Raw genomic sequence first — 62,455 nt, forward strand, 5'->3', positions numbered from 1 at the left:
TTATTGCTCTTTCTCTCCTTCTCCCTGTCTTATTCCCCCACTCCGTCCCTCATTCAGTATGCAGTGTCCTCAAGCAAAGTGAGATCATTATAAATCACACTTTTTCTTGTTTTCATGTGCCTTTCTCCCTCCCTGCTGCTGCTGCATCTGCACTCCTCTCTCTGCCCCTAGGGCAGCTGTGTTGCTGTGCATATGGGTCTTTCTATAAACTAGGGTACCATTTCTTGTAATAGACAACTGTTTGGAGCTTAATCATTTTCCTTGTTTTTTTACACGAATACATTAAGATATAAGGGGGAACACAGATACCTTCAATTTAATTCATGAGTTAAATCAAAACCTATGTTTAAACAATTTCTCATGCTTGGAGTCTTCACAGATTTGGCAAAAATCGTGTGACATTAAACACTACCTTTCTTTCCTTACATGAGACTTCTATTTGTCATTATATCATATACTAAGCATTTAACAATTGAATTACACAATGAACTATGATCCTGTTGAAATTCCTGGATATTACTGTTGGACTCGTTTTTTGTATGGAGTTCTCGGGAAGTGCACTGTAACCTCGTAACATTTCGTATCTCCGTATGTTATGTTGTGAAAACAGTTATCATGGGCACATCTCCATATTGTATTGATTGCGAAATAGAATAATTCTAATAGAAAGAGTAACTTTAACAAGATCAAACAAAAATCAATACTGTCATTAACGGGGCTCTTCAATAATGATGCATAATAGTTGTTTGAGGTGTATTTGATGTCTAGCTGTTTAGTTTTGTGGGGAGATGATCGTCCAACGTCAGCTGATTCAGGAAAGGTGACAGTGATACTGTTCTGGATACTGCACGCGATTGAACAACAGCCAAAATGAAGGGAATTGACAACATTTTGGTGTGTATGTTGTTACTGCTTTCAGGATAATTAGCTTATGTCATGGACAACATTATGTAAAAATTCCTTGGGTAAGTTTACTGTCCATGTATGTTTTGATCGTTTGTTTTTCCGAGTTAAAAGGGAGCAATCGGGAACGTGAAAGCGGCTTCGATTTTTTTTTTAAATGGCTTCTATTTCATTTTTGCATATAAAACCAAATAAAACTAAATGTGAAATGTGGATTTTCACATGTGGGTGGGTTTAAATGTGGAATGCCTGCCATTGGTTAAGTGCATAGCCAACACTTTCTGTGATTTCAAAGTAGGAGTTCACCCTTTTAACTCCATTCTATGAATCTATTATATATTAATTAATCGATTAATAGCTGCCCATACAGTGCCACGATAAAGTAAGATTTCTCCATTTCTGCATAAGATTTAGTGTGTATTGACTTGTTAATGAACTGCTGTTACTGTAAATGGTTAGTTGACTGATATATCCTAGTTACCTAACTAACCATTGGTAATCTTATTCAATGATGCCATACAGCCAAAACAACAGTATCTATTGCTAGACTAGACACATGCCCCTAGATATAGTTAGTCAGTGGTGACACATCTAACTAGTTTCTAGACTCTGGGCAGTAGGGGCTAGGAGTTGTTTCTGGACAGGCCATGGGTATTATGGTAGTGCAGTCAGTCAGTCTGGCACTGTCTAAAAATGTTAAAGGGGCAGTGCATATAAAAACATGATTTTTCAGTTTTTTTACGATACACTACATTACCAAAAGTATGTGGACACCTGTTCGTCGAACGTCTCATTCCAAAATCATCGGCATTAATATGTATTTGGTACCCGCTTTGGTGCTATAACAGCCTCCACTATTCTGGGAAGGCTTTCTACTAGATGTTGGAACATTGCTGTGGGAACTTGCTTCGACTCAGCCACAAGAGCATTTCTGAGGTCGGGCACTGATGTTGGGCGATTAGGCCTGGCTCACAGTCAGCATTGCAATTCATCCCAAAGGTGTTCGATGGGGTTGAGTTCAGGGCTCTGTGCAGGCCAGTCAAGTTCTTCCACAACGATCTCAACAAACCATTTCTGTATGGACCTCGCTTTGTGCAAGGGGGATTGTCATGCTGAAACATGAAAGGGCCTTTCCCAAAATGTTGCCACAAATTTGGAAGCACAGAATCACCTAGAATGTCATTGAATGTTGTAGTGTTGAGATTTCCCTTCACCGGAACTAAGGGGCCTAGCCCAAACCATGAACCATTACAGTTGGCTATATGGTAGCGTTCTCCTGGCATCTGCCAAACCCAGATTCATCCGTTGGACTGCCAGATGGTGAAGGGTGATTTCATCACTCCACGGAACACGTTTCCACTGCTCCATAGTCCAACGGCGGCGAGCTTAACGCCATTCCAGCCGATGCTTGGCATTGCACATTGTTATCTTAGGCTTGTGTGCGGCTGCTCGGCCATGGAATCCCATTTCATGAAGCTCCCGACGAACAATTATTGTGCTGACGTTGCTTTCAGAGGCAGTTTGGAACTTGGTAGGGAGTGTTGCACAACGATTTTTACTCACTACGCACTTTAGCACTCGGCGGTCCCGTTCTGTGAGCTTGTGTGGCCTACCACTTTGCGGCTGAGCCATTGTTGCTCCTAGACATTTCCACTTCACAATAACAGCACTTACAGTTGACCAGGGCAGAAATTTGACGAACTGACTTGTTGGAAAGGTGGCATCCTATGACCGTGCCACGTTGAAAATCACTGAGCTCTTCAGTAAGGCCATTCTACTACCAATGTTTGTCTATGGAGATTGCATGGCGGTGTGCTCGATTTTATACACCTGTCAGCAACGGGTGTGGCTGAAATAGCCGAATGCACTAATCTGAAGGGGTGTCCACATACTTTTATATATATAGTGTATTTCCACACACACACTATGAGGTAGGGCCGGGACGACATCAGTATCACAATATTTTTTCCATGGCAAACATGAAAACATGAAGCAGATCAAACTCTTTGGTCCTTTAATAACCTGCTGTATGAAAAATATTGTGTGCTACAGGTTGGAAAATTAATAAATGTGACTCTGGATGACAACATATGATGTTTGTTTACAACGTTAGTGTTTGATTGCCACGATACTAACGAGTATCGCGATACTGGTATCGTCCCGTCCCTACTATGAGGTTGAAATAAAACTCTGAAATTCTGATAATGATGATAATGCAGTTTTTGTGTAAGAGCTATTTGGAAAAAAAGCCTTGAATTTCAACCTGTTCAGGTGCTGATGGAACTTTTGGCCCACATCATGACATCACAATGTGATCTGATTATAATAGATCAATGACTGTTCATCTGGGTTAGGGGGTGGGCTCTAAACCATACTATCAGCCAATCAGGGATGTGTATGTAAATACAGTACCTGTCAAAAGTTTGGACACGCCTACTCATTCAAGGGTTTTTCTTTATTTTGACTATTTTCTACATTATAGAATAATAGTGAAGACATCAAAACTATGAAATAACACATATGGAATGATGTAGTAACCAAAAAAGTGTTAAATACTTATTATATTTTGATTCTTCAAAGTAGCCACCCTTTGCCTTGATGACAGCTTTGCACACCCTTGGCATTCTCTCAACCAGCTTCACCTGGAATGCTTTTCCAACAGTCTTGAGGGAGTTCCCACATATGCTGAGCACTTGTTGGCTGCTTTTTCTTCACTCTGCGGTCTAAATCATCCCAAACCATCTCACTTGGGTTGAGGTCAGGTGATTGTGGAGGACAGGTCATCTGAGGCAGCACTACATCACTCTCCTTCTTGGTCAAATAGCCCTTACACAACCTGGAGGTGTGTTGGGTCATTGTCTTGTTGAAAAACAAATGATAGTCCCACTAAGGGCAAACCAGATGGGATGGCATATCTCTGCAGAATGCTGTGGTAGCCATACTGGTTAAGTGTGCATTGAATTCTAAATAAATAACAGACAGTGTCACCAGCAAAGCACCTCCACACCATCACACCTCCTCCTCCATGCCTCACGGGAGGAACCACACATGCAGAGATCATCTGTTCACCTACTCTGCATCTCACAAAGACACTGCAGTTGGAACCAAAAATTTCACATTTGAACTCATCAGACCAAAGGACAGATTTCCACCAGTCTAATGTCCATTCCTCGTGTTTCTTGGCCCAAACAAGTCTCTTCTTCTTATTGGTGTCCTTTAGTAGTGGTTTCAGTGCAGCAATTTGACAATGAATGCTTGATTCACGCAGTCTCCGTTGAACAGTTGATGTTGAGATGTGTCTGTTACTTGAACTCTCTGAAGCGTTTATTACTGCTACAATTTCTGAGGCTGGTAACTGTAATGCATTTATCTTCTGCAGCAGAGGTAACTCTGTGTCTTCCTTTCCTATGGCGGTCCTCATGAGAGCCAGTTTCATCATAGCGCTTGATGGTTTTTGCAACTGCACTTGAAGAAACTTTCAAAGATCTTGAAATTTTTCGCATTGACTGACCTTCATGTCTTAAAGTAATGATGGACTGTCGTTTCTTTTTTCTTATTTTAGCTGTTCATTCCATAATATGGACTTGGTCTTTTATCAAATAGGGCTACAGTATATTCTGAATATGCCCCCTACCTTCTCACAACACAACTGATTGGCTCAAATGCATTAAGAAGTAAAGAAATTCCACAAATTAACTTTTAACAAGGCACACCTGTTAATTGAAATGCATTCCAGGTGACTACCTCATGAAGCTGGTTGAGAGAATGCCAAGAGATTGAGCATTGCAAGGGCCAAAGGAGGCTCCAGGAAATAAATAAATATATATTTTGGAGTTATTTTCATTAAGTAAACACACACAGTGATTTATTAGACATACAGTGATGATTAAAAATTGCAATTACATAGACTGCATGGGGGCTTTAATAGCTGTCAAATACTTGCTTCCTCTGTCCTTGGGAGAATCTCAATCCTCTCTCTTCGTCTCCTTCTCAAAACCCATTGAATGAGAAGGTCAGAGGTTCTTCCCCTCTCAACTTCTTATCCAATAGGTTATGGGAAGGAAGCGAGGAGAGGACGTGAGGAATCAATGAAATGAAATTGAGATTCTCCCCTTGTTTCCCCCCATTCCTCACCTCCCTCTCAAAACCCACTGGGGGAAAGGAGTGAAGGTTCCTCCCCTCAAGCTACAATGCACTTTCAATTAGAGGCAAGAAGTGGAGGAAACAAGGACAGAGGAAGCAATAATTTTACGTCTAGTTTTCAGATACAGACTCACACACACACAATGCTTGAAGATTTTACTCATTTTAATGATTTCATTATTGGTTATTAATCAGATCAAATCAAATCAAATTTTATTGGTCACATACACATGGTTAGCAGATGTTATTGTGAGTGTAGCAAAATGCTTATGCTTCTAGATCCGGCAGTGGAGCAGTATCTAATAGGTAATATCTAACAATTCCACAACAAAACCTAATATCTAACAAATTCCACAACAAAACCTAATACACACAATCTAGTAAAGGAATGGGATGAGAATATTTAAGTATAAAATATGTGGATGAGCAGTGACAGGGCGGCTAAGATGCAATACAAAGTAAATAATAGATAGTGAAGGATACAGTATATACATATAAGATGAGTAATGGGAGATATGTAAACATTCTTAAAGTGGCATTATTAAAGTGACTAGTGTTCCATTTATTAAAGTGGCCAATGATATCAAGTCTGTAGGTAGGCAGACGCTTCTCTGTGCTAATGGTGGCTGTTAAACAATCTGATGGCCTTGAGAAAGAAGCTGTTTTCAATCTCTCTGTCCCAGCTTTGATGCACCTGTACTGACCTCGCCTTCTGGATGAAAGCAGGGTGAACAGGTAGTGGCTCGGGTGGTTATTGTCCTTGATTATCTTTTTTGCCTTCCTGTGACATCGAGTGTTGTAGGTGTCCTGGGGGGCAGGTAGTTTGCCCCCGGTGATGCGTTGTGCAGACCGAATCACCCTCTGGAGAGCCCTGCTGTTGTGGGCGGTGCGGTTACCGTACCAGGCGGTGATACAGCCCGACAGGATTCTCTCAATTGTGCACCTGTAAAAGTTAGTGAGGGTTTTCGGTGACAAGCCACATTTTTTCAGCCTCCTGAGGTTGAAGAGGCGCTGTTGCACCTTCTTCACCACACTGTCTGTGTGCGTGGACCATTTCAGTTTGTCGGTGATATGTACACCGAGGAACTTAAAACTTTCCATTATTATTATTGTCTATGATTTTGTTGACTTAACCCATTGTATTATATTATATTATTAACTATTAAAACATATAGAAATGCTGTTGTTTGTCTTTTTTATTCTTCAGGAATGTTTAGCATGGCTATAAATGATAGAGAAGTTGACTAAAGCACAAAAAGACCTGGCCACTAGGCATGAGAAAGAAACATGCAGTTTTCATGTTTCCTATGACATTTTGAATGACATGTAAATGTTTTGTTGTTGCTTGGTTGAGTTATGGTCTCATTGTGCCTACCTATACTTTTATTCCTGTAACTACGCATGTGAAGTTGCAAGAAAATAATATTTAAATGTATCTCAAACCATTTTTAAATGTCGACCCTGATGTCAGACATTGGCCCCTTAATTTATGGGAAGACCCATAAGACCCCCAGGTTATGGGACTTGTCGGGGAAATGGCAGTCCCTGAAGGATTCTATTAATAAGAGCAGCACCCTCTGAAAGGGTTTCATCTCACATTCTTTCTCTCTCACACATAAACACACTGTTTACTAGAGACAAACACACATGGAAAGATGTTGTTTACTGCAGATAAATGGAGGTGTAAATGAAGGGTTGCTCTGATTCTCAGTGGAAGAGGAATGGAGTCAGGGATGGAAAAGAGGTCTATCTCAGTGTCTGGCTGCTCAGAATGCCTGGCATATCCTCTGTAGCCTCTCATAGCCTGTTACACATCTTAAAAATATTCACATATGATACATTTATATTAACATTCCAGTGAAGAATGGCGTACACCAATCATTGATCCCTTTATGACATGAAATAGGCTACTTTGATCAATATTGTAGGGAAGTTAAGGGCTGAACTTGGAATGGAGGGAATGGAGGGCAGTGCCGTGGTGTCGGAATGGAGGAAGATAAGGGGGTGAGCGATGGTACTGAGATAAAGAACCACAATGCCATGATATATTTTTTTCACCATACTTGCACCATGTGCACATACTTTCTGCAAGCTGACACAAATCTAACCTTTGAGCAGTCATGTGGATAATACAGATGTTATAGTGGTTGTTCTGAGAGGGAAGCAAAAATAGACTGTTTTTGTGAAATGTTGGTTATTTTTGATCTCTTCAAATACATGATTCTCTTCCATGGGAAGGTTTTACTACTACTACCGTCTACCATAGGGCTTATTATTGTTGCGGGCGTCCATAACAATCTAACAGTATTACAAAGAAGGGTTGTCCGCTAGGGGTTTCAAATACAGTAGCCAATCAGGATGAATTATCGATAAAATGTAAATTGTTTCATGAATTGAATAAATAATATCACAGGGAGTATTGTTAAACATATTTTGAGTATGTGTGAAATAGACTATTTCTTACATATTGACTGACATCCCATCACGCCCTCCCGCCTCGGTGAAGTAGCTTCGGCGTCTTCCATAGAATCAATCTAATTCATCATGGGGTTCGGAATCGGATACGGCAGCTGGAGTTTGTTACTCCCGTCGGTCTTTCCAAAACCGTGAATTTCCCGGTTTAGATACATGCTCTCTTGGACTAGGACAGTGCAAAATAAAATGTCGTGTAAAGATTTTCTCTCCGTGGAGCAGAATAGAGGGTGAAAACTATATTACCCGCCAAATAGGCTATTTCCCAAATCGCTCATTCGCTATCCAAGTCGGAGAGAGAAATTTTTGGAAAGGAGAGGTGGAAGAGGCCCGACTTTGAGGTAAGATTTATGTTTTCAAGGGCGATTGTTTTTCTAACTTCAAACATATAATACACAAAATGGTAGGTGATTCAATGGCATTATTTAATCATTTGTATTGGTTTACACACTAATAACTAGTAATCACACAGCTACAACTAACTTTAAAATCCCTCCCTCGTTTTGACACTGTTGTTTCTCAACAAACTAACCTAGCTAGCCAGACAAGTAGCGAACAAGCTAACCTCTGTTATCATACATAATCCTATGGGACGCACTTAACTTTTTTCTTATGACCGACACTTAGCTAGTTGTGGCTTTAACTAATGTCTATTTCGTACTGTGTGACATTGTAGCAAAGTTACGCAAGAAATTGTTGTTTTTCTTATTTTCTAAAAGTCATTTGTTGTGAACGTTCTTTTCATAACGTAACCATTCTGCTCCCAAATCTTGCGTTCTACGAAGTGGTCGTATTGTGTCGCACAAGGTCGTTATATTTCTTTCAATTGTACCTATGTAGTTTGTTACATTCAGGGATTATGGCCATCACAGCTCTTTCTTATAACATTCATTGGCACAGATACGCTTTCCTCCCGGTTAGTTCTGGACACAGAAATGCACACAAGTTTTGAGTTTTGCGCGGTTGTAGTGTATGTAATCCCACCGCTAGAACGTGTCAACATCTCTCGCCAGGGTTTCAAATGGTCTTTAATCTAATAATGCACGTCTGTGAATTAAATTACATTCTCCCAAATTAATATTTTATGTTGCGTTCTCCAGTCAACAAACGGTAAATGTTTTGTTGTGAAAAATATTTTATCAGGATATATTGACTGGTATAAATGGGGAGAATGCGATCGAACGTATCTGTACCACTTTAGAAGACGAGGTGAAGGCATTCTGTGTTTATTTTACCTTTGGATGTGACTGGCATGATGACAGAGAACTTTGGAATGTAACAGTCTTGAACTTTGCTACATTCCGTACATTATAGTAGCAATACCTAGCATAATAGCACCCCGTTATATGCAGGAATCAGACTGTTGCCATGTAATCTTTTTATATGTGGAATAACAAAGGATTTACCCCCATACTACAGCTGCTGCAGGCGCTATGGCCATAGCTGCGGCATGGGAGTGACGTGACATTCAGCACGGAAATGGCTTCCTAAACACAACCCCTAACCAACACTACCATCATGCTTGTCCCACTGAAGTAGAAGCAAAGCTCAGAGGTGGAGGCAGAAAGCATGGATGAATCAGTGCTGTTGGACTTGCTGGAATGCCCAGTGTGTTTGGAGCGGCTGGATGCCACAGCCAAGGTCCTCCCTTGCCAGCACACATTCTGCAGGCGCTGCCTTCAGGGCATCCTGAGCTCCCGGGCAGAGCTGCGATGCCCAGAGTGCCGTACGCTGGTGGAGTGTGCTGTGGACGAGCTGCCCAGCAATATCCTCCTGGTTCGGCTGTTGGATGGCATCAAACAGAGACCCCGCAGGGCGGGCCCTGTAGCTGGAGTCTGCACCAACGGCACAGCTGGAGTCAGGATGCAGGGCAACGGGCCCAGAGACTCAGGCGCTCCAGGAGCACAGCCCCAGAGAGGCCAGGCAAAGAGCACCCCAGTGAGGGTAAGTAGTCCACTTTCAGGGGGTTGTTAAATATGGATGAGTGAGCATGTATGTGGTTTCTCATAGTTTGAGCCAGGGCTGAAACAAATCAGAGCAAATCTGCAGGGATTAAATAGCAGCATGTTGCATTACTGGCTCTAATCTTTGGCCCAGATGAACAGTTATCATAGTGATCCTACAGCTGGTCAGCTGACTAACAGCCCAGTGCTGAATACAACAGGGACTACTGAGCAGATGACAGTTGAGCCAACAAATGTTTCCGTCCTCCTGGCTGCAAAGTACAATAGTGTCATGAGGTTCATATTGAACTGTTGTTGAACCATTCGTTAGATTGGAACATATGTGTGTCAGGTCCATGTTGTTGTGAGGGTTTTGGAATGAAGGTGATGCAGGTGTTTGTTAGGACTGACAGTTACTGTGCAGCACAGAGAGATAGTCATCAGGGGTGATGCAGAGCCAGAGGTAAGTGCTAGAATCCTATTAGCTCTCCGACAACCAGCTTGGTGCTCTGAAGGCCAAGTTATGCAGCTGAGAGAAACCGTCTCCACTAGAGGTCAACCGATTATGATTTTTCAACACTGATACCGATTAAAAAATATATATAAAATCAAAAATATAAAAAATGTTTTTTATTTGTAGTAATGACAATTACAACAATACTGAATGAACACTTATTTTAACTTAATATAATACATCAAGAAAATCAATTAAGCCTCAAATAAATATGAAACATGTTCAATTTGGTTTAAATAATGCAAAAACAAAGTGTTGGAGAAGAAAGTAAAAGTGCAATATGTGCCATGTAAGAAAGCTAACGTTTAAGTTCCTTGCTCAGAACATGAGAACATATGAAAGCTGGTGGTTCCTTTTAACACGAGTCTTCAATATTCCCATGTAAGAAGTTTTAGGTTGTAGTTATTATAGGACTATTTCTCTCTCTACGATTTGTATTTCATATACCTTTGACTATTGGATGTTCTTATAGGCACTTTAGTATTGCCAGTGTAACAGTATAGCTTCCGTCCCTCTCCTCATTCCTACCTGGGCTCGAACCAGGAACACATCGACAACAGCCACCCTCGAAGCAGCGTTACCCATGCAGAGCAAGGGGAACAACTACTCCAAGTCTCAGAGCGAGTGATGTTTGAAACGCTATTAGTCCGTTTCCCGCTAACTAGCTAGCCATTTCACATCGGTTACACCAGCCTAATCTCAGGAGTTGATAGGCTTGAAGTCATAAACAGAAGAGCTGCTGGCAAAACGCATGAAAGTGCTGTTTGAATGAATGCTTACGAGTCTGCTGCTGCCTACCACCGCTCAGTCAGACTGCTCTATCAAATATCAAATCATAGACTTAATTATAACATAACACACAGAAATACGAGCCTTAGGTCATTAATATGGTCAAATCTGGAAACTATCATCTCGAAAACAAAACGTTTATTCTTTCAGTGAAATACGGAACCGTTCCATATTTTATCTAACGGGTGGCATCCATAAGTCTAAATATTCCTGTTACATTGCACAACCTTCAATGTTATGTCATAATTACGTAAAATTCTGGCAAATTAGTTCGCAACGAGCCAGGCGGCCCAAACTGTTGCATATACCCTGACTCTGCGTGCAATGAACGCAAGAGAAGTGACACAATTTCACCTGGTTAATATTGCCTACTAACCTGGATTTCTTTTAGCTAAATATGCAGGTTTAAAAATATATACTTCTGTGTATTGATTTTAAGAAAGGCATTGATGTTTATGGTTAGGTACAGTCGTGCAACGATTGTGCTTTTTTCGCAAATGCGCTTTTGTTAAATCATCCCCCGTTTGGCGAAGGTGGTTGTCTTTGTTAGGAAGAAATAGTCTTCACACAGTTCGCAACGAGCCAGGCGTCTCAAACTGCTGCATATACCCTGACTCTGTTGCAAGAGAAGTGACACAATTTTCCTAGTTAAAAGAAATTCATGTTAGCAGGCAATATTAACTAAATATGCAGGTTTAAAAATATGTACTTGTGTATTGATTTTAAGAAAGGCATTGCTGTTTATGGTTAGGTACACGTTGGAGCAACGACAGTCCTGTTTCGCGAATGCGCACCGCATCAATTATATGCAACGCAGAACACGCTAGATAAACTAGTAATATCATCAACCATGTGTAGTTAACTAGTGATTATGATTGATTGATTGATTGTTTTTTATAAGATAAGTTTAATGCTAGCTAGCAACTTACCTTGGCTTCTTACTGCATTCGCGTAACAGGCAGGCTCCTCGTGGAGTGCAATGTAAAGCAGGTGGTTAGAGCGTTGGACTAGTTAACCGTAAGGTTGCAAGATTGAATCACCGAGCTGACAAGGTAAAAATCTGTCGTTCTGCCCCTGAACAAGGCAGTTAACTCACCGTTCCTAGGCCGTCATTGACTGACTTGCCCAGTTAAATAAAGGCGTAAAAAAAATCGGTGTCCAAAAATACCGATTTCCGATTGTTATGTAAACTTGAAATCGGCCCTAATTAATCGGCCATTCCGATTTAATCGGTCGACCTCTAGTCTCCACTGACGAGAGTAAGCAGAATTATGTTCTTCCCTCTTATCCTTAGGAGCCACAGGGAGAAGACTGGTTGACGTGTTTGGTTATGTTAGGTGGATATTTGGGATCATATGTAACATGAAACCAGTCCATGATGTTCTTTTCAGATGGTGCCTTCAGAAGGTATTCACACTCCTTGACTTTTTCCACATTTTGTTGTGTTACAGCCTGAATTTGAAATGGATACATTTAGATTGACATTATGGGGTAGTGTGTAGGCAAGTGACAAAGTGGAATTGTGTTTTTTGCAATTTTTACAAATGAAAAGCTGAGATGTCATGAGTCAAGTATTCAACCCCTTTGTTATGGCAAGCATAAATAAGTTCAGGAGTAAACATTTGCTTAACAAGTCACAGAAGTTGCATGGACTCACTCTGTGTGAATGTTTTGTATATTTTATGACTACCTCATCTCTGTACCCCACACATACAATTATCTGTAAGGTCCTTCAGTCGAGCAGTGCATTTCAAACGCCGATTAAACCACATAGACCAGGTAGGTTTTCCAGTGCCTTCCATAGAAGGGCACCTATTGGTAGATGGGTAAAGAAAAAGGCAAACATTGAATATCCCTTTGAGCATGTTGACGTTATTAATTACACTTTGGATGGTGTATCAATAAACCCAGTCACTACAAAGATACAGGCATCCTTCCTAACTCAGTTGCCAGAGAGGAAGGAAACTGCCGAGGGATTTCACCTCGAGGCCAATGGTGACTTTAAAACAGTCACATAGTTTAACAGCTGTGATAGAAAAACTGAGGATGGATCAACACCATTGTAGTTACTCCAGAATACTGACCTAATTGACAGAGGAAAAAGAAGCCTGTACAGTTTTTGTTCTGATTACAGTGTTATGTTTGGGGTAATTCCAACACACTACATTACTGAGTACCACTCTTCATATTTTCAAGCATAGTGGTGGCTGCATCATGTTATGGGTATGCTTGTAATCATTAAGGACTGGGATTTTTTTTTCAGGATAAAAAATAAACGTAATGGAGCTAAGCACAGGCAAAATCCTAGAGGAAAACCTGGTTCACTCTGCATTCCACCAGACACTGGGAGAGGAATTCACCTTTCAGCATAAAAATAACCTAAAACACAAGGCCAAATCTACACTGGAGTTTCTTACCAAGAAGAGAGAGAATGTTCATGAGTGGCCTTGTGGCCTTGTTTTGTGGCCTTGTTTTGACTTAAATCTATACTGACCAAAAATATAAATGCAACATGCAACAATTTCAAAGATTTTACTGTTACAGTTCATATAAGGAAATTGGTCAATTGAAATACATTTAATTAGGCCCTAATCTATAGATTGTTGGTCACAGATACTTTTTATTTAAAAAAGGTAGGGGCATGTGTCAGAAAACCAGTCGGTATCTGGTGTGACCACCATTTTTCTCATGCAGCGTGACACGTCCCCTTCGCATAGTTGGCTGTTGATTGTGGCCTGTGGAATGTTGTCCCGCTCTTTAATGGCTATACAAAGTTGCTGGATATTGGTGGGAACTGGAACATTCTGTTGTACTTGTCGATCCAGAGCATCCCAAACATGCTCAACGGGTGACATGTCTGGTGCAGGCCATGGAATAATTGGAACATTTTCATCAATTGTGTACAGATCCTTGCAACATGGGGCTGTGCATTATCATGTTGAAACATGAGGTGATGGGTGCGGATGAATGGCACGACAATGGGCCTCAGGATCTCGTCACGGTATCTCTGTGCATTCAAATAGCCACTGATAAAAAGCAGTTGTGTTTGTTGTCCTTAGCTTATGCCTGCCCATACCATAACCCCACTGCCACCATGGGGCACTCTGTTCACACCGTTGACATCAGCAAACCACTCGCCCACACAACGCTATACACGTGGTCTGCGATTGTGAGGCCAGTTGGACGTACTGCCAAATTCTCTAAAACAACGTTGTAGGCGGCTTATGGTAGATAAATTAACATTAAATTCTCTGGCAACTGCTCTGGTGGACATTTCTGCAGTCAGCATGCCAATTGCACTCTCAACTTGAGACATCTGTGGCATTGTTGTATGACAAAACTGCACATTTTAGTATCCTTTTATTGTACCCAGCACAAGATGCACCTGTGTAATGATCATTTAATCCACTTCTTGATATGCCAAACCTGTCAAGTGGATGGATTATCTTGGCAAATGAGAAATGCTCATTACAGGGATGTAAACAAATTTGAGAGAAATAATCTTTTTTGTGGGTATTAACTTTTTTTGTAATAGGCTAATGTTGCACAATCCAGGTGTGGAAAGTTCTTAGGGACTTACCCAGAAAGACTCACAGCTGTAATCGCCGCCGAAGGTGCTTCTACAAAGTATTGTCTCGGGTGTGAATACAAGTATAAATTAGATACATTTGCAAAAGTTTTCACTTTGTCGTTATGGGGTGTTGTCTGTAGATGGGTGGGAAAGAAATCTATTTAAATTTTGAACTCCGGCTGTAACACAACAAAATGTGGAATAAGTCAAGGGGTATGAATACTTTCTGAAGGCGCTGTAGTTGTCATGGCATCTGCTCTTTCTCACCCGCCAACAAGAACTAGCATTATTTTCTTTTTAAATGGAATAATCTGGGAAAATGTTAAGTACAATGCTTACTGGCATGGCATTCTATCACTCATGTCATATGAAATGGCCTACCAGTGATGCAACATAAGATTACTGCATGTACTGTAACAGACAATCTGTAATGTTTAGCCTAGGTATTGTATGAGCTGGCTTCACTCAGTATTTAGGTATTGACAAGTTGTGTTTGGTGTATTGTACCTCATTCAATAATACTCAATGAAGAAGCTGGGTCAATGGACAGGTTATATGTAGTCAGTGGAATGTTGTGTTACTGTGTCTGTTTTAACCGTTCAGGTATAGAGATCCCATCTCCGCTGGGTGAAACTACCTAATGCTGGTTGAGCTGCCTCATTTACTGTAGTATCACTTCAAAAGTCAGCCCATTTCAAGCTGGGCCTGTTGGAACTTCCCTCTTCTGAAAAGCCTGTTTATTGGAGATAAGAGCTAGTCATACTTGTGACTGCTCCATTATATGGTCCTTTTGAGGTTTATATGATCCCCTCAGTAAGGGGATGGAACTCGCAATGCCCTGAGCTATCATGTTTAGCCTAAACAACCGCGTAACGCATGAACGCACGCACGCACGCACACCCACACACTACACAATACTGGGAAATTATCCAGACTCCTTCGCTTTTTCCACATTTTGGTAAGGTTATAGCCTTGTTCTAAAATTGATTTAAATTTGTTTTCCCCCCCTCATCAAGCTACACACAATATCACATAATAGCAAAGTAAAAACAGGTTCTTTCAAATGTTTGCTAATACTTTATTACATAAGTATTCAGACCCTTTACTCAGTATTGTGTTGAAGCACCCTTGGCAGTGATTACAGCCTCGAGTCTTCTTGGGTATGACGCTACAAGCTTGGCACACCTGTATTTGGGGAGTTTCTCCCATTTGTCTCTGCAGATCCTTTCAAGCCCTGTCAGGTTGGATGGGGAGTGTTGCTGCACAGCTATTTTCAGGTCTCTCCAGGGCTGTTTGAGTTGGGGTTTTGGTTGGGCCACTCGAGGACATTGAGACTTGTCCCGAAGCCCCTCCTGCATTGTCTTGGCTGTGTGTTTAGGGTTGTTGTCCTGTTGGAAGGTGAACCTTCTCCCCAGTCTGAGGTCCTGAGAGCTCTGGAGCATGTTCTCATCAAGGATCTCTCTGTACTTTTCTCTGTTCATCTTTGCCTCAATCCTGACTAGTCTCCCAGTCCCTACCGCTGGAAGACATCCCCACAGCATAATTCTGCCACCACCATGCTTCACAATAGGGATGGTGCCAGGCTTCCTCCAGACATGACCCTTGGCATTCAGGCCAAAGAGTTCAATCTTGGTTTCATCAGACCAGAGAATCTTGTTTCTCATGGTCTGAGATTCTTTAGGTGCCTTTTGGCAAACTCCAAGTGGGCTGTCATATACCTTTTACTGAGTGTCTTCCGTCTGGCCCCTCTACCATAAAGGCCTGATTGGTGGAGTGCTGCAGAGATGTTTGTCCTTCTGGAAGGTTCTCCCATCTCCACAGAGGAACTCTGTCAACGTGACCATCGGGTTCTTGGTCACCTCCCTGACCAAGGCCCTTCTCCCCCTACTGCTTAGTTTGACCGGGCGGGCAGCTCTATGAAGAGTCTTAGTGGTTCCAATCTTCTTCCATTTTGTTGGTACCCTTCCCCAGATCTGTGCCTCGACACAATCCTGTCTCGGAGCTCTACGGACAATTCCTTTGACTTCATGGCTTGGTTTTTGCTCAGACATGCACTGTCAAATGTGGGACCTTATATAGACAGGTGTGTGCCTTTCCAAATCATGTCCAATCAATTGAATTTACCACAGGTGAACTCCAATCAAGTTGTAGAAACATCTCAAGGATGATCAATGGAAACAGGATGCACCTGAACTCAATTTCGAGTCTCATAGCAAATCTTATGTAAATAAGGTATTTCTGTTTTGCTTTGTCATTATGGGGTATTGTGTGTAGATTGCTGAGGATTTATTTTTTATTTAATCAATTTTAGAATAAGGCTGTAACAAAAAAAATGTTTTAAAGTCAAGGGGTCTGAAAACTTTCCGAAGGCAATGTGCGTATTACCAAGTGTCTTCAAAGTACGTTCAGCATCATTTCTCTGCTGTAGCATGTTGTCTTTGTGAAGTCTGTTCTGCTCCCTCCCAAGGCATCTTACTGTAGAGAGAGAGAGAGAGCTGAATGGGAGAGGGGAGGGTAATGCAGGTGGAATATGTCAAAACATGAAAGGCAGAGATCAAAGCCTGGCTGGGTGCTAGAACAGTTTTATCCCTCCCTCCCTACCTGCCCAGTGAGTCAAGGAGTGCTGGTCGACTCCTCAGGGACCCTTCGCCTCGCTGCCCCCACTTGGTTCTCCTCATATTGAACTCAGTCCTCCACCACACCACACTGACTCCCTTGCTCCCTCTCTCCTATTGGACTCAGTCCTCCATCACCCCACACTGACTCCCTCTCTCCTATTGGACTCAGTCCTCCATCACCCCACACTGACTCCCTCTCTCCTATTGGACTCAGTCCTCCATCACCCCACACTGACTACCTCGCTCCCTCTCTCCTATTGGACTCAGTCCTCCATCACCCCACACTGACTCCCTCTCTCCTGTTGTCCTCAGTCTCTCCTTCAGTTGTTGTGCGTCTCTCGTTCTTTGAACTGGCCCCTTCAGCTTGGCGCTCCTGTCCAGCCCTGCCTGCCCCTCTAATTCTTATCTGGCCCAGAGAATGGACTTGAGGGGAGAGAGGGTGGAGCCTGACCGACAGATGCATAACAGGGTTTTGTTTCTGCTCTCCTCTGATCTGACTGACTGACATGGGTGTCAGGAGGGACTTGGGGAGAGGGGGCTGTGTTTTTTTGGGGGGGGGGTGGGGGATGCTGCCAGTGGCAGACAAAGGGTAAGGAAGGAATGCTATGGGAAAGGTGTTAATTGTAAAAGGGTCAATGGTCCCTCCCCTTCCTTGACCCTGGCCTGTCACAATGTAACAGAAGTCACCAGTGGTGTGACACCGTGGCCCTGGCATGTCTCTGAATAATGGGGAATAAAGGAGTTGAGCAGGCAGCCTCAGGGAAAGGCTGTGTGACTGTGGAGGGGACCTCATCACTGATGAGTCAGGTTAGCTCTATGGCTCTCCGATTACTGGGATGTTCTGTCCTCCTGGCTTTGTTGTTGAGTCATACTAGAACAACACAGTAGTTTTCCCATCCTCCCACAGGTTTGGATGAGATGATCATTATCATGTGATGTGGGTAAAAGCTGTTGTAAGTGGAAGTCAGGGGTCAGGCTCAGGGGTCGTGGCTGTGTGGGGTCGGAGCCAGCAGAGACGGATTAAAATAACCTGCTCATTAACACAGAGGGGGAGAGGTCCCTCCCCCTGGATGTCTTTCATTTGCATTTTAGTCTTAGAGAAATTGTTATTCTACTGAAAGCTTAGGCTGGTTTTAAAACATAATATTTTGTCAGCAATGGATTGCTATAGATGTGTGGACGATTAGCCAAGTGTCTTCAAACTGAAAACTGATTTAGTAGAATGAATCAGTGTATCTGAAATTGTTCCACAGCTGGTGTCATTATCACATTGCCACTTTTGATGGGACGTTAGCTTTGTGTGAAACCCAGCGCGTACATTTTGTAGAGGAGGTTGTCTGACATCCTGCTCGACAGCAAATGTTGATTTAACGACGCCGGAGGAGAGTTGTGTGAGCTGGACCTCCTGTTGTGTGGGCACGCTAGCGTGTGTGCGTTGAGGGGAGAGATGCAGCAGTATCCTCTCCTGTCTAGCTGATGCTCGGGGCTAGAATTAGGCCGTTGTTTCCTCTGTAGTAATGATGCGTTAGTAGAACTCATGGCTGCTTCCCTCTCTTTCTAGGGCTGGTAATTGCCGGAGACCTATTATCACGTTAGTTAGGTGCCGATACAATATGTATTACGATTCTCACAATTCTACGGTATTGCCATTCTCTATTGCGATTTGATGTTCCAAACATATTGCTCACTATATGTCTGCTGCAGAGAGACGAGGGAGCCATGAGTGAACGAGTTTTGATCAGTCAGGGAAATAAGTGCTTTTTATCTTTTTGTTTTGTACTTGTTTTGTTTTTTTAATAGTGAGGAATAATGTTGTTTACTGCTTTGTTCTGGTATAAGTGTCTCATTCAATTCCAGTGCTCCTCCTTGCGTCTGAGTCCTGCTGCTGCTGGCCCTCTTTGATGACGTCATATTGTTGTTGGCGGTGTTTTCTGCTGGCTGTCTGGCTCACTTCGGCCTGTGTGATGGAACCACCTCATTACACCCTCACTCTGCCCACACACTGGCAAACGCATACTTACACCTCCACTGGGAACAGATGAACAGGCCCTATACTTTTCCCTCTGTCTTTCTCTCTCCTTCCTCCTCATTTTTCTCACATTGCCTATCTCTCTTCTCCTCTGTATTTCCCATGGAAGTCCAGAGGGAGCAGGCAGTATTATTGTCTGCGGTTTTGATTATCCACCTAATGTCCTTCTTTGTGAAACCATCACCATCTCTTCTTTCACGTCTCTGGGGTGCCCATCCTTTCTGCTAAGTAGCGTCTTCTGCCCCCCCCCCCCCCCCCCCTCTCCTCGTGGCTGTAGCCTGTTTCTCTCCATGTTAAAGGGTTCATGAGATTAGACTGAGATTGATTGGCCAGTGAGACAGCACTGCTCACATTCTGGCACTAGCAAACACTTCACTGTGTATGTATGCTCGGAATCAGGGCATTATGTCTGGGTGTACGTTGCCAATGCTGGCTATGCTATGGGACTGTCCCTCTCTGAGGTTTACGTCATTCAAAGAATGTTTTCAGCTCAGAAATGTAAGGTGTATGTAGGTCTGTCTCCCCGGACAGAACGGTGTGTCTGTGTTAATGTATGTCTGATCTTTTTATCTGTCTCCCCAGACAGACATGAGAAGCTGTGCGTGTGTTCAGACAGAGCTTAGTGTGTGTATGGAATGCCACAGGTGGTCAACATCTCTGTTTTCCTAAACACTGGGCCTGTCTGGTCTCGTCCAAACGGCAAGCTCACACACTCAGCTTCTGCTTTTGTGCTTGTTGTTCGTGTGTGTGGTTTTCTGTGTCTGTCTAGTGAAGTTTGGTAGCTGTTTGAACTTTAGGTTATGCTCTGGTATGATATACGGTGGCTGTACATTAATATGGCTTTAGCAGTGTGTGTTGAGAATCAGGCATGCAGGCAGGCAGACGGGGAATGGGGGGCAGACAGGGAGGGTGGGCAGGTGGGAAGGGAGGCGGGCGGGCAAAATGGGAGGCAGGCAGACGGGGAGGCAGGCGCCAGAGCAGCTGTTGCGCCCAGGGCAGAGTCACCTGCAGCATATGCCTCCTGTCCTGACAGACTGACACTCTCATATTCGTGGGGGGGATGGGTCGGCCATCTTTACTTTCATCATGTAATGTAAGGCTTAAAGGGACATTTTTCTTGTAATCATTGGCGTTACTAAAACAACTGTGTAATTTTATAGACTGTAAACAGTCACAATTCAGTGTGTATGTGTTTGTTCTGTTGTCTGTGAAGGTGTGGTAGGAATGTTGGTCTCTGTGTAAGCACTAGACTCTGGGTGGCCTAAACTCAGCATTTGCCAACCCCAGGCCCCCCTCCACATGCCCCCCAGGCCCCCATCCACATGCGCCCCATACCCCCAACAGCTCTGTCAGCATGAGGTTGGGGGGGGTTGTTGTCTGACCTCTATTTTAATGCAGTGCTGACACACACCTGTGATGACCAACCAAACTCTGTCTTCCATCTACTGGGTCTCCAGAGTGACTGTGTGTGGGGTCCAGCCACAGAGACTTCCTGATTTTTATATACTAACAAACTCATGGCGCAAGTGTCTCAAACACACAACAGCAGGCGCCTGGCTATGCAGCCTTGGGTTGATCATAGGGTTGCAAAGTTCCGGGAACTTTCAAGAAATTCCCTGGTTGTCCAGAATATACGGTATTACCAGAAGTGCCCACGAGGGGATATATATATCTATCTCTCTCTCTCTCTCTCTCTCTAGTCTGGGTACCAATCTTGGCTAACATTCCGCTCCTTGCCACCCAATCTCATTGCCAAAGAGTCTGGCCTTTCGGCAGTCTCAACGTGCAGCTAACTAGGCACGTTGTTGTATTGTGAGGCTTAAAATCAAAGCAGAGGTTTTGTGATTGGGATTTGCAGCATGTGAGCTAGTAACTTTGGGCAGACTGGTTTTGTCTGGACAAACAAACGGTTGCTTAGCAACTGGATACCAACGTGTTCTGCTGTGATTGGAGGATGGCTGTGAGGGTTAAATCGAATCAGGATCAACTCCTCGGTTCTCCTCTCTCATTAATGATATAATACATTTTTGAAGATGGCAGAAAGGCCTGTCTTTGGCAATGACAAGAAGTGGCAAGGAGTGGAATGTTAGCGAAAGAGACTTGTACTCCAACTAGAATGTCTCTGCTGTAACCAAGAAGCTTGGTATTGACATCTAGCCACTTAATTAGCAAGTTAGCAAACCAAATGCAAAGCTGGAGCCCTGAGCTGGATATCATTTATTTGGCACTTCTTAGATTTCTTATAGTTAAAAGCAGTGGCACAGCAGCCCCCGGGTGCCCCCAACACCCCCTCTCTGAGTATACGTTATATACGTATATGGTATAAATCGTCCAAGCCTACTGTGAAATCTTAAACCAGGATTTGGGAAAACCAGGGAATTTATTGAAAGTTCCCGGGATTTTGCAACCCTAGTGGATCATAACCCCATATTCACCCTGAACTTTGGTCGGTTAGTCAGTGAAATTAATGTTTGACTGTGTGTCAGATGTTTGAAATCAATCACATAGTGGTGCGCCATCTCAATTCCTCTAGTCCCTCTGGCCCTGTAACTCCACAGCTTTAACAGAGCAGCTTGACCTCTGACCATGTGGTGTTATTGGTCTGTGATCGGTTGACCATTTGCTGGCCGTCATGTTAAGTGTCCAGTTCCCATCCCCAGGGCTGAGTCATGATTTGGTGGGAGTTTCTTTTTCAGTTGATTGACCTCTGACCCCTTGCCCATTACTCCCACTGTGGAAGGTGTGTGTGCCTCACCTCTGAGGTTTTGCATACAGATGTGTGGTCCATCTTCTGGAAAGGAGAGATAGGAACGAGGTAGAGCTGGGTGATATGGCCTACAAATCATAACTAATTTTCTTTCAACCCTATGGGCGATTCACGATATCTCGACCAGTCAGCAGTAATTGGATAAATTCAGGGCTTGTGAAGATATACCTAGGCTAAATATAAGCCTTCCACAACCATAATACCCAATAATGACTGTCAAAATAATCCAACCTGCTTTTCTTTTGCAATCACTGATCTCTCAAGTCTGTCTATTAAAATTCATTTTTTGTTAAAAATGTAGCCAGAACCATGCATAATGCACATTCACTAATAATGACTAACTTCTTGTAGCAGTCTTTATAGAAAATTAACTCCGGTCTCATAAACAATCTCTTAAGCACAAGCTAGTGAGGAAGTAGGCAGGTATTCTTTATTTTTCAAGTTTAGTCAACTTGGATCTACTTGCTAGCTAACAAGGTAGAACAGTTGAATTGTTATCAACACACCCTTCTGTCCATCTCCAACTGTTTGAACAGCATGCTAACCTGTCCACTTTGTTCAGATGATGAAATCAAGTGATCTACCTTATTTCTCAGAATGAGAACGAGTTTCCTATTCCTTATGTAATTGTTTTATGCTTACTGCACATTTTATAAAAGACTAGACAGCTAGTATAACAGTATTTGGTTAAAATGCTACTCGCGGTGCCGCAATGCCGCGCAGGTCGAACTGAGCATTAATTTCCCAGAATCTATGTTAATTGGTACACACGTTTTAGTAGTGTCCGCTCTGCTCACAATTTTGAAAAGGGGTATCGTTAGAAAGGTTATGTTGTCCTCTATTACAGTAAAATAATGTCTCCATGTGTCCCATTTCTGTTCGACCAAACCTCAAATGCAAGTAGTGAGTTGAAACCGCTTGTCAGAGGAATATGTGATCTCTCAACTTTGTTGACTTGAGTGTCAGAGGGAGGGGCTTGGTGTGTGTGTGTAAACCATAGAGGAAGAGGCCAAGCGAGAGGTTTCAATTGCGCTAAAAACAGTCCCAAATAAGCCTGATGTGTTTCTATGGGCTTATTTTGGACCTAAACTTGTCTCCCGCCTTTGGGACAACGACTCCCACTCCCATTGTTAGGGTGGAGACGTGCATCTTGTCATTACACATCTCTGGTGTAGATGGGAAGGTGCGCACTGCACAGAAGAGTGAAAGAGACGAGACCAAAAAGACACCCACTCGTTACAGGCATTTGGAATATCGAGCAAAACCATGCATTCAAATGAATTGGATTATATCGCCCAGCCCTAGAAGGAAGGCAGCCACACATGCAGGCTTCCTCTACCCCCTCCACTCACTTTTCTCTGACTCTCCTTTCAGATCCCTTTCCTTCTTGCAAGGGAAATCAGAGCCCTGTGTTTGTTTATCTGCAGTGTGCCGATAAAGTTTCCAGTTTGTGCTATGGGGCCCAGGGGCACAGTTAATCTGCATTTGTCCCCTGAGTGACATCCCTCTCCCCATCAGAGGGGCACGGGGGAGCCAGCCAGGCACTGAGACCAGGGGATGTGGTGGGGCTTGATGTGCTTATGGGTGATTATGGATGATTATGTATATGGGCTATAACAAGGACTATAGAAATGGGATTACAGTACAGCCACCTCTCTCCCCTTTCTCTCTCTCTGTCTGTCAGTGGGTGGGTGGCCATAGAAACACTTCTCTTCTGAGGGTCAGGAATCAAAGCCCTTGGTGAGAAGCACAGAGCTAAAGAGCCTGGGAAACTGTGTGTATGGGAGATTGTTAGAAGTGGGTATAATGGTCAGTGTATATTGTTTATTACTGAAGCGGTGATTGAGTGATAGAGAGGGCCCTATGAAGCTGCTGCTGGTGGGAGCTCTGGGTTTCAGGTTGATGTTGGCGAAGGGGAATGTGTAATTTAGAAGGCTACTCTCTTAACCTCTGACCTGTCTCCTTTCGGCGCCTTGTCACACACACACCCGCTGCAGTATGTTTTAACTTTACCAGACTGTTCCTCTGCTGGTCCCACTGGAGCGCTGACCCTTGGCCTGTCTGATACTTGTTACTGATGCCTTGTGTCTCCTAGAATAGATTGTATTTATTCACATCCAGTCCCAGTGTTCTGAGTATGAAGAGAGGGGATACCATTGGATACCGCTGTGAATGGAAACCAGTGGATCTCTCAGCTGCTCTTCATCAGCCAATTGTTGCATCATTTGATCACCTCCCACCAGTTCTCTCAGCACATACCACTACAGTTGTATGATTCTTCGATACTGAATCTATTTCACACAGAGCCACTGTGTGTGTGTGTGTGTGTGTGTGTGTGGACATCCCGTGTGAGGGAGGCAGTGAAGGAGATATCAAGTGTTCTCACTCTTCATGTGTGGCGCCTCCTGCTGACAGTGTGTGATTTAATTATTCAAGTTGGTTTGAATAGAAAAGAGGAGCGCTGTTGAGGACCGAGGGAAGGCTCTACTTGTTGGTTATTCTGTTTCACACACGCTCTCTCCTCTCTCTTGCTCTCTCCCGCCACCCTGACTAGAAACAATCTACCTGGGCACACCTAAGTAATGTCACGCACATCTTCCTCCCTGGCGGGTTGACCGACCTACTTCGGGAGCCCCGGAGACAAGGATGTCTGTTTTTAGTGCTGTTTGTTTATTTGGGTGACTCCCACACTGATCCAGTGGATTTGAATGTCGTCATTGTGGTGCACTCATGGCTGATATAAAATCACACCCACACAGGCGCAGTGAGACCCAGGTGTCTCTGCTCTGTAACCATGCAGATGCGGTCAGTGCACAGTGGCAAACAGTGTTGGAGTCTGATGTCACAGTCCAGGTGTATTGATATTGTGTGAGCTGGGCTCTGAGCTGCTGATAATAGCAGTGTGCGTCCCTCGTTAGCTCCTACTGTATCTCACAGCCTGTCCTCTGGAGCCAGAAACACACAGCCCCTCCCTCCCATAAGCTCTTTCCTCCCTCCCAGTCCCTTCCCTTCTCACCACCAGGCAGACCAGAACATAAGCCCCTGCCTGCCTGTTATTAGTCTGCCCTGACACCCTCAGTCTGATAAGCTGATGAAGTCCAGCTGCTCTGCAGAGGCTCTGGCCTCTGAGTTCTGTTTGTACAGACAAACAAAACCATATTTTTTTTTTTGCTTACGTAGCTGTGATTCGATGTGTTGCTTCAGGTGCAGAGACTCAGTCAAGGTCTTGGTAGACAGGACAGGGGTCAGGTCTAGTAAGGGGGTTGCATAAGCTGGTGGAGTTCACAACGGGCTGACTCTAATGATCTAGCTCAGGTCTGCCAAAATATGGGGGGGAAAACAAGCGTAGAGCAGCCAGTCCGTTGTCCCTGGCTCTCTCTAGCTCCGTGGCTCTAGAGCTCTGCCAGCATTCATCAGAGGAGAAGAAATGCTAGCCGTTCGATCTAAGCTGTGGGTGTTTTGGGAGAACACTGCACACAACACACTCCCATACTGGATTACACACACACACAAACGTGCGCTTTCTCACAGAATGGTAAATGATGGACATAGCTGTGATGGTCTTTGAAAGGGGGAACAGATGCAGCATTTGTATACTGGTCCTTTGCCGAACTGCTTTGTTTGTCCACTGTAGAGATGTCCAAATACCAGCCAATGCAAACAACCGTTTAGCTGCCCACTGTTTCCTTTCTGTCCCCAAAGGCTGATGCCCACAGGTCTGAGGCCCGCAAGGCCAAGCTCAGGCCTAAAGGCCAGTGGTCTGAAACTGCCAGGATAAACCCACAACCTAAAGTCTTAACACTGGCCATTGGTCAAGGCCCATCAGGGCCCAATCACAGCCCATGTAAATTGACTGTGTAGTTTCAACTCTGTTGGTGTGTTCCTCTTGTCTAAACGCTGCTAATTCAGGTCCTGCGGTGCTGCTATCTGCCTAGCAGATGATCCAGTCCTCTTTTAAACAATTAACCCTCCCAGTGCCACTACCACGGCCAAGGCCAAATCAGTCCAGTCTGACTAAGCAGGACAGGAACAGCTGGCTCTGCCTCAGTTTAACTGATTGACTTGACTGGAACAAAAGCCTACTGACAACCATGCTGCACCCGCTTCCTTCTAGGAGCTGAGCGGTAGTGGAGAGTTCTGAAGAGGCACTTAGTATTCAGCTCACACCGAGCGGCACTAGATACACCGATAACTATGACATTTCGTAAAGTAATCTCTTTGAGTTAGTCCCAATCTCACTTTATTTATTCTAAAGCCTCTGTCAGAGCTCATTCTCGATTAGGAGATTGAAGATTCCTATGTTCTCTCTTGCATTTTCCCCTGAATAGGCAGAAAACTCATGGATGGAAACATGAGATTTTAACGCTGACTTCCCTCTGAACTCTGTGGTTCCAGAGTGGGCCCAAAGGCTGACATCTGTGGGAGAAATGGTGAACGAGAGGGAGGCTGAGCAGAAAACAAGCCCTTCAGAGAGGGGAGATGTGAACTTGAGAGAGGAGTTAATGTGCGGATGTTGAGCCTCTCGGGGCCGCTCTTAAAGCCTGCTCCTCTACTCACCAAACACAAAATCCCAGCCTCCTCTCCTTCAGCCTGGAGCAGCACGACTCAGCCCGTTAACATGCCTCAGCCAGAGCAAGATGGACTGGGAGAAGAGGAAAATAGACAGATAAAAGTGGAAGAGTTTTTGATTCATTGCTTTTAGTGACTGCATGGTCTTTGCGTGGCCAAACTGGCCCAGTGGAAGATCCCTGGTGAATTACTGGGAGAACTTGTAGTGTACTGCTCTTGCGCGCCTCACTGCAGGCAGGGATATAAAGTGAACAGATTTCTGTTTGCTTGTCCTTCTGGCTCCCCCAGCTGTTTCTGCTACATTATATTAGTCCTGGCCAACAAGCCTGCTGGGGCCCCGTCTCAACGTGTCGCTGTGTGTTTCTGGCTCTTGTTGTAGTGGAGGTTCTGTCAGAAGCATCACCATCACACTGACACTCCTATCTCAGTGTCTCTTCTCGCCCCCCACCCCCCCACCCACCTTCCTCTACTCCCGCTCTTCTGTCTTTTGATCATGCTTCCTCCCTCCCCCTCTTTCTCCTGTGTAATGTGAGTGGGCTCTTTCCTATGAGAGAGAGTCTTTAAGCCCACTCAGTGTATGAACTGGCACAGGCATAGAGGGTTCTGTTCTCAGTTCTGCTGCTTTAGCCAGACAGACCATGTGATTCCCCCAGCCACCCAGAACCAGCCTCCACCGCTGGAATGGGGCCAACCAGCCAGGTAAAGGCTAGACACGCACATGCACTCACACGGTCCATGCACACGCATGCTCATGTAAGATGGCAACTTCACTACAATGCATCGCACCTACACACACACACACACACACACACACACACACACACACACACACACACACACACACACACACACACACACAGAGCCGCTCACAGCTTTATCAAAACCGCATGGTCTTCCATAAACCCAGACCCCCTTCTTGGCAAACTGGTTTCTTTTTGATGACTAATCTGTAGCTTACTACTAAATGCTCCTGCCTCAGCAACGTCTTAGTTGTACTTCCTTGTGTTGAATTTTTTAATGGATTTTTTCCCCCCCTCTCTTAAAGTGAATTCTGAATGTAGCCTAGTCCCTGGTTTAGACCTGCACATGGCTGCCTCATGGGCCCTCGCTTTGTCCAGACTCCAGGAGAAAAAGCCAAGGACTGCAATTCCCAGGAGCCCTCACACTGCAGCCCAGTGAACAGGCTGTAAAGGGAAAATTTGTTTGGGTCATCGAGTGGCTACTCCTGAGGTGTGTGTTTTATAACTGACACTCAGGGGAAGGGAAGCAATGGCTCTTTGTATGTGCATTAGTCTGGATGAGAAAGACCTTTAGTAACCTGACCTAGGGATGAGGTTTGGGCGGTATCCCGGGATTTACGGTATTGCTGGTGTAGCACACAAGGGGGTGGCAAAAAACGCAAGGTAAGCCCATTGGGCCTCTATTACCAGAATACCCCCAAATTACACAAGTAATAGCGAACTCGCATAGACGATGTTAGCTGAATGCTAACTAACAAAAATGAACATATACTAATTGCAAAGACCGACAACTCCAGCTAATAAAGTAGTACAGGCATAGCTAGTAGCTACTGAATGTCATTTTTCGGTGAGTGTGGACATTTACAAGCGAAAGTGTGAGATTTTTCAGTTGCACAAAGTTGTGATCCATGCTTTTCTGACGGAAGAGCAGCATGTGTACACGGAGGGGAGAGGAGGAAGAACAGAGGAGGGGGAAAACGCTAGTGGGAAGCACAGGGAAAAAATAACTCATCCAGAGCTCTTTAGCTTCTCAAACACGGCAGAAAGCCGGTATAAGATATCTGTTGGCAAACATTTAATAGTAAAGGCATACAAGTATGACTTCATCACCTCATGTGCACAACAGAGACTCGTGGACTCACCAGCTCCCGCTTTCTCCCGTTGTGCTATTTACAAACACTGGCTTAACTGTTCTGGGGAACTACGGTAAGCTTCATAATGTGAAGAACGCAATCTGCTTCATATCTTAACATGTTGCACAAGTTGACTGCATATATTAACTTAAAAAGTAACTACAAATATTCAAAATTTTTGAAAAACCTACTAGGGATAGCAGGAGGAACCGGAAGATCGTTAGTGCAGTACACCGAGCCAGTAGTAGAGTTGAGGACTAGTGAGATGTTCATGTGTGAGCCAGACCTCCATCTGTTCACTCCTCTATGGTGTGTTACTGTAGCTTTTACCCCTCTAGAGAAGGTGATAGTCCATTAACTTCAGCACTGCCCTACGCCCCTCCCCTGGCCCCACCAGGCCCCCCAGGAACTGCATACCCCTCTGACTTTGAATGACTCTCTTTCATAAGATTCACTACATTGTAAAGAGGCCCATAAATAGCCCTCAAAAAGGCTTGCTGAGACGAGTTGCCATAGAAACCAGTGGTTGGAAGTTAGTCTTTGTCTTGGTTCCGTGCAGGGGCAGTAGGAGCAGTAACGCTAGCTAGCTGCTCAATGAACAGACCTGTTTGAGGTCATCTGAGAGCGCTGGAGGTAGACTCCGATCTGTCTGGCTTCCTGAGGTAACCTTTACAGGACTCGGATAACCTTTTAGAGGACTCAGACAGGACGAGTAAGTCTATTTATGGCTAAATTATGGCTAAATAGACTTACTAGCCCTCTATCAGAGTCCTGTTTAACGGATCACCCACTCATCTTTTCTCCTGATCCGTGCTTTCTCCATGTGTCCGGACTGATCTGCTCATTCTTACCTCCGATTAGGGACATCAAACGTTCAACCTGCTGCACATACCCTATGGACCATCCAGTCTAGAGTGCCTGGTTAAATTGTGCTTGGGAGCTTTTTTTTTTTTTTTTTTTAAGTGGTTAAACTAGTGAGATATCTGATTATTGAACAATTCTTAGCTTAATTTCCTATCCTAAATGAAGGTATTTAATTGTTTTGCCATATCTAATTCATGTATATTCCGCTGCTTTCATGATGTGTACAGTATGTGCTACTACATTACACAAGCTGGTGTTTTGACCACATTGAATTGGGGGGAATTAAACATCGTTTTTACCTCCGATTGGGTGATGTTAGTATAAAAGTCTAGTCAACAAGATGACATGATCATTTGCTTAAACAGAGCAATATCTTTATTTTGGTACTGTTGATTTTGTCATCCACGCTGGAGGTTGTAGGACTTAGAATGCAATTGTCCTTTTCTTTCTCAAATGGCACCGATAATTCGGGGGGGAGGGATCTCTCTAAAAGTTGCTGGCCACCAATACGTGGACATGACAGTCAAACTATCACTTAAATAACAGTGACAACCAACCGTTGTCACTAGGGATCTAACGATCCACCGATACGCATCGGTCCCCAGTTCGAATGTTTAAGATATGAGTGTATCGGTCCACAGGAGCCCAAACCGCTCCAAATGTAGCATGCATCTGTCAGAAAATCAATTAAAAAGTCCCAAATCGCCAGTTCACAAATGTCTTACTCATTACTCTCTTTCTACCTTCTGAAAATATCAAATTTTGTGACAACTGTGTCTTCTCCTTCAGTGTGGAACTAAGCATGTCATTGATCTACAAGTAATTTTGCATGCCGAGCAACCCCAGTATTAGTAGCATAGTCAAACTGCGAGTTGTGTGCCGCCTCATGCGCTGACCAATGAGAGGAAGGCCTGTTCCTGATCGGGCACATCTGGTTGTCACCTTCAGCATTCGAATGTTTGAAGTGTCCTGCGCAATATTAGGCTTTACTAGTTGAGTGACAACCAATGTAATTTGCTAGGCAATAATCTTTTTCTTCAAATGCGCTGTTGAAAATTGTGTTTTACAGGTTTAAAAGTAGCCTTAGCTAGCGCTGGAGACACAACTCTCATCTGGCTATAACTTACATGCTGATCAGGACTTACGCACGCAACTCAATGTTAGGAAGGTGTTCCTAATGTTTGGTATACTCGGTGTATAGTCATTGGCTATGTCATACACTACATGACAAAGTATGTGGACACCTGCTCGTCGAAGGTCTCATTCAAAAATCATGGGCATTAATATGGAGTTGGTCCCCCCCCCCCCCCCCCCCCTTTGCTGCTACAACAGCCTCCACTCTTCTGGGAAGGCTTTCCACTAGATGTTGGAACATTGCTGTGGGGACTTACTTTCATTCAGCCACGAGCGTTAGTGAGGTCGGTCGCTGATGTTGGGCGATTAGGCCCGGCTCGCAGTCGGCATAACAATTCATCCCAAAGGTGTTCGATGGGGTTGAGGTCAGGGCTCTGTGCAGGCCACTCAAGTTCTTCCATAGCGATCTCGACAAACCATTTCTGTATGGACCTCGCTTTGTGCACGGGGGATTGTCATGCTGAAACAAAGGGCCTTCCCTAAACAGTTGCCACAAAGTTGGAAGCACAGAATCATCTCGAATGTCACACTGTTGACATTTCCCTAAAGGGCCTAGCCCAATCCATGAAAACCAGGTCATTATTCCTCCACCAAACTTTACAGTTGGCACTATGGTAGCGTTCTCCTGACATCCCCCAAAGCCAGATTCGTCTGTCGAAGTGCCAGATGGTGAAGCATTACATTTACGGCGTTGGAGACCCACTGAATATAAATTAAACACTTCTAAATGCAGATGGCTGTCTTCTACAAATTGTCCACTAACCAGTGACGCACAGATTATTTCCAGATTCCGTGTGGTTTTTGAGCTGTGTTAGTATTAACAGGATGTGCAACCTCATCTCCCCCTCTCACGCAATTGATTTCTGTGTGATAATCGATAGGAGTGATTGACAAACGTATTGCATTTCTCTTTTGGTGACCCACTTATCAAAATGCAATATTCCAAAATGTTGCTGACTGTGTTCTGCAGGTTGTCTTCTAACCAGTGACGTGAAGGACCCCCCCCCAATCTTTGAGTGATTTTAGTGTTTTCAGAAAGTATTCACACCCCTTGACTTTTTCCACGTTTTGCTGTTATAGCCTGAATTTAAAATTGACTACATTTAGATGCTGTGACACTGGCCTACACACAATAACCCATAATGTCAAAGTGGAATTTGTTGTTTTTGGATTTCTTTTTACAAATGAATTAAAAATGAAAATCGGGGATGTCTTGAGTCAATAAGTATTCAACCCCTTTGTTATGGCAAGCGTAAATATGTTCAGGAGTAAAACCTTTCTTAAGTTGCATGGACCCCGTCTGCAATAATAGTGTTTAACATAATTTTTTTTATGACTACTATCTATGTACCCCGCACATACAATTATCTTTAGTGTCCCTCAGTCGAGCAGTGAATTTCAAAGGGCAAGGGAGGTTTTTTTTAGGATAAAAAGAAACGGAATAGAGCTAAGCACAGGCAAAGTCCTGGAGGAAAACCTGATTCAGTCTGCTTTCTGACAGACACTGGGAGACAAATTCATCTTTCAGCAGGACAATAACCTAAAACACAAGGCAAAATCTATATTGACTTAAATATGCTTGAAAATCTATGGCAAGACTTGAAAATGGCTGTCTAGCAATGAGCCACAACGAGCTTGAAGATTTTTTTTCCCCTTTAAGAATAATGTGCAAATACTATACAGTCCAGGTGTTAGACTTACCCAGAAAGACTCACCTCTGTATCGCTGCCAGAGGTGCTTATACAAAGTATTTATTTAGGAGTGTGAATACTTATGTAAATGAGATCTGTATTTCCTTTTCAATAAAATGTGCAAAAATTTCTAAAACAAAGTTTTAACTTTTTCGTTATGGGGTATTGTGTGTGTAGACGGGTGAGACAAATTGAATTCAGGCTGTAACACAACAATGTGGAACAAGTGAAGGGGTATGAATACTTTCTGAAGGCACTGTCTCAAATATTATTTTACCATATCAAAATATATTTTGGCATATAGTGTACTATATCTGCAGGTTAGCGTTTTTTTTGTCATGGTGAAATTCATTTATTGAAATAGCAGACATCACAACTGGTTTGCCCTGCTGACTCTGACTAGCTCAAATTAACCACATTAACCCCCAATTTAAGTATTCATTAGGTCCTAAACTATGGATTTCAAATGACTGGGAATACAGATACAGTGTATTAGGAAAGTTTTCAGACCCCTTGACTTTTCAACATTTTGTTACGGGCGGCCACTGTGTTCTTGGGGACCTTCAGTGCTGCAGACATTTTTTGGTACCCTACCCTTCCCCAGATCTGTGCCTCGAACCTTATGACTTGGTTTTTGCTCTGATAAGCACTGTCAACTGTGGGACCTTATATTGACAGGTGTGTGCCTTTCCAAATTATGTCCAATCAATTGAATTTACCACAGGTGGACTCCAATGAAGTTGTAGAAACATCTCAAAGATGATTAATGGAAACAGGATGCACCTGAGCTCAAGTCGCATAGCAAAGGGTCTGAATACTTAAGGTATATTTGTTTAGTATTTTTTATAAATTCAAAAAAATTCAAAAAACCTGTTTTTGCTTTGTTGTTATGGGGTAATGTGTTTAGATTGATTTAGAAAAATGTTTATTTAATCCATTTTAGAATAAGGCTGTAACGTAACAAAGTTTTGAAAAGTCAAGGGGTCTGAATACTTTCCCAAATGCACTGTATGCGTCTGTTGGTCACACATACTTGAATTTTTTTTTTTTTTTAAGTAGGAGTGTGGATTAGAAAACCAGTCTGTATCTGGTGTAAACACCATTTGCCTCGCGCGACACATCTTCCTCGCATGGAGTTGATCAGGCTGTTGATTGTGGCCTGTGGAATGTTGTCCCGCTCTTCAATGGCTGTGCAAAGTTGCTAGATATTGTCAGGAACTGGAACACGTTGCCATACACGTCGATCCAGAGCATCCCAAACATGCTTAATGGGTGAAATGTCTGAGCATGCAGGCCATGGAAGAACTGGGACATTTTGAGCTTACAGGAATTGTGTATAGATCGTTGCGACATGGGGCCGTGCATTATCAACTTGAAACATGAGGTGATGGAGGATGAATGGCACAACAATGAGCTTTAGGATCTCGTCACGGTATCTCTGTGCATTCAAATTGCCATTGATAAAATACTATTGTGTTCGTTGTCTGTAGATTATGCCTGCCCATACTACAACCCCACCACCACCATGGGGCACTCTGACCACAACGTTGACATCAGCAAACCGCTCACCCACACCAAGCCATGTCTGCCATCTAACCTGTACAATTGAACCGTTATTCATCCGTGAAGAGGACACTTCTCCATCGTGCCAGTGGCCATCGAAGGTGAGCATTTGCCCACTGAAGTCGGTTACGACGCCGAACTGCAGTCAGGCCAAGACCTTGGTGAAGACGATGAGCACGCAGATGAGCTTCCCTGAGATGGTTTCTGACACTGTGCAGAAAATTCTTTGGTTGTGCAAATTCAGTTTCATCAGCTGTCCTGGTGGCTGGTCTCACACGATCCCACAGGTGAAGAAGCCGGATGTGGAGGTCCTGGGCTGGCGTGGTTACACATGGTCTGCAGTTGTGTTGCCGGTTGGATATACTGCCAAATTCTTTAAAACTACGTTGGAGGCGGCTTATGATAGAGAAATTAACATTAAATTCTCTGGAAACGGCTTTGGTAGACATTGCTGCAGTCAGCATGCCAATTGCACGCTCCCTCAACTTGATAAGTGGAGTTGTGTGAACTGCACATTTTAGTGTGATCTTTTATTGTCCCCAGCACAAGGTGCACCTGTGTAATGATCATTCTGTTTAATCAGCTTTTTCATATGCCACACCTGTCAGGTGGATTATCTTGGCAAAGGAGAGATGCTCACTAACAGGGATATAAACAAACATTTTAGAGAAGCTTTTTGTGCATATGAAAAATTCCTCAGATCTTTTAGCTCATGAAACATGGGAACAACACTTTACATGTTGCGTTTATAATTTTGTTCAATGTTGTTAATTATTTCCTTGACCTTCCTTAGTCCTTTCCCTGCTTATGATCCACAATCAGAAGACCCCCCCCCCCCCCAGGATTGTATGTACAGAGAGGGAGCAGAGAGAGAAGGCAGGGTACAGGGAAGGCTGCGCTCTCCCAGTGGTCATAAACGAGACCATTAGGAAGCAATTTAAAGTAATGGCACTTTAATGAAAACAAGATGGCTACTGCCTGTAGAATTCCACACTTTCACATTGTGTCACTCCCTTCCTGTGTGCTTTCTCAACTCTAGGGGAGACTCATCAGCAAACGGTGACATGTTAACTGAAGACCGAATGCCACGTGCTGGTTGGAGAAAGATACTGTTTTGTCCAGGAATGTCTGGGATCTTTCTGGCCCCGGGGGGGGGGGGGGGGGGGCTGACAAAGACCGAGCCCAGGGGCGAAAGACATGAGGCTTGGCTGGAAGAAGAACCGCTCTACAGTCCTCAATCCTCCCACACTGGAGACTGGAGTTTTCTTTGGCAAAGGGGTTTTTGTCTACGATCTGCGTAGACCTCACTTCCCAAAAGGCACCTGTAGTCAAAGGACTGTGTGTCCGATGGCCATCTATGGCAGTTGCTTACTGTTACTTGGTAGAGTAGCTGTGTGATGAGCAGCAGACATTCTCTTCATAATCTACTACAGTAAATATAAATCATGGCATGTATACAGCCTATGATTGCTCAGTTAAAATGGCAGATTGTTTTTCTAGTGCTGCTGTCGTCAGTGGTGGTTAGGGTTAGTCTAGTCCACAGGCAATGACCTAAGCTTACCCCTGTCTGTCTTTCTGCGTGTGTCTTTATGCATATAGTGTTTTGTGTAGTTGTCTGTTTGCTCGCTGGTTGTTGACATCTGGCTGTGCTTTGGAGCAGAACAGTGTTGTAATTCTGTAATGATTCGATGCCGTGGAAGTGAATACTATTACAGCCAAATCCACGTAGCACTCCACTCAGGTCTAATTGCATTATCTTTGATGAAGGTAGGATTACACACACCATCTGATGCCAGACAATATTGCCTTACACCAGGGTTCCCCAACTGGCGGCCCGTGGGCCAAATCTGGCTTGCGGGTGACTTCTATTTGGGCCCCCCCCCAAGTTTTGAGCAAAAAAAGTTACTCTACTGCCAATGTTTGTCAATGGAGATTGCATGGCGGTGTGCTCGAATTTATATACCTGTCGGCAACGGGTGTGGCTGAACTGTCCAAATCCACTCATTTGAACGGGTGTCCACATGCTTTTGTGTATATATAGTGTATATGTGATCATATACAAATGTAAGCAAGGTTTAAAATTATTGTTTTAGTCATATGATATCTGTTTAGACTTCTTGCGGTCAATTTGCAGTTATTTGTAATTATGTTCCTGACCATCTGCTCAAGAAAAAATCTTCCCGCGGCTGAATCTATTGATGATCCCTGCCCTCACACGCAGCCTGTTACTGCTGCTCTTGCACATGCACGCACACAAACACATTTTCTGCAAATTAGAGAGTGCATAGTTGTGGATCGAAATAGTGTGTTTGTGTAGTCGGCCTCTCTCATGCGTGATGTGGAAGTATGTGTACTTGTTGTTCAACCGTAGTCCTCACACCACCACACACTCAGTAGGTCTGTGATGGTGTACTGTCAAATCATGTGCTTAAATCTATAACCAGGGCAGAAGTGATTAGTTGTGGCCTGTAGTCAGATTCTCATTAGAGGTGCAGTGGTGAGATAAAGCTCCCTGCTCGGCTCTGTCTGATACAGAGTTATGCTGATGAATGATGACTTCCATTAAACATTTCATTCAGAGCAGCTGTTAATGTGGGCGGGAGAGGGGGGAGAGGTCGAGGGAGGGAGGGAGGGGACTAGAGCGAAAGTTTACCCTCTTCCCTTGGCTGTATTTAAAGCCTTAGTATCTATTGATTTCCATCTCATTGCTCTCCCTGGGAAGGGAGCCCCAGCCACCTCAACACACAGGTATCAAGGCTTTATCTGTGGGAGCGGAGAGGCTGAGGAGCAGGGAAGATGTTCCCTGACGCAATCTGTTCTGTCTGCCTCTCTCCGGGTGGGGGTGAAAAGCCATAAGAGATTGTACCATTTGTGTGGGAGATGCTCTCCCTCTTTTATAAACAAGAGGGCATTGGCATAAACTGGTACATTGTGAAACCCAGTCGTACAGTGACTAACACACTCATGGCGGGAGGGCTGGCGGCCAGTTGTTTGGACTGGACTGAAGCCTGGATTAGACTCCTTCATGTTGGTCCAGTTCAGACACATTAGCATAGTTTCCATGGTTGCAAAACGGAAACGACCCCCCCCACCATCCTTTTTCCATCTCATTCATGCAGACCAACTCTTCCATTCAGAAGCCCCCTCCCTCTCTTCAACCCCCCCCGCCCGACCCCCACTCTACGCTATCTCTCAAACTGGGATGGAACAGGGAAATGTAAATCTGCTGACGGCTCCTCTTGTGTGAGGCAAATCGAGTTGAGAGGCAGAGAGTCTGTGACTGCGTGTGTGTGTGGAAAGCACTACTGGACGGCAGAGCACTGGGTTTGTGAGGAGAGTAAAGTCAATACTCAATACACTGACTGTAGTTGTTGTGTACTGACCATTGTTGAGTTTAAAGGGCCCTACACACCCTGTGCAAACAGCGTCGTATACGGTCCGTTCCAACATTATAGCCACACAAAGGTACGCAGAAAGCGCCGCTCAGTCACTGCGTTTGCGTACGGTGTGTAGCGATCTTAAGGGTGGTTAACGAACAGCCATGTCATGAAAATGAGGCGACCTGAATGTGCCAACAGTCTGAATGTACATATTTTTATATCAGTTTGTCCTTTTTTTGTCCTTTTGTCCATGCCGTGTTATTTTTAAACGAGTAGCAGCGCTTTTAATGTTAATGTGCATTTACATCTGGGGGGCTGCCTGCCCCCCTCTTCTCTCTCCCCCGGACCCCCCTTAGCCCTGACCATCCTGTGCAGCGTGTGATTGGCTGTGAGGTCCAGGCAAGACGGAGCCCAGGTCTAAGCAGGGCTGTGTGATTGTGCGCGGGCGGGGTAATGTCTCCCTGGCTCAGCATCACAGCTCTGTGTTCTGTACTCTCGTTCTCGTCTCAGCCGCGAAACACTTCATTAGCCTTTAACAAGACCACAGTGCCTGCCTGCGCCAAACTCTACTTTCACCTCTCGTTCTCTCGTTCTCTCGTTCTCTCGTTCTCTCGTTCTCTCTCTCCCTCTCTCCCTCTCGCGCTCTCTCCCTCGCTCTCTCCCTCGCTCTCTCCCAGACCCTCTTTCTATCACCCATTTCTCTTTCTCTTTACCTTTGACTGTATCTTTCTCCGTTCTCTCTTTAATGCCTAGTTTCTTTCCTGTCAGTGTTTGGATCCAGGCACTGTTGGTAGTGATTGTGATTCTGAGCACTTCTAAAGGCCTCTAACAGGGTACAGGGAGGGATAGGAAGGGGGTAGAGGATTTTTGGATGGGTGCCCTCCTCTTGGACAGCCATCCTGAATGGGGCTCATTGATCCCCCTGGTCCCCCCTCTGTGTTCTCACCCCTGAATGGTCCTTTCAGGGCTCCGGACTAGCAGGTCGAGACCACCAAGCCTTCCTGTGTAAGAGAACTGGGCCAGGCCCAGGGCGTTTAGACTGCTGCATTACACATACACACACAGCCAGCCAGCCACAGACACCCAAGCTCATCAGTCTCACTCTGATCCTGTACTACAACCCACTTTCTCACTTAAAGGGGCCCTAACAAGACACATTCAGTGTCTCTCTCTCTCTCGCGCGCGCACACACACACACACTCAGACAGATGCAGGTTTTGTTAACTGCATTCCCAAAACAAGGAGTATTCTTATCTATTGCTTCTTCTTTCTTCCTGCTCCCATAGCAAGTAGGCCTTCCTTTGGTTTCCATAGTAACTGGTGTCTGTTTTGGGCCAAGCTTCTTTTAGGTACATCGTTTGAGTCTCTTTCTCGGTTAGAGAGAAACTGAGAGGTGAGAGCGGTGACTGAGGCCCTCTCTGACTTGGAGGAAGCCGATGATTCACCTGAGGGAGGGATGATAGGCTAGTGGTGAGTGAGGGCATCGCGGTCTGTCTGAAAGTGTTCCTCTGCTCAAATCAGGATGGTTTATTCCTGATTCCCTCGTGTGTGTGTGTGAGTGACCCATCACTACTACCCCTCACTGTGCTCTTGTCCCTAGTGGCTCTGGTCTTCAGTTACACCTTACATTTTTCAAAACCCAGAATGTGCTTCTGAGTGGTGCTGCATCAGTCCTGATATTTTGGGTCTAGCCTGAACTCTCGTTCTCTCTCTCCCTCTACAGGGTGTACCCCAGCTGCCCTGTGCCAAGGCCCTGTACAACTACGATGGCAAGGAACCTGGGGACCTCAAGTTCGGTAAGGGTGACGTCATCATCCTGCGACGTCAGGTGGATGAGAATTGGTACCACGGGGAGATTGGCGGAGTCCACGGTTTCTTCCCCACCAACTTTGTCCAGATCATCAAGCCACTGCCGCAGCCCCCGCCACAGTGCAAGGCCCTCTATGACTTTGAGCTCAAAGACAAGGAGGCAGACAAGGATTGCCTGCCCTTTACTAAGGTGAGTTATAGACAACTTTACTAGTGTTACACGGTATACTAGTATCACGGTACCAAAGCGTAATAATACTTATGATACCAACATTTTAGAATACTGTAGTACCGTGTTTATATAATACTACCAACTTTTTCGGCCCTACCAATCTAAAGAAACCCACTAGCGCCTGTTATAAAAAGCAACAGCAACTAGTCTCTTGTATGCACCGGTCCAATGTCCATTTCACTTTCATGCGCATATCACATGTGGCAGATGTGATCAGCCAGCGACATCCCCTACCAGCCCTCACCCACCTGCTTCTCTCAACATCCCCTACCAGCCCTCACCCACCTGCTTCTCTCAGCATCCTCTACCACCCCTCACCCACCTGCTTCTCTCAGAATCCTCTGCCAGCCCTCACCCACCAGCTTCCCGTACCAGCCCTCACCCACCTGCTTCTCTCAGAATCCTCTACCAGCCCTCACCCACCTGCTTCTCTCAGCATCCCCTACCAGCCCTCACCCACCTGCTTCTCTCAGCATCCCCTACCAGCCCTCACCCACCTGCTTCTCTCAGCATCCCCTACCAGCCCTCACCCACCTGCTTCTCTCAGCATCCCCTACCAGCCCTCACCCACCTGCTTCTCTCCGTCTGCCCTCCCTGCGCGTCTATTCCTCCATCAGTTTTATAAATATAATATAGCCTTGATGATGAGTGGGGATGGATAGAGACCCTGATCAGTCTTCTGTTACATTTGATACATTGGAGCAGTGCACAGAGCAAGCAAAGTTGATACATTGTATATCATTTCATCCCTGATATAACCAAGAGCACAGGCCAGTCTGAGTATAGGCTTTGCAAGTTCCCTGCCATGCAGCAATGCCAGAGAAGAAAAACAGCTTTGCAACAGCATGGAAAACGGCATAGAAAATGTAAAATGGTATGAAAGAAATGTTGACTCATATATATAACCGGAGCTAACGTTTATTCTTCCTGCATGATTTTGCGCGCATTTGATATAATTTCACAAACCATGTCGCGAGACATTTTTAAACCAATCCCTGACCGCTAATTATTGGTTTGATAACACACAATTTTCAGTCATGTTACCTAGCTAGCTAACAACCTGATAACTTCACAGTAGATCTAGGCAAATTTGATTGGCACAGGAAGAAAGGAAAAGGGTCTGCTACTCACAAGATGTTTATTCAAAGTTAGGATTCATATAGGCCTAACTATATCAAAAACCTATATTTTTATGGTGCACCTTACATTCTGTTTGGTGCCTAACATGTTTTAAAGTTGGGAGCAGTGTGTGTTTGTGAGAGAGAGAAAGAGAGCGAGGGAGTGTGAGTGTGTGAACTGATGAGTAGGTTTCATGCAGTGTTTTCCCCTTACTGACACAATGACATGCAGATCATTATGCATGTATATTCCTTCCTCCAGCAAATCACAGGTAGACCTTTGCAAATATGAGAAATGAGCCATTCTATGTTATACATTGAACAGTGTGACGTTATGTTCAGTATGTGTTTTATTGAGTAGAAGTGTGAACATCACTCACAGATTGGTTGTGTAGCACATGAGCATAACATTCCCCCCCCTCCCGATACTACTTGGTATCGTGATACTTGGCCTGGCATCGTTTGTAAAATGTGGGTATCGTGACGACACTAGACTTTACAGAAGTACCACATAGGACATAGTAGCAAGAGTTTTAATTACAACCTATACTGTTTTTTTCTAAGCTGTCATTTTCCTGTTTTTGCAGCGTCTAACCGCTCAACTGTTGATTGTAAAAGCTCTGTGGCTTAACCCTGACCACACTCTGAGTGAGTTCGTGGCGGTCTTTGTGGACGTGTCCTGCTGATGCAATACATGTTCCCTCCTAGTGTAGAGGACCAGTTATCCACGCTCACACTGCACCTACTGTACAATTGCTAAGCGGGTTGGAACAAATTATTTTCCAATCGTTTCGTTCTGAACAGAACCAAAAAAAAAATCTTTCCACTGTTCTAACCAGAAAAATAAAGTTCTGAACCGGTTCAAACCCCTAAAAATTACCGGTTTATATTGTTCCTTTTTAAACCTCAAATACATTTCTTAAAAAATTTTTTTTTTTACATTTAGTTTGACATTAAATGGCTTCACCAATCAGTGCGGATACAGCAGCTCATAATGGAGCAGGTAAGCTATTTAATCTGTATAGGAAAGTTAAGAGCATATTGTCTTTTGCATGGTTTAACCATAATGAAAGACAAACACACACTGTGCTGCCAGTCACTATGGACAGACAAATGTAGGGCGTGAGATACAACTGAAATTTTGCAGGTGGGGAAGTAGGAGACTTGACTTGAAGCGTTGGGCATCTTATGACACACGTTATCTGAATTAGATGACATTATAGTATCCTTAACTAGCATTGAAAAAGTTATATTCTTCTCTAATTAAAAATTTCTCTCCCTAATTTCTGAATCACAGTTGTAACATCGTCAGCATTCTACAGTAACCTATGCTTCGGCAGGGGCAGGTAGCCTACACACGCACTGACAGGCAGACACTGGAACACGTTTCTGAGTGACAGAGTGAGGGCTTTGCATAGACGCTAAAAACTGTCACATGAATAGAGCTGTGATGCGATTTTTGTGGGACAGGGAAAAAAATGCCCAGAACGTAAAAGAACGGCATTAACCGGTTCCCATGTGTTTAAAATAACGGTTCTGTTCCAGAACAGTATAAATGTAAAATAATTGTGTTATTTTAACGTATCCCTGAACCGGTTCCAACCCCTGTTGCTAAATTACTTCATTCCTGGATCTATTCAAATATACCCAATGGGTCATTACTTTCTATATTTGACTTTTATAAGCTGTCTGCTGTTTTTTATGTCTTATGAGCAAAATCTGAAACAAAGGAAAGTGCTTGGCTTGTTCCTTTCTAAACAGGATCCAGTTTATTGCTCTTATAATGCAGTCTAGCCTTAATGTGGGCACTTCCTTTTAGTTTTTAATAAAACATGTTCTCTCTCTCTTCATAAAGGATCTAAAACTCTGCTGGTTAGCAGCATCTTTAATGACAGTCTGCCCGGTAACAACCTCTCTATTTTTTCTCTTCTAGGATGATATTCTGACTGTGATTCGCCGAGTGGATGAAAACTGGGCAGAGGGAATGCTGGGGGATAAAATAGGAATCTTCCCCATATCATATGTTGAGGTAAGCGAAATGTTCCTCCAAGTGTTAACCGGAGCGTCCCTGATATGTCCAGGGGAGCATTTTACCTCAGGAAGAGGTTGGAAAATGCTGAGTGTGTTAGTGCTATAATTTTTGCTTTGTTAGACATCTTGCGAAATGTGCACATTAGTGCTCTCTCTGCTCTCCCCTGTTGCTTCGCCCCTGAAAACGGTCAAAATATATTTCACCGAAGTACTAAACATTCCAGTAGATTTACTGCTGATTGGGCATCCTGAGGTAATTCACTGTCCTACAAAAGCCTTACTGATCACTGCTGTTTTAGTAGAGAACTGTCTGCTGGGATGATGAACCTTACCTGTGTAATAGACCTGAAACATAACCGGAGAATGTAGAAGTAACATGCAGAAGTAACCAGTGGCACTATGAAAACCTTTTCGAACAGCATTTCTCTCTTAATGGAGGAGCATGGTAGAGAGAAACACAGGAGTGGGCGGAGACATGTCATAAAAGGAAGCACAATTTGAGGAAGGCAAGACCTTTTTCCGTGTGAATGCTTTTGTGAAGGTAATCTTTGATTCTGACGTCGAAAGTGACATTCTTAGAAGCAGAGGAGGAGAAAAAGGCCCCATTCATGTGACAGATTTTTAGGTTGGTCTAATATCCGGACGGGGGCGTTTTTGAAGGGAATGGATGCGAAACCATTCGTGCATATACAATTGGCTGTGTTTTCACAGCAGACATACTATGTTTTCCTCCAAGGAAGACATTTTTTACTCGTGTCTCGCACAGGTTACACAAATATCCAAATGATGAGTACTGTACATTCAGCATATGTCACACAGTAAATAGCTTTTTAAAAGAAAATATGAACAATTCTGGCACTGTCAGAGGACAAACTCAAATCTAGGTCTTGCATAACCACACTTGATTATGGATGGGGAGTTCTGTCTGTGCAGTGATTCTATACTGATACCCGTTCTATATTTGGCTGTACATCTGATCTAGTGCTACGTGTGTACACGGGACCACTTGGTGAACCCAGCTTAGCACTGCGTCTCCTCAGGATTGGTGTGAAAATTCTCCGCTTTGATGTTCTAAGTAGAGGAAGAGCAGCTCGGGGCTATCTGTGTCGTGGAGTGCTCCCTCGTCCTCCCTGTGATTAGCTAAACCCTTTTTAGTGTTCCTCCTTTGATTCCTGCCTTACACGAAAGAGGCCGTGAAGGCCTGCAGTCTCCTCCGCTCGCTGGCTGCCTGAAAACCCTCCACTCCCCCTGAGCCCAAGGTCTTCTCTCAACCCCCTGGCACTGGCAGCATTCTCAGCACACTGCTTTCTCCCATCAGATAACGGCAAAGGGTGGTTTTCACTATAGCTAGTTTCATTATGAAGAGTGACAGCTTTCATTATCATATTAACAACTCCCTTTCTCTCCTATCTACCCCTCTACATCCTGTTCTCCATGTTCTCCCGCCTTCCCTTCCCTATGTCATCCTGTTCCCTCTCTCCTTCTGTAGTTTAACTCTGCGGCCCGCCAGCTGATTGAGTTAGACAAGCCTGGGGACTCCAGTGGGGACTCTGGCGAGGGGGCCTCGTCGGGCCCCCAGAGTAACGGGGGCCCCCACCGGGCCGGGGAGAAGAAGAACAGTAAGAAGCGCCACTCGTTCACCTCCCTCACCATGTCCCACAAGCCCTGTCTGGCCCCGCCCCCCCAGAGACACTCCATGGAGATCAGTGGGCCGGTCCTCATCAGCTCCTCCAACCCCACGGCAGCCGCACGCATCAGCGAGATCAGCGGAGGACTGTCCTGCAGCGCACCCTCACAGGTGAGATAGGAGGGAGAGGGAGCTACTGCGTTCCCTCTTGTCCAGTGTCTTTGTACTGTTTGGTTAGGGGCCTTGTATTCAACGAGGAAGCCACTAAATCGAGAGAACCTTATGTCTGAAGCACTCTTGTATATGATGAATGAAATTAATTTACCCATAACCCAAAGTCTATTGTACCTAGTAATGAATTCCTCCACAATTTATTGTAGAACTTTGTTCTGAACAACCCCCTTAAACCAGAATTGTAAAAACCATCCTGTTGGCCAGCATAACAGCTCATCTGTCTATGGGTGGGTGTCTGTACTATGGACTAGTGTATAATCACTGCCATTGATTTCATGGGATAGGTGATGGACTTGTCACTCTGTCACCAGATCTGTCATAACCCTCAGTGTGTGTCCTGCTTCCTGTCCATGTCGGCTCCACACTGTCCATCTGGGCTTGTTAATCAGGCGTAATGAGTGAGGAACCGAGGGAAACTATGTGCACTAAAGATGCTCATGCAACAAGCACAAACAACAAGCAGATTCCACACTCTTGTTTTCATCAGATGTTTTTGTTCCCCGATAAAGATTCCCACTCTCCTTATGTCAGCAATTACCCACACTTCCCTCCCTCTCTCCACACGTCATGCCGAACAGGCCAAGGCTTCGTCCAAGCGTTTGAAATTACGGCTGCGTGACTCCACTCGCCCGCAAAAAAGACTCCAGCTTAGCCCCCGAGGTTTCCACAGCAACCTCGGAATGGCAACCACTCACAGCTGCTCTGTGGTTGTCAGGCTCTGTAGAGAGAGAGGGAGAGGGAGGGAGAGAGAGAGGGGGGGGGGGTGGCTGGGGGCTTGAGAGAGAGGGGGGGGGGGTGGCTGGGGGCTTGACAGACACAGACAGGCAGACAGTTTAGCAGGCAGACAGACACACAGACTATAAGATTGACAGACACACAGACAGACAGATGATTAGTTAGCGTGTCAGGCAGGCTGAAGCGTTCTGTGACTGACGGGGGGCTGTGAGAACCTTCAGTAGGTTGCTTAGTTTTTTCCCCCATTTTCTCTCCAGTGGAGAACAGCGTAGAGGAGCATTGAGACGACAGCTGCCTCACCCCAGCCTGCTTGGTGTACAGAGTAGGGACTTCTATACTGACATTGCCAATGAGCATACACTCTCTTCACATGAAGGTTAAATGTTGACTTCATTTCATGAGTGTTATTTTGGTTTGAAGTACACTATATATACAAAAGTATGTGGACACCCCTCCAAAGAGTGAATTTGGCTATTTCATCCACACCCGTTGCTGTCAGGTGTATAAAATTGAGCATGCAGCCATGCACTCTCCATAGACACACATTGGCAGTAGAATGGCCTTACTGAAGAGCTGTGACAACGTAGCACAAGGATGCCACCTTTCCAACAAGTCAGTTCGTCAAATGTCTGGCCTGCTATATCTGCCCTGGTCAACTGTAAGTGTTATTGTAAAGTGGAAACATCTAGGGGCAACAACGGCTCAGCCGTGAAGTGATAAGGCACACAAACTCACAGAACCGGAATGGCGAGTCCTGAAGCGCGTAGCGTGTAAAAATCGTCTGTCCTCGGTTGCAATACTAACTACCAAGTTCCAAACTGTCTCTGGAAGCAACGCCAGCGCAATAATTGTTCGTCGGGAGCGTCATGAAATGGCTTTCCATGGCCGAGCAGCCGCACACAAGCCAAAGATCACCATGCGCAATGCCAAGTGTCGGCTGGAGTGGTGTAAAGCTTGTGCACCATTGGACTGGAGAAGTGGAAATGAGTTCTCTGGAGTGATGAATCACGCAGTCTGACGGACAAATCTGGGTTTGTCGGGATGCCAGGAAAATGCTTACTGCCCCAATGTTTAGTGCCAACTAAAGTTTTGATGAAGGAATAATGGTCTGGGGCTGTTTTTCATGGTCCAGGCTAGGCCTCTTAGTTCCAGTGAAGGGAAATCTTAACGCTACAGCATACAATGACATTCTAGATGATTCTGTGCTTCCAACTTTGTGGCAACAGCCCCGTGCACAAAGCGAGGTCCATACAGAAATGGTTTGTCGAGATCGGTGTGGAAGAACTTGACTGGCCTACACAGAGCCCTGACCTCAACCCCATCGAACACCTTTGGGATGAATTGGAATGCAGACTGCGCGCCGGGCCTAATCGCCCAACATCAGTGCCCGATCTCACTAATGCTCGTGGCTTCTTGAAAACCTTCCCAGTAGATTGGAGGCTGTTATAGCAGCAAAGGAGGGACCAACTCCATATTAATGCCCATTCTTTTTTTTTATGAGATGTTTGACAAACTGCTGTCCATATACTTTTGGTCATGTAGTGTATCTTAAAAAATGTGACATTTCTTTACGTATTAAACCAACATGGCTTTATCGTCTATCGTCTGACAACATTCAGTGGTCTCCCTCGTAGTCCCCGGCTTCTTCTGTCTGTTGCAGCAGTCAGAAATTGAGCATTTATTTTGGAGGGTGTGATTCTCTTCTTGGTTATATTTTGAGTAGGAGAATAGAATGTACCATTTGAGTGTCTTCTCGCTGTCTCACCCCCTTGGGCATTGGGCCGCAACACATTTCAGACACACTAACATGCTTTACCCACAGCTTCTCCTGGGAAACGGCAGCCTCACAAATCCTTTCTCCAACTGCTGGCATTCCTCTGTGTCTGTGTCTGTGTGTGTGCCGACAGCTTCTCTAGAAACGGAGTATTTTTGTGCATCCATATACCTTTTCATTTTGGGAAGATCCAGCTCTCATTAAAGCTTTGGCCCCACAGGGAGAGGGGAGAATGATGTATTTTAAACTCTTCAGATTTTATCTGCCATCATTATGAACGAGACACACTCTTTATTATAAAACCTCCGTTCCCACCTGGGAGGTGAGCTTGCTCTTTGAAACAGGCGCTGTACAACTCACGATGGGTTTGATTTATTAATGGGCTTAATAAAAACACATATAAAGATGGAGAGAGACCCCAGGTGGAATCTGTGGCTCGACCTCTCGCCGCTCTTCTCTCGCTCCTTCAAAGCAGACTGAAAAACAACAATGGGAAGCAGTCGTTGCCCGGGGGGCCAGAGGGAGGGAATGTATGGGAATGAACACGCCCTCTGTCCACTGCTTTTATTTTAGAGGGAATGGACTTGAAGAGACTGTTGACTAAAGGAGCCTGTAGTATATGAAAACAGAACTGCTACTCTTTAATGTGTTGTAAATCGGAACACTTATGTTGTAACTGATGTGCTGTACACATACACTCACATATGTGGCTCATACACATATAGCTAAATGCTCAATGCAGACATAGCCTAGTACAGTACTGCAAGTGTGGGTACTGCAGCCCCTCACGATGAGACGTTTTTGTGGCCGTCTTGCCTCATTGCACCTTCCCCTGCTACACAGTTGATTTGAGTTTGAGGTGGGTCCTCTGTAATGATTTACCTTGAGGCTGCTCTGCTCTGTCTGGGGCAGTCATGCATGGCTTGTGGGGAGTAAAGGGTACAAGGAGACATTGTGTGTCCAACAGTATTGCCCTGTGAGTCAGTGTCATGCAAAGCGTGAATCACTGTGGTTCACTTTCTCTCAGCAAGGGGCCTCAGCAGTTATCCGTCTTCACCCGGCCAATGAAAACTTGTTCTTGACAGTCATATGACCTCACCCAGCCAAGCGTGTCATCAGGACACCAGCACAGCTTGACTTAGCCAATTGGGTCCACCGCTGCTGTGAAGGCGACATTTCCATTTAATGTGACATTTTAGGCCGTGTGTGACATGTTTTAGAGACTGGGTTGGGTAGGTTACTTTCTAAATGTAATCCGTTACTAGTTACCTGTCAAATTGTTATCAGTAATGTAACTTTTGGATTACCCAAACTCAGTAACGTAAATTGCTGACTTTCCCTATAAGAGGTATTAGAAGAAGACAAAAAGGATCCATCAAATGCATTTGGTGTGTCATCATAGTGGTCTCTGACTTGTGGTTAGATTCGCTCAGGTGGAAAAAAACTTAAACCTGCGCCTTTTTTCAATGCTGAATTGAATGTCATTGAGAAAACAGAAAGGTGTCAATATTTTTTCGCGGACGTCCTTTCTGAATTGAAAAGTAATCCAATAAGGAATCATCTAGTTTTTCAAAAGTATCTCTAATCTGATTACAATATTTGTGCTGGTAACGTAACTGGGTACCGTTTTTTTGTAATCCGATTGCATGTAATTGATTACATGTAATCAGTGGCTTACATGTAATCAGTTACTCCCCAACCCTGTTTAGAGATTAAATAACTAGTCTGTTAGATCAAACATACCAGTAAGTCTTCTGCCCATGTGAGACTGGATGCGAGGAGACAGACTAGCACAAATGGAGGGTTGCAACTATCGTTGAAATGCCATAGTTGTTCTAGCACACAGTCCTGTGCCCTGTGTGTAATGCTATTATATTGTATGGGAGTAGTGGTGGTATTGAGGAAGTTGTCTGACTTTGTCCATCCTCAACAGGTACACATCTGCACAGCTGGACTCATAGTGACCCCTCCCCCCAGCAGTCCCGTTACTACGGCAACTGTCTTCACGTTTCCCCCGGAGAGGAGCTACGCATCCATCCCTGTGGTAGGTGGAGTTCTCTCTTCAACTGAAACTACACTACTGGGCCTCTAATACTGGCTATAAAAGATTTTAAATTGGCCCATGGCACTTCACTTACATCAGGTTCCTCTTAAAACGGAACCTGCATACAGTAGCGTATGGTCGCGTGCTGCCATGGCTGTGCTGTGTTCAGCTGGGTGTGTGGCTGTGTTGCTATGTGGTACTGCTGAGAATGTATACATAAAGGTTGAGCTCTCCGCATCAATGGAGAACTCCTACATGATGTTTCTCTACAGATGATTTCTCTGGCCTGCAGGCAATCTAATTATCTCCGCTCTAGCGTCAGCAGTGCACCAACACACACACACAAGCATGTAGGCCCTTCTGAGTGCTGTGCCACTCCCTCCTCCCTCCCCCCTCCCCCATTGCTCCATAGTAGTTATGTCTGTCTGCTCCTCAGGCCTGTTAATGTCAAGTTGAGACACATTTATCTTGTTCCTTGTTTATTTCTCTGCAGATACAGAGCCTTTAGAAAGTAGTCATACCCCTTGACTTATTCCACATTTTGTTACAGCCTGAAATCCATTTTTTTTGTTTTTCTGTCTCACCTATCTACATGCAATACTCCATAATGACAGTGAAAACATGTTTTTAGAAATGTTTGACAATGAAATATAGAATTCTCATTTCCATAAGGATTCACACACGAGTCAATGCTTTATCACCTTTGGTGGCGATTGCAGCTTTGAGTCAACTTGGGTATTTCTGTTTCAGCTTTGCACATCTGGATTTGGGGATTTTCTTCCTTGCAGATTTTCTCAAGCCCTGTTAAGTTAGATGGGAAGTGGCTGTGAACCGCAATCTTCAAGTCTTTCCACAGATTTTCAATGGGATTCAAGTCTGGGCTTTGGCTTTGCAGGTCAAGGATTTTCACATTCTTGTTCTGAAGTCATTCCAGCGTTGCTTTGGCTGTATGCTTGGGGTCATTGTCCTGTCGGAACGTAAATCTTCGCCCCCAGTCTGTTTGCACTGTGAAGCAGGTTCTCATCAAGAATTTGCCTGTATATGGCTCCATTCACTGTTCCCTCTATCCTTACCAGTCTCCCAGTCCCAGTTGCTGAAAAGAATCCCCATGATGCTGCCACCACCATGCTTCACGGTAGGGGTGGTGTTAGACAGGTGATGAGCTGTGCCTGGTTTTCTCCAGACATAGCGCTTTGCATTCAGGCCAAATAGCTTTAAAAAATTCTTATCAGAAGACTATCTTTCACGTGCCTTTTTAGTAAACTCCAGGCGTGCTGTCATGTGCCTTTTTCTCGGGAGTGGCTTCGGTCTGGCCACTCCCATAAAGCCCAGATTGGTGTAGTGCTGTAGAGACTGTTGTCCTTCTGGCAGGTTCTCCCATCTCAGCCAAGGTACTCTGTAGTTCTGTCAGTGGTCATTGGGTTCTTGGTCACCTCCCTGAACAAGGTCCTTCTTGCCCGGTTGCTCAGTTTGGTTTTGATGTCTGGGTAGTTACATATTTTTATCATTTCCCAGTGATGGAGACCACGGTGCGCTTGGAAACTTTCAACACTCTAGAAATTGTTAAACCCTTCCCCAGATATAATTGTGATGATGCTTATATCTCAGAGATCTACAGACTTCAGACTTCATGGTGTAGTGTCTGCTCTGACATGCACTGTCAACTGTGGGACCTTATAGACCGGTGTGTTTCTTTCTAAATCATGTCCAAACTATTGAATTGGCCACAGGTGGAATCCAATCAAGTTGTAACGACATCTCAATGGTGATCAAAGGAAATTGGATGCACCTGAGCTCAATTTGGAGTGTCATAGCAAAAGGGTCTGAATAATTATGTAAATTAGATGGTTCTGTATTTCATGTTCAATAAATTAGCTAAAATGTCTAAACATGTTTTAATTTTTGTCATTATGGGATATTGTGTGTAGATGGGTGGGAAAAAATCCATTTGGAATTCAGGCTGTAACAAGAAAAAGTAGAATAAATGGGTATAAATACTTTCTGAAGTCACTGTACATGGATAGTTACACATGTTTAGAAGAAACCCACCTCTTTCTCAGTACACCAATGTGTATGATTGTGTAATAGTTGTTTAGGTCTGGTTTCTGTCCCGTTAGAGGCAGAACAAGGATGAGAGCCCAGAGGAATCCGCTCACTGCTGGCCGGTGGGCTGAACTATATAATGTTTAAAGAAATGTTTTTACTTTCATATGGTCCTCATTAAACACAGCAATGGATTCACCAGGCCCCAGTGTCGTTTCTATAGCAACAAACAAGCAAACAAGCACGCTGGAGATTCCTTCCCAGATCTCGGGGGAAGTTGGGGACAAGACCAAACCTCTATGCCAAGCGATACTCTCCCTCATTGAACAGAGTAAATGATATCCCTCTTTCACTGACCAGTTTCTCTCATTATGTAACACCTAGTCAGTCATTGGTTAAAAGGCCAGGGGTGGGCCTCCCGAGTGGCGCAGCGGTCTAAGGCACTGCATCGCCATGCTAGAGGCGTCACTACAGACCCGGGTACGATCCCAGGTTGTCACAACCAGCTGTGATCGGGAGACCCATAGGGCAGCGCACAATTGTCCCAGCGTCATCCGGGTTAGCGGTGGGTTTGTCCGGGGGTGCTTTACTTGGCTCATCGCGCTCTAGCGACTCCTTGTGGCGGGCGCCTGCAGGCTGACCTCTGTCGTCAGTTGAACGGTGTTTCCTCCGACACATTGGTGCGGCTGGCTTTCAGGTTAAGCGGGCAGGTGTTAAGAAGCGCGGTTTGGCGGGTCATGTTTCAGAGGACTCATGAGAGCTATAACAGTAATGTAACACTGTCATGTTGCGCTAAAGGCATGTAATTGTTTATTTGTGGTTCCGGTCTTTCTTTCGGCTCCATACAAAGATGTTTTTGTATGTGAGAGATTTGATTCAAGCTTACTGTAAACTGTTCTAATATGCTGTCTAATCTCTTTCAGACTGTCGTTGTTGATGTTTGTTGTTTTCATTGACAGGATGCTCTCCCTCCTCCCCCGCCGCCTCCACCACAATCCTCAGCGGTGGGAGCAGCCTCCTCGTTGGCTGCCAGTCAGAGACCCTTCCCCAGCACTAGCGAACAGTGTGGGCGGCAAAGACCCACAGTGTGAGTACACACACACAGATGCATGTAACACTCTTCCACGTATAAAGTACAAGCACGCTAAACCCGAGAGAACATGCAGTGAAACAGCAGGTTCCACACATGGCTAGGGCATGGGTCCTTCTGGGTGGGTTCTGGGAGTTCTCCAAGCCTCTGAATGACCCCTAAGCTGTCAGTGTGGAGCACCAGAGGTTGACCCAGAGCTCCGTTGACGGATGAAAGGGCAACACCTGTGGGGGACAGTCTCCTGGGTCCTATCAGAGACCCTGTCTGTCACCTTTGACCCCTGGCCCCTCACATCATTACTCCTCTGAGACTCCAGACACCTGATTGGAATTAAATACGGCCCACCTCCCCAAAGCGTGTATCTGTCCGTGTGTCTACATTCTTCTTCATTTCCCCTCCCCTGACACCAGTGAAAGTGTCTGCTGTCTTTTAGCAGTGGTTCTTTAAAGCCTCTGAGGTTCCTGGAGACATGCCTTTCCCACTCCCTTTACAGCACATCTGTGGTGCTCTGACCCACATAGCTGTGTCATTCAGAACGTAACCATAGCATTCCTCTATAGTAGTATAGTGCAGCTTTCTCTTAATGTACTGTAGGAAGACCAGTGCAGAAGGGACTGTCCGCCTCTGTCTTCCAGTAAGGGTTTCAGAGAGAGAGAGAGAGAGGAGATGTTGATGAACATTCTTTAGACTGTGGTAGGGGGGTAAATTTAGCTCATGTGACAGACTAAATGTTCGAAACACACAACACGTCTTCGATTGACTCATTTCCTCCTGAGGGTAATTGGACAGTCCCCGTGTGTGTGTCCATATGTGTTTGATGTTTCCTATCTCTCTCGCCTCCCTCTCCAGCTACGTGGCCCTGTTTCCCTACACCCCACGTAAGGAGGATGAGTTGGAGCTGAGGAAGGGAGAGATGTTCCTGGTGCTGGAGCGCTGTCAAGATGGATGGTTCAAAGGCACATCCATGCACACTGGCAAGATAGGAGTGTTTCCTGGCAATTACATGAGCCCCGTTAGCAGGTCAGACGCAGACATTACGCACCACACCACACACACACACACCATACACGTGTGTGTGTGTATATATACTATATGAGCACACACACACACGTACACACTGATTATCTCTGTATATGCAGCGTTCCTAAGGCTCCCCAGCCCTAACCCTCCTCCCTGTCCTCTGTTTGTCCCATTAGGACGGTGTCCGGCAGCACCCAGCCCAAAGTGCCCCTTGCTCTGTGCACCCAGGCTGGGCGAGGGGTCACCATCGTCAGCCCCTCCACTCCTCTGGGGGCCATCGTTCCAGGGCCTGACTTCAACAAGGCCCTCCCCATCTGCCCGGGCCCCGCCCTCTCCAGCCCTTTACCCGCGGGCATGGTGACGGCTGCTCACGTGACAACGGGACAGGCCAAGGTGCTCATGCACATGACGTCCCAGATGACTGTTAACCAGGCACGCAACGCTGTCAGGACAGGTAGGGTCCCCTGGGGGAAGAGGAAGGGTGCAAGCATACATTCTAGCCAGTGTAGGATAGTGTATGTGATTGTGAATATATGATGAAAGGGGCATATGGTTCTGTGTGTATAGCCTAACCACGTGCCTCTCCTCTGCCCCCAGCTGCATGCCACAGTCAGGACCGGCCCACGGCTGCTGTGACGCCCATCCAGTCACAGACATCTGTAGCCTACCTGGCAGTGTGCCAATCCCAGACCTGCTCCTCCTCCTCCAACCCTGCCCAGGGCTGTGTCCGCGCTGGGGTGGCTCTGGGATGTGCTGCTGCCTCCCTCACCCCGCCAAACGTCAGCGCCGCGTCCCTGGATGGCGATGCCCTGCGACAAGTGGCAGTCCTCACCATGCCTGTCGCCCCCGGCAACGGCAACTCCATGTCAGCTAACGCCTCCCTCGCCTGTCGGCTGGACAAGGATGGCAAGGTGGGCATTCGTGATAGCACCCTAGTAGGGATGTGCATCGATCCCTTTCCAGATGATTCTATACGTATCTAGATACTTGGGATCCGATACCATACAGGAACGATACGTTTTAGTTCGGTTTGATGTGATACGATTCGATGCACTAACATTTGATGCATGAACACATTTATTTTCCATTCTAAATTAAAATCTGCTGATGGAGCTCATATATAGCACAACTTTGGATTTCACCCCTATCTCATAATAAACATTAAGAACACCTGCTCTTTCCATGACAGACTGACCAGGTGAAAGCTGTGATCTCTTATTGATGTCACTTGTTGAATCCACTTCAATCAACGTAGATGAAGGGGAGGAGACAAGTTAATTGAAGAAGGATTTTGAAGCCTTGAGACAATTGAGACATGGATTTTTGTATGTGTGTCATTCGGAGGGATTGATGGGCAAGACAAAAGATTTAAGTGCCTTCGAACGGGGTATGGTAGTAGGTGCCGGAGCACTGGTTTGTGTCAAGAACTGCAATGCTGCTGGGTTTTTTACACAACAGTTTCATGTGTGTATCAAGAGAATGGTCCACCAGCCAACTTAACACAACTGTGGGAACCATTGGACTCAACATGGCCAGCATCCCTGTAGAACACTTTCAACTACAGCTGACCCAATTTAGTCGACTTGTTTGATCGATAATATTGCAGCAGCCATTTTACAAACATTTGAATGCTGAAGGTGACGTGCAGATGTGCCAGATCAGGAATAGGCCGACCTATTGGTCAGCGCGCGAAGCTGCGCACAGTTTGGGCTCCCGCGGACCGATGCACTCCATATCTTAAACATTTGAACTGGGGACCGATGCATATCAGTGAATCATTACATCCCCACAACTTAGCCATCAGTATTCCTATCTGCAATGTTAGCATATCTCTCACGTTTGTATATAAAGTGTCAAGAAAAATTATGTGAACCCTTTGGAATTACCTGGATTTCTGCATAAATTGGTCATCCAAATTTAATCTGACCTTCATCTAAGTCACAACAACAGACAAACATAGTGTTCTTTACAATAATTTGTGTTATTAGTTTATTTTTCTTGTCTATATTGAATACATAATTTAAACATTCACAGTGTAGGTTGGAAAAAGTATGGCTAAGGACTTCTCCAAAAGCTAATTGGAGTCGGCTAACCTGGAGTCCAATCAATGAGATGAGATTGGAGATGTTGGTTAGAGCTGCCTTACCCTATAAAAAACACTCACAATAAGCGTTGCCTGATGTGAACCATGCCTCGAACAAAAGAGATCTCGGAAAACCCAAGATTAAGAATTGTTGACTTGCATAAAGCTGGAAAGGGTTACAAAATTATCTCTGAAAGCCTTGATGTTCATCAGTCCACGGTAGGACAACTTGTCTATAAATGGAGAAAGTTCAGCACTTTTGCTCCTCTCCCTAGAAGTGGCTGTCTTGCAAAGACGACTGCAAGAGTACAGCGCAGAATGTTCAATAAGGTTAAGAAGAATCCTAGAGTGTCAGCTAAAGACTTACAGAAATCTCTGGAACATGCTAACATCTCTGTTGACGAATCTATGATACGTAAAACACTAAACAAGAATGGTGTTCATGGGAGGACACCAACGGAAGAAGCCACTGCTGTCCAAAAAAAACATTGCTGCACGTCTGAAGTTTGCGAAAGTGCACCTGGATGTTCCACAGCGCTACTGGCAAAATATTCTGTGAACAGATGAAACTACAGTTGAGTTGTTTTTCAAGGAACACATATCACTATGTGTGGAGAAAAAAAGGCACAGCACACCAACATCAAAACCTCGTCCCAACTGTAAAGTATGGTGGAGGGAGCATCATGGTTTGGGGCTGCTTTGCTGCGTTGGGGCCTGGACAGCTTGCTATCATCGACGGGAAAATTAATTCCCAAGTTTATCAAGACATTTTTCAGGAGAAGTTTAGTCTGTCTGCCAATTGAAGCTCAACAGAAGTTGGGTGATGCAACAGGACAACCCAAAACATAGAAGTAAATCAACAACAGAATGACTTCAACAGAATACAATACGCCTTCTGGAGTGGCCCATTTAGAGTCCTGACCTCAACCCGATTTGAGATGCCGTGGCATGACCTCGAGAGCAGTTCACACCAGACATCCCAAGAATATTGCTGAACTGAAACAGTTTTGTAAAGAGGAATGATACAAAATTCCCCCTGACCGTTGTGCAGGTCTGATTCGCAACTACAGAAAACGTTTGGTTGAGGTTATTGCTGCCAACGGTGGGACAACCAGTTATTAAATCCAAGGGTTCACATACTTTTCCCACCCTGAATGTTTACACGGTGTGTTCAATAAAGACATGAAAACGTATAAATGTTTGTGGGTTATTAGTTTAAGCAGACTGTGTTTGTCTATTGTTGTGACCTAGATGAAGATCAGATCAAATTTTTTGACCAATTTATGCAAAAAATCTAGGTAATTCCAAAGGGTTCATATACTTTTTCTTGCCACTGTAGCTACTTCTATCATGCCTAGCATATTTGGCTGATGTGAAACACGGCTACAGTGGATTGGTGAAATAGTTCACATTTGCACTGAGTTTCTGGTTCCCTTGTTTTGAATACCAGGCGCTCAGTATTTTTGTTGAACACAGGAGTCCTTCCAGTTTATCTTTAGAAACAAATTCTCACACACAGCTCTGTCTTTCACGGGTGGGCCCTGGGAATTGAGTTAGAGAGTGAGAGAAACTCTGCTGGCGGCAGCCCTGAAGACATCATTACACAACAGTGATTAGTCTGGAGCAAATTCTCATCAGGCCCTAATGACCATGACAATGGATTATGTTTATGCAGATTTGACTGTCCACACAGTGAGTTCCTGTAAGACAGTCTATATGCAGCTTACATCATTATCGTTCTTTCATTCTGCAGAGGGAAAAGAAAGGTATTCTGAAGCTGTTGTCGTCTAACAAGAAGAAGTCTCGCCCCTCTCCCCCCTCATCCCCCACCCTGGAGGCAGAGCAGGCTGCTACGGGGGAGGTCTTCCAGGGGGCCATGGGCCCCGACATCACCCCTTCTCCCTCCTCTGCTGGCATTGTCGTGGGTAACCATGGCCGTGCAGTCCCCTGCCCTGTGGAGCCTGAGTCTACTGCAGCCACTGCCTCCTCTTCATCCTCCTGTTCCTCAGCCCCGGAGTTAACACACCGTAAGAGCAGCCCCCTGGATGGATGTGCCCCCATTGCTCCGCCCCCTCGCCAGGCATGCTCCTCCCTCACCTCCCAGCAGCACGACGCTCGGCCAATCCTATGCGAAAGGTACAGCATTTCTTATATTGTAGAACTGTGACATATTGTTAAAGGTCTTTCTGATGTTGTGATTCTGCTGGAATTGTGGTGTGTGTGTGTGTGGCGTCTCTGATCTCCTGTGCTTCTGCAAAGTGTGTCAGTACAGTATCCCCTCTGATCCCCCCCCCCCCCCCCTCAGGTACAGAGTGGTGGTGTCCTACCCCCCTCAGAGTGATGCAGAGCTGGAGCTCAAAGAGGGAGACATAGTGTTTGTTCACAGGAAGAGGGAGGACGGCTGGTTCAAAGGAACACTCCAGAGGAACGGCAGGACCGGACTGTTCCCTGGCAGCTTCGTAGACATCATCTGACTGACCATCTGACTCACACTTGACCACAGTAGACCGACCGTGACCTGACCATACCATGAACTGACCATCAATGGAACCACGTCTGACTTTGTTGTTGCCTTGTTTTGGGGCCAAGCTGCAAGCCAACCAGCTGAAGTTGCTAGGGACAGGATGAGATGGATACATACACAACATTCAAAGTGGTCCTCAAAGCACAGAGGAGAAGAATGATGAAATCATTTAAACAGAGCTGAAGAGGAGCTAGCTGTCAGTTGGAAGCACGGCGGACCGAGCTGGAGGAGAGCACACTACTCCTGTTGATTTTCTTTTTGTCAGTTATTTATATCTGTAACAATTCAAAACGTTAAATGTGTGCCTTGTACTGTTCCTCACTTTAGTGTATATAAAGAAACAAAGACCAGAGAGTCAGAACTAATAATATGAACTGTTAATAGATGGAAATATGACAAGTTGTAACTTATTTTTTTGTGGGAGGTTTTTTTCTGGAAAAGATGTGCTTGACCTTTCGTCGTTTAGGGGTTTTAGTCGGCGCCTGTCTTATGACATTTTCCTACATCACTTTGTGCTTGTCTCTCATTGGCTGCCGTGCTGCATGTTAATATTGCATGGTGTCTCCACTGATTGGCTGTTTGAGCGCAAACGTAAAGAATACAGCAGATGGGAGGAGAATCAGTGATGTCATCATCAGCACATGCAGTGAAGCAAGAAAAGGTGTAGAGGTGGGCCCAATTCCAATCTGATCCCTTGAACCTATTCTTCTATTGACTGGAAGGGAAGGTAATCAGCTGGATGTCATTAGCTCCATACCCTCTGGTTGGGTAGTTGGAGTTTCTGACATATTGCAAACACCCATCTATTCGTTTGACATCCAATTTGGCCCAGAACCTCTCCAACAATGGAATATGCACAACCTCCTCCTGTATCCCGTGGACCTTTTGGTGTTCCAAATGGCTTCTCCTTTGGCTCCAAGACCTCTTATTGGAGAGCGGGAGAGTCATCTTGGTGGAATTATTATACCGTTGATGATCTGATGCCTGGTGAGGTTTTCCAAACATTCCCATAACGTTAGGAAAGCCAGCGTCTGCTGTTGATTTACATTATTATTAGGGATTTTGTTTTGGTCTTGCCTTTCTTGACATGTTAACTAAAACACTCCATAGATGTTGCAATCAAGTGTTACTTACTGTATATTGTTCTATGTGTACTTATTGAACATTGTAGCTGTTCCCCCACTCCTCTAATAGTAGACCTCATCGGACATACTGCAGCTCAAGATCTCAAGTGAACGACAGACACAGTCACATACAACACAGGAACCATATCATGTGACTCTGATAGTTACGTCTTAATAATATATGTATATCTCTATTCACTTGGATCTGTACGACGCCAGATGCTCTGGACAGCGCCTCCTACAGCGTGGAGATGCAGCAAGACATCTGACATGCCTGCTCTATGTATGACCTTCACGGGCTCTCAACCCTCATTTCAAAGATGAATTCATTCCTAACGTGTCGTCAATACAAGACAAAACACTGCTTGCTTATAAAGCAGACTGTTTTCTTAATGTAACATATCACTGGTATCACTCCCCCCAATGCAATCTAGTGTGTTTCTCCTTGAAGTTGCGAGTGGAGTTTTTTTTAATACAATCAATGACTTGGACAACATTGATTCTTGGTTTTGTCGGGTTTAGCTGTACAGTGCGTCTATACAATGTGTGTGATGTTAGGTGTTCTATTGACTTGAATATGATTTGTGTGTGGCTGGTTTGAGTTTTGGTAGCCGTTTTCTGTTTCAAAGCACAAAAAAGAGAGCGAGGTGCGATTTGATTGGGTTTGGAGGATGTGAAACCTCAGAGCCCTGGGTCCTACTTATTCTCAGCTACTTTTGATTTCAAAATAATCCAGTCCCACTCCACACACTCTCCACCTCATCCTCCTCCATAGGCCTTCAGTCATTGTAATGAGATTGACAGCACTGCTAGTAAGAAACACCAGACACCACACGATGAGCCGTTGATTTGATCCAATCTCATATTTTTGGGCAGTATAGAAAAGTCTAAAATGGATTATATTAGTCAATGATGGACAGTAAGTGGCTGTTCTATTGTTAGTGTGCTCCCTTCACTATAGCACACCAGGCAGACACCAAGAGGCTAGTGTCCTTGGTTTTCCTCCTGCTGCAGCCTCTTCTATCAGATGCTATGGTGCAATATCAACAGCTGAGGCCGCTGTGTCTAAATGACAGGTTGGACCTGTAGGCACTAATCCACCGCAACAAGAGATTTGCTCTTAGTTTGCTCCTAGCAACTGGGTATCAACAGTCTTAAGGGAGTTGGAAGGTCAAAATAATACATTTAAAGATTGAGGACATTTTAAACACCAGATAGTGCTGCATTTTGGAGATTTCATATGTCAGACCTGAGGGGAATATTTCCCAAAGCATGTTTAAGTGGGTGTTTGTGTCATACAGTAGCTGGGACCACTATGTGTGACTGTTGGATATGTTGTTGTTTTGAAATAACATTTGAGTTGGGAGTAAAGGCTCTATAAATTGGTACGAAACACTGTTCAGACCTGTTTGCTTCTCAATTTGCCTATGTAGAACGAACCTAATGTTCCACTGTTGTCTTGGCATTCACCAGCTCCACCTCACCTCTAATGCTGAACTGGGTTTTGCATTTCTGTTACTGATGAGGCTTTTTAAAATATTGTTTTTTCATACATTACACACACATTTAACTACTGTACCATCAGTATATACAGATGTAGGATCTTAATTTGAGCCAGTTTGCTACAGCATGAAGATGGTCCTGCAGCAACAGGAATTATGTGGATTACAATTAGTGGATATTCTTGTAGGGGCTGATACATTTTTTGTAATTGTACATTTCAAACCTCAAATACACTGCAAGCTTTACATTTCCTGCATTGCAGCAAAGTTCTCCTGCAACAAAGTGATCAAATTAAGATCTTACATATGTACCTTAGTCATATTGATTTTCACACATAGTTTAATGATCAAATAATGACTTTCTCTGTCGAGAACTGAAGCAGAAGGCAGAAGTGTACTCCCAGAAGTGTACTCCCAGAAGTGGGAGTTCCTGTGAACATGTTGTTACTGTAATCTCATGCCTTGTTGGAACACAAGGTAGCACTAAAGTCTGCTTTATTAAACTAAACAGATTCTCCGTATGCCAAGGTGACTTGCTTGATTTTTTTTTTTGTTGCCGGGGGTGTTATTAGTTTTATATAGTTAGTCTGATCATGGTGAAATTGGCATCCATTCAAAACAAAACATTCTTTAAGTATGAGGGAATAGCACATTTTGTAAAAATAACTAGAACAATAAAAGCTAATGGTTTCCATGGATTTTGTCAGTCCTCTTAATTTCTGTGTGTGTGTCATTGCATTTAGCTGGTCTCTTCCTGCCAGTGTAGAGGTGTCTGAAAGCATTACCACAGACATGAGGGACTGAAGACACGACAGCAAAGTCACCTCTCGTCTCTATTCTCATCCCTCTGCAGGAACTGCTTAAGATTGTGCGTATGTATTGAAGCAATCCTCTCTATGTATGAGCCATGTTACAATCCCCACCAAGTGGGTTTACCTTATTGGCACGATGCGTAGGGTGTTTCCCTTTTACACCAGGGTTCGCTTCCCGCTCCTTCCATTCACTACATTGGTGTTAGAAGTGGGATGGTGGCCGTGGGGCCATCGGAACGCACAGACTGGGACTTGTGGGGGGGGCTGAGATTAGTCAAAGCACAGGGATGTGCCTTCCTGTTCAGAGGGGGCAGTGTAGCGGTCCTCGCTATATGAGCCATGTTACAATTCCAAACAAGTGGGTTAACCCTATTGGAGCGATAGGTAGGGTCCCACTTCTGCCTTTCACGCCAGCAAACCAGGCTACAGTAAGTTTGTAAAATGCCAATTGGTCTGTCTGTCTGTATAGCCCTATATCAACTGTGTGTGTACATAACATGGAGATCAGGGCCTCGTTTCAATGTTTTTATATGTTCAAAAATTTCTAAACCTGTTTTCGCTTTGTCATGGGGTATTGTGTGTAGATTGATGAGGGGGGAAATTAATTGAATCCATTTTAGACTAAGGCTGTAACATAACAAAATGTGGGAAAAGTTGAGGGGTCTGTATACTTTCCGAATGCACTATATACTCTAACATCACTTTGTCAGGCAAAGACTCAACATTAAAACTCAAAAGAACAGAAAATGACTCTTCTGTTTCACTACTCACGCCACCCTGTCTGCGTCTCACCAAACGACGAGCATTACAAACAGGGAATCTTCCCCTTCGGTTGGTCAACTTTCATATTTCCTGCTACCTCAGTAATCACTCCCTTCAATGGAGCCCTTTTCTTGAGATAAAACATCTCTTTCCCCCATTCGTTTAACTTGGAGCGGCTGCTCCCTCTGACCAGCAGAAATACAAACAATTATCACAAGACCACTTCTGGTCACCTTCACCGAGTCCGCAGCACCCTACTCTGTTTTCACCCACCCTAAAACCACAAATGGGTCCACTTTTTCCCAAAATGTCACTCCTACCGTCAGACTCATCTTTATCCTGACACTCAGTGCAAGCCTCGGGCTCTGAGAACCTTACCACACTTACAACCTCACTCACTTCCATTTCTCCTCCTGTCTTCAATACGGTGTACTGCTCACTCTGCTTACACTTTCTACCATTCTTTAACAAACCATCTCCCTTTTTTCCACCATTTTAACCGATTCAAGCTCACCCTCTTCCTCTCTCTCTTCGACCTCCTCTGCCTCTCTTTTTCCCTCCATTTCCCTTTTTCCCTCCATTCCTCCTCCGTATTCCAAGTATACGTCTTCTTATGATAATACTGCACTTTTCCTGACATCTTGTTCTTGCCCTCTCAAGGGATGCAATTTTCCCCTGGGATAATCCTTTCTCCTCAAGCACTCTGGATGTGTACTGGGATTCTGAAAACTTCAATGTTGCCTTCAGCTGAACTTGCAAACAGCCCCGTTCTTCTGTAGCAGCAACGCTAACTAGCTAGCTGTAACTGTCCACCCAATGGGAAAGAATATTTGTGGGTGTGGTCGAGGGGAATTTCTTATTATTACTTGAATACGGACTCAGACTTTCTGATAGGATCGAAAGAAAAGCAACCCTGCTCCCGGATCAGCTTTCTCCATTCAAATCTTAGCTTAACATTAGAATTATTCCACAATTTTGACAGATCAGCTCCTAGAGAGATATTACCACCTATGGCTGCAAATACGCTATTGAGGCGGCTTATTGGCCTATTCTTACCAAAAAATAATG

At 44.7% G+C, this 62,455-nt stretch overlaps 1 protein-coding gene across 1 annotated transcript; it reads left to right on the top strand.

The window, feature by feature from the left end:
- The first annotated feature begins 7,607 nt into the window (after positions 1 to 7,607).
- On the top strand, positions 7,608 to 60,511 carry LOC120052570 (E3 ubiquitin-protein ligase SH3RF1-like). The gene is made up of 12 exons (XM_038999555.1): positions 7,608 to 7,859; positions 8,938 to 9,462; positions 38,547 to 38,822; positions 41,916 to 42,011; positions 43,503 to 43,811; positions 48,317 to 48,427; positions 51,430 to 51,557; positions 52,410 to 52,580; positions 52,757 to 53,034; positions 53,178 to 53,491; positions 56,417 to 56,799; positions 56,969 to 60,511. The coding sequence occupies exons 2-12, from the start codon at positions 9,088 to 9,090 to the stop codon at positions 57,135 to 57,137; spliced, it is 2,610 nt and encodes an 869-aa protein (XP_038855483.1). The 5' UTR covers positions 7,608 to 7,859; positions 8,938 to 9,087; the 3' UTR covers positions 57,138 to 60,511.
- Positions 60,512 to 62,455: the final 1,944 nt, after the last annotated feature.

Source organism: Salvelinus namaycush, chromosome 8 (genome assembly GCF_016432855.1).
Source record: "Salvelinus namaycush isolate Seneca chromosome 8, SaNama_1.0, whole genome shotgun sequence".
Classification (NCBI taxonomy): domain Eukaryota; kingdom Metazoa; phylum Chordata; class Actinopteri; order Salmoniformes; family Salmonidae; genus Salvelinus; species Salvelinus namaycush.

Excerpts from the sequence above, each read along its gene's own strand:
- LOC120052570 (XM_038999555.1), top strand. The coding sequence starts at position 9,088 with ATGGATGAATCAGTGCTGTTGGACTTGCTGGAATGCCCAGTGTGTTTG. Across the intron at positions 52,581-52,756 it reads TACATGAGCCCCGTTAGCAG|GACGGTGTCCGGCAGCACCC; the intron begins GTCAGACGCAGA and ends TTGTCCCATTAG. Across the intron at positions 53,492-56,416 it reads GGCTGGACAAGGATGGCAAG|AGGGAAAAGAAAGGTATTCT; the intron begins GTGGGCATTCGT and ends TTCATTCTGCAG.